The sequence below is a fragment of the Spinacia oleracea genome, chromosome 5 (assembly GCF_020520425.1).
Source record: "Spinacia oleracea cultivar Varoflay chromosome 5, BTI_SOV_V1, whole genome shotgun sequence".
NCBI classification, from domain to species: domain Eukaryota; kingdom Viridiplantae; phylum Streptophyta; class Magnoliopsida; order Caryophyllales; family Amaranthaceae; genus Spinacia; species Spinacia oleracea.
The window spans coordinates 85459056-85531144 of NC_079491.1; the positions used below are offsets into that span (position 1 = coordinate 85459056).

General features: G+C 37.0%; 2 protein-coding genes and 1 long non-coding RNA gene across 3 annotated transcripts; all 3 read left to right on the forward strand.

The window, feature by feature from the left end:
• Positions 1–30782: 30782 nt before the first annotated feature.
• On the forward strand, positions 30783–33150 carry LOC130461668 (uncharacterized). The gene is made up of 2 exons (XM_056829833.1): positions 30783–32755; positions 32937–33150. Exons 1-2 carry the CDS (start codon positions 30783–30785, stop codon positions 33148–33150), a joined length of 2187 nt encoding a protein of 728 aa, XP_056685811.1.
• A 2043-nt stretch (positions 33151–35193) lies between these two features.
• LOC110774865 (uncharacterized) lies at positions 35194–35668 on the forward strand. Its single transcript, XR_002529597.2, has 3 exons — positions 35194–35287; positions 35375–35512; positions 35601–35668. It is a non-coding gene; the product is annotated as an uncharacterized lncRNA (long non-coding RNA).
• A 20-nt stretch (positions 35669–35688) lies between these two features.
• Positions 35689–37525, forward strand: LOC130461669 (uncharacterized). The gene is made up of 4 exons (XM_056829834.1): positions 35689–36133; positions 36261–36331; positions 36820–37086; positions 37190–37525. The coding sequence occupies exons 1-4, from the start codon at positions 35689–35691 to the stop codon at positions 37523–37525; spliced, it is 1119 nt and encodes a 372-aa protein (XP_056685812.1).
• The last annotated feature ends 34564 nt before the right edge of the window (positions 37526–72089 follow it).

Consider the following 72089-nt stretch of genomic DNA (forward strand, 5'->3'; position numbering starts at 1 on the left):
AGACGGATCTGATCGTGTCAGTGAACTAATTAGAGGAACGACATTTGGAGTTCTTTTTCGTTTTCATGTTCATTGAACTAAGGGAAAACACGCTACAAACGTAAGTAATGCTTGATCTGTACTTTATACATGCTTCCTTGCTTTTGGGTTATTCAGCTATCATGTTTTGTATTTAACTGTAAACCCCTACAGTGGTATCATGAGCTTCATGTATTTAAAGTACTTATTAGCATGTTTATATGTTTTTGATTATGTCAAAATTTTCTGAAGTTATTCGTAACCTTTCGAATGTTTTTCTTGATTAATTGGATGAATCGTTGAAAAGATGTTGTGTTCGTAAAGTGTCGGAATTTCGACTTTTCTAACCTAATCTGACTGAAACGACATTTTAAAATCAATTCATGAGAACATAATCTCATAACAGTCCCCGAAGTATGATTTTTGGGGCCTTTTTGTTAATTAATGAATTACTCCCTCTGTATTTATTTAAGGGATACACTTACCTTTTCCGGGCGTATTTTTTTAAGAGATACACTTGCCATTTTTAGTAACTTATCAACCCCACCATCTAATTAAATAATCTATCTACACCCCACTCTCACCCCCCACCTCCTAAAATGACATGATCCCCACTTGTTTTACCTATTAAACTATCTAACCAACCCCACTTGTTTTATTACTTTATTTCATTCAATTTTTTTTTCTTAATACCCGTGCCCGATCAAGTGTATCTCTTTAATAAATACGGAGGGAGTAAAACATAAATTTCAGTATGTTTTTCAATTAATTACTCAACCAAATGAACTCAGAATTAAATGAAATTTTCTCCTACTGTCATTAATAATATTATGAACATATAGTAATTTTTTGGTTCAAGAATATTGACTAAAATCATAATCTTAATTTAATGGATTTTAGATCGAAAATTAGTTTTTATTAATTGGTTAGATATGAAAACTTATTTAATTGAGAAGGGGAATACGATTTCATGTTTAAATGACATATTTAAATATTGATGGATTAAAATTTTGATTGGATTCGTTAATTTTAATCGTTTACCAAAACCAAATTTGATAAAAATCTGAAATTTAAATGTTTCAAACGATTTAAATGTTTAGATTGGGTTACCAAAACTATTCAAATTTTTGTTGATATCGATCGTTCGTTAAATTTGAATATTTGTTAGCCTAGATTTATAAATTTCATGAATTGGATTGTTTGAAACATAATAAAATCACCCACTTTATTATTTTTCATAATTAAATATTATGAAAAATATAATTTGTGCAATTTTCCTTTCGAACAATTTTTTTTAATAATCGGACGAACAAGCCACTCGCACAAGGCGAGGGCTGTTGTCCATGCGAGACAAAGGGGAAACCAAGCACGCGACACGCATGCAACCCATGGGCGCTGGCCTTGCAGTGCGCGTTGTGCCTGCAGGAAGCGTGCCATGGGCGCAAGCCTCAGCAGCGCCGACCTAAGCGAAGCAAGCAGCAGGGCACGCGCATGAAGGCAGGCCAAAGGGCGCTGACCTTGGGAGCTGTGCCTGCAAGGCTGCGAGAGATGAGCGTGGAAAGTACACAGAGCTAGGCAAAGCCTTCGGGAGAGCTCGCGGCACGCGAAAAGCATCGAGGAGCAACGCTGCAGCGAGCGATCTCGCGAGACAGCGCGCTCGAGCAGAGCATAGCGAGGGACGAGACAAGCAAGTAGGAGGCAGCGGTACAAGGCACGCTAAGCATGTGCGTTGCAGCTGGGCTTTGTGCCTGCGCGCTGGTGCGTTGGTGCAATGCACTGCGTATAGTTTGGCTTGGGCACTTGCCTAGCCCACGATGCATCAAATTGTGCAATTTTGCTTTGTTTTATTTCAAGGCCTAACTTTTGGTCTTTGGGCTTAATTATTCACGAAAAGGGCTAACGGAGGACTTTTTCATTATTTTATTTGATTTGACTTAGGCGGGGCCGCGAGTTTAATTATTTAAAAATAAAAGGTCCAAATTAAAATATTGGTTTAAATGGGAGCTGTTTAAATGAAATTATTTAAAATAATTAAATTTAATCATTTTTGTAGGACACTTTATTTTAATTAAATTAATTTTTCATTAGAATAATTTTAAGGATTAATAATTTGGAATTGATGAATCTTTTAGGACGCATTTACATGAACGTGATTTTAATTAATCATGTAAATACTTGCATATTTTACTTGGGCCATTCATTTTAGGACACGAATGGATTAATTCATAGATATTATTTTATGTATTGCAGGTATTGAAGGTGACTAATATGGCCAATCTAGGATAGTTAAATACGGTATGCTTACCGTTTTATCTTTGAATGTAATGTTTTAAATATGGTATGCGTACCATTGAAGTTTTGATATAAGAATTAGATTATTAGGATCAAGTCCTTCTAGCGTATTTAAAATATTAAGTTAGCCTTTTGAATGGAGTTTAAGATGAGGCCAAACTAACAAGGTGAAGGGAAGATTGGATGCTTCAAGACCAAGTTGGCCTATACTAGTTCACCAAATTATTTATGCTATTATATTGTTGAATGTATATTATGCATGAATGCGTTGTTTGTATATTTAATTAAGGATTTCGTTCACTAAATAATCAAACCAACATTGAAACAACTAGGTCCAAGTAATATTGAGTTAAAAAATTTCCTTCCAAATCAAGCACTTACAATAATCTTAGAACCTAAGATAGTAGGTTTCCGCCAAATCGAGGTGCTATTTTAGTATTCTTAGATGGTAAGGTATCCCAAAGGAACACGTTGATTGTGGTTTTAGCTCAAACAATATTGGTATATATTGTGGCAATGGAATAAATTATGGCATTAATTTATTAACCAAGAGTAGTTTGGAAATTACTAGCAATAGGTTTTTCTTACCTAAAATCTTAAAAGACTTAAGACAAGCCAAAGCATGCTTAAGACTTAGAGACTTTTAGGGTCTTGGAATCGTTTCATTCATTATGGACCATATTTTATTTTGCATGAATGAAATGTTTAATAGATTTAATGATCGTTTGATTTCTTTTATTTCAAAGTTATTAAAGGACTATGAATGGTTATTTATTACAAATTCTTTTCAATTCTAGAATGTCTAAAATAACAATGAAATCATCAGAAATTCTTGATGTCAAGTTGAACTTATCAAAATTTCTTGATTGGAAGAGAAAACTTTGACGATAAGTCCTCAGGTGGAACAACATTGAATATGTTGTTGATAATCTAATCCCAGCTATTACTCAAAGGATATGGCTCATGAAAAGCATTGGCGAACCACTTGTCCCTAGTGATGGAACTTATTCTTGGCTCAATCCCCAAAGATTGGAGTGCTAGGTTTTTTGCATTTGAAACATGGGCAATTCTAAGGCATCTTAGGGATATATGTCATGGTAGATTCCAACATAGTGGTAAACACGTTGACCCAAATGTCTTTGAATTGGTACATTCATAAAGGGATCTGAAGCTTAATGCTCCACTAGGTTGTTGCGTTGAAGTGGAAAGACAAAAGCCAAGGGAAAAAGTCATTGATGTAGAAATGGCTATTGGAACACCAATTAAGGATCATATGTGGAAGATGGTTAGACTGTTAAATCGCCTTGAGTTACTAGGTGATCCATTCCCACATTTTACAACTGCGGGAAAATTGTTGAATTCTCTTCACCCTGGTTAAAAGAAATTCAAAGTACTCTATTACTCTAAAAGAAGGGATAACACTATTAGTGAACTAATCTATATGATTCATCAATATGAATTGGACTTTGTAAATGATAAGCTAGGATCACTAAAAGTAAAGAGTAAGAAAATCAAGAAAAGAGTTCCGGGGAAGGTCCAAAGCAAGGGTGCATCTTTATCCACTTCAGGAAGGCAAGTGGCGCCTTCCAAGAGGCAAATGAAGAGGGATCGTTCTCCTTCTACGGAGCAATACTTCTACTGTAATGAAATTGGTCATTACAAGAGAAATTGCCCTAAGATAAAGGAAGATAAGAAGGACGGAAATGTCGCTTCTCCTTCAGGCATGTATGTTATACATTGTAATCTTGCAAATTCTACTTCTTGGGTATTAGATACTGGTTGTGGCTCACACTTATGTTCCAATTCACAGGGACTAAGGTGATGTAGAAAACTTGATCAAGGCGAGATGGATCTACACGTGGGAAATGGAGCACGGATTGCTGCATTAGCCGTAGGATGTCATTTTATATCTTTGCATAGTGGTTTTATTTTGGAACTAGAAAACTTTTACTATGATCCTGGTATCACCAGAAACATCATTTCTGTTTCAAGTTTGGAATCTAAATGTTTTAGTTTTCAATTTAAAGACAATAGTTGTTCTTTTTCTTTAAATGGAGTGTTTTATGGTTCAGCAGAACAACAAAAAGGTGTATATGTGCGAGATACAAGCAAACAAATATAATATAAATACCAAAAAGGCTAAAACTGGTGATTCGAATCTCACATGTCTGTGGCATTGTCGATTAGCCCTTATAAACACAAAATGCATGGAAAGACTTCAAAACAAGGGCATTCTAGAATCATTCGACTTAGAGAAGATTGATCAATGCGAATCTTGTTTACTTGGCAAAATGACAAAGAGACCTTTCTCAAAAGTGGAAGAAAGAGAAAGCGGACTACTAGAGCTAATACATACGGACGTATGTGGACCCATGAGTACGAAAGCTAGAGGTGATTTCAGCTATTTCATAACGTTTGCGGACGATTTCAGTAGATATGGCTATATTTACTTAATGAAACACAAGTCTGAATCGTTTGAGAAATTCCAAGAATTTCAAAATGAAGTAGAGAATCAACATGGCAAGAAAACCAAAGCTCTAAAATCAGATCGAGGAGGTGAATATCTTAGCCACGAGTTTGATGACCATCTAAAAGAATGCAGTATTCTTTCATAATTGACTGCTCCGGGGACACCTCAATGGAATGAAGAGTCGGTACGGAGGAACAGGACCTTACTTGATATGGTCAGGTCAATGATGGGTGAAGCCAAACTTCCTTTAAAATTTCGGGGACATGCGTTACAACTAGCAGTACTCACACTGAATCATGCTCCGTCAAAAGCTGTTGAAAAGACTACATACGAATTATGGACTAGGAAACTTCCAATGTTGTCTTTTCTAAAGATTTGGGGTTGCGAAGTATATGTCAAGCGATTAATTTCGGACAAGCTTGCACCAAAATCTGACAAATGTTTCTTTATTGGGTATCCAAAAGAAATTAAGGGGTATTACTTCTACAACAAGTCAGTGAACAAAGTATTCGTTGCTCGTGACGGTGTCCTTTTGGAAAGAAATCACATTTGCAAATTGACAAGTGGGAGTATAATAGACCTCGAAGAGATTCGAGACGAACAACGAACAAAGAACTCTATAGAAGTAGTTCAAGATGAAGAACCTCCAAGGACTTTAGAAGAGCCAGTGGGAGTAGTTCCTCAAGACGTTGTTGCCCCTCGTAGATCACATAGAACTAAGGTTCAGCCAGATAGATGGATATGCATCCTCTTGACTGAAAACTTAGATGTTCTTATATTAAATAGTGACGAACCTATGTCTTACAAGCAAGCTATGATGAGCCCAAGCTCCACAAAATGGTTAGAGGGCATGAAATATGAAATAGAGTCCATGTGTGACAATCAAGTCTAGGATCTTGTTGATTTGCCGGATGGATTTACACCTATCGGAAGAAAATGGATCTTCAAATTGAAGAAAGACAAAGATGGAATTGTATACATATACAAAGCTAGATTGGTAGCAAAAGGTTACTAACAAGTTCACGACGTTGACTACGATGAGACCTTTTCCCAGTTGCAATGCTTAAGTCTATTAAGATAATCCTTGCCATTGCCGCATTTCATGACTATGAAATATGGCAAATGGATGTCAAAACTGCCTTCTTGAATGGTGTTCTTGAAGATAGTGTGTTTATGACGCAGCTGGAGGGTTTTGTCGATCCAAGGAATTAAGGAATGCAAGCTTAAAAATCCACTTATGGATTGGAGCAAGCATCAAGGAGTTGGAATATACGATTTGATGAAGCAATCAATGATTTTGGCTTCGTCAAGAATAAGGACGATTCTTGTTTATACAAGAAAGTCAGTGGGAGTGAAATTTCATTCCAAGTCTTGTATGTTGACGACATACTACTTATTAGAAATGACATTCCTATGTTGGAGTCTGTAAAGACTTGGCTAGGAAAGTGTTTCTCAATAAAAGACTTAGGAGAGGCACAATACATAATGGGCATCAAGATCTATAGGGATATATCTAAAAGGATGATTGGATTAAGCCAAAGAACTTACATTGACAAAGTGTTAGCTAGGTTCAGTATGATGGAAGCCAAGAGAGGCCATCTACCCATGTCACATGGCATATATCTAAGCAACACTCAGTGTAACACCTTAAAAATTCCTTGCTTTTTATAAAACATTTTCCGACTTAAAACACGGGAATTACCAAGATATTACCGCCACCGTGATAACGGCTAAGGCTATTTACCAGAATTACGCAGCGGAATTAACTAACTTTCAAAACATAATAAATAAATAGTTAATGGTCATTAAAACAAATTGGAACCGCCGAGGCTCAAGTTAAAAATAATAAACCATTTGAAAGCCATTAACTGAAAAGTATTAGTCATGACTATAAATAAAAATAGAGTTTATAAATTACGGAAGAATAAACTCTCAACTCGAATCCCATGATAACTTCTCCCGCAAGTTATATCTACAAACCTGCTTTATTAAGAATCTATTCCCCAACAACGCAAATGTAGTTGATGGATCATCATAGGGTCATTAAGGCGAAGGCCATGACCAGAAGACATGAAGCACAAAGTCAGCAAAAGCTGAGTACGAACAAGCTAGAATAACATTCTATCCTAACATGCTTCACTCGACGAATTAAATAATCCACATGCAAAAGCCATATAATAAACAATTAAACATGGAGACAAGACTCGACACATGACACGACTCTTGACTCACAGTTTAATAAAAAGATAGCTTCGAACGGGTAAAGTAAAGTATCCTCAAAAGGAAAGAAAGGGTGATGGGAGCCCACCATATACCAAGTAATAATAAGTCGGACTCCTACCAACAGTCGGATCCTTCCGACGGAATTCCAATGCACAACGGCCTAAAAAGAAAGAATGAAACACCGTCTTGTATCATTCGAGGAGTACAAGTTTTCCGGCAAGTCTCCCCCCATTGTTCATACTCAAGGTATATACGTTCCAAGAGTTTTGAACCTCCTTTGGGTTACGGTTTACGTTAATTAATATATTATGTTCAAGGCGACTCAAGACACAACATACAAACAATTAAATAATTAAACAATTAAACAATTCAACAATGACTCTTCCGTATTTTACTTCTTTTAGGACTTGTGATCAAACATAGACTCCAGTGAAATTACTCCCATTGTTCCTTCTCAAAAACATTGTTTGAGATAACACGACATTGACTATTAACAAGCGGGGTGTGCCCTTAGCACGAATTGTCCTTAATTCAATTCACATAGACTCTTCAACATATTCTACCCCTTGGTGGAATATATATATTGCTCACTGGCAATATTCGACTGGCTCAACAATTATGCTAGACATCCTTTACTATAGCATAATAATAATAACAACTTGCATGCGCAATACTCATACATGCAAACCAACTTGAACAACATGCTTGACATAATTCAACGATTATAAAAGTCCATAACATGATAGTTCAATAGAATCTATAAAGCATAATTCAATTCATAACATGCTCGTTCACATAGATTCAACAATAATAACAACATGCTTGTTCTCAACATTAAACATGAATCCATAATAACGTATCCATTCCCAATCATCAACATGAATTCATACAACATATAAGTTCACATGATTCGCATTCAATACACTTCATAAAGTCCTCAAGGGATGGGTGGTCACCCTAGTCTTAAACGTACCTGGAATACCTAAGTACGGGGGCCACTCTGCGAATCACGACTCACTAGAAATCAACTCCTATAAACAAAACAAGAGAACTAAATTATTATCCATGTTTACTAAATTTCCAGCAACTATTCACTACTACAAAAGTAGAAATAAGTAACGCTAAATAGAGTACGGTTAAGTGAGTTAAGCGTTTCACAGGATAATAGAGAACGTATTTCACTGATAACAGTTCTGTGGGATAAAGAATAGAGAACGGTTAACTTACTTAACAGTTTCATATATTTTACTATATAAAAAATTATATTTAATATGTACATGTACGTATACAAATTAATAAAATATAGAACTGTGTTTGAAATAAAGTAAGAAAGGCGTACTATATTCTCATTTAATAAAAAAACAAAAAAACAAAATAATCTCCCAATTAAGCATTGGCGGCAGATTGTAAAACTCAAAAAAAAAATAAAAATAATAATTCCCACAAAAGTGCAAAACCTATTCCAAAGCTTTCCTGAACTCAACCTCTCACAGAACCTAAATTCACCCCTCCCGCAAAATCCAAACCATAACCGCCCATCACCACAGTCCGCTGCCGTTGTACCTCCGCCGCTGTACCGCCGCACCTCTGTTTCAAAATCTGGTGAAGTCGAGGTTCCATACTCCGATTTTTGAGGTTGGTATTCTTATTTTTGTTCTACATCTTTATCCTTCAATTAATAACGTTCTTAATTATCAAATTGAAATGTTTTATATGGAATTCTTATTGTAAACTCTTTATTCAAGAGATTTTTTTATGGAAGTTATTAATTGTTGAAGTTTCAGCTGCAAACTCTTTATTGAACCCTAATTGTTGAAGTTTCTGTGTGGAAGAGATTTTTGTTGAAGTTTTTGGTTGAGAGGTTATATTAATCGAATTACATTTATTTATTAGGGTTGTTGTCGAAAATATGTGGTAAATTAGTCTTAACAGCCCTGTTTCATGGTTTGGGTGTTCTGATTATGTGGTTTGTGATAAAATTAGGAATAGACTTTTATATGGTATTAGTTTGCAGCCTGATTTTGTGTCAGGAATAAAATGGTATTAGTTTTTCATGTGGTTTGCAGCCTGATTTTGGTCGAAAAAATATGGTATTAGTGATTCTGGTGTTTAGCCCCAAAGTTTGGTTTTCTTGCATAATCTCAACGAGAATCCTGTTGTTAATCAACTAATGATTGGGTTATAGAGTAGGAGAGCAGAAGGGCAGGCAAAGGGAGAATAAAAAAATGTAGTTTTACCAGAATGTAAGCTGTAAGACTGTTGTAGTAATGAATTTTGTTTTGTAATTCATGATATTTGTTTAAATAACATTGAGGGTGGCATCGTGTCAGACTAATTGTTTCGTAAGATTAGTGACGAGAATGGGAAGACCCACGTCGTGTTCACATGCCCCGACTTTGCTCTCCTCTTCAGCTCTTCTTCGTTCTGTTCCTTGGCTTAATGTCATATTGAGCTGCTGAATACGAGGTGGCAGTGATCATAATCCCGGTGTTGTATTCTGAAGTTGATTATGGCGTTGTTTTATGTAGTTATATTCTCCTAGGCTTCTGGATATATATATGTTTACAATTTACAGTTTCCATGATATGTTTAAGGATTAAGGTCGGAATTTAGTGGAATTAAGAAGTTGCATTAAGTTCAGTTATCCCATATTTAGTGGAATCATATGGGAATTAAGAATAACTTCGGTTTGGTTATCCGCATTTTTTGTTTAGTTTTTTTGGTTATTTTTGCACAGCCCTAGGTGGAATGAGGTTGGTGATTTTTTTTAATGGTTCGTTTATCTAGATAATATGATTGTAAAATTCTAATAGTGAAATGTATTTATGTAAAACAATCTAAAAATATATGATTGTAAGGAAATGTCTAGAATTATCCTAAAAATCTAGTAAGAAAAATCTAGATAAATGACAAGTCTAGAAAAATCTAGAAACTAGGATAAAACCACTATAAATATGTTGTATGTGCATAAATTGAGAGGTGAGAGACAAGTGAGAGACAAGGGTTCTATCAAAGAGATAAGTGAGAGACATGGTATCTTGCAAATATTTGTACAATTCTTATTAACGTAATCAATGATAAAAATGTAATTTTGTTATAGTATTAAGGTCCATCAAAACTTTCGCGTGCGTCCTCAAATTTCTATCAATTTTCCGTGCCACAACATCCCGCCCTTGTATTGCATTTTTTTTAATATTGACTTTACAATTTTAATTATGTGTGTTTTATTTTTTAACTTAATAGTTTGCATAAATGGATCGAAGTTGGATAACAACAACAAAATTGGGTGACCCAAAATACAAAGCTGGGGTTATGGAATTCCTTACATTTGCTTTGGAAAATAACACTGAAGGTCATGATAAGTTGCCTTGTCCTTGTTATGTCTGTCATAATCTTATGCATCACAAACCTAATGTAATATTGAGCCACTTGAGTAAATCGGAATTTGATACAACATATACTTGTTGGTATCGTCATGGTTAAAAAAGGGAAGAAACTTCTGGTCATCAAAGCCACAATACTAATGAGGGTGATAGAATGGAGGACGTGAGGTATCAATTTTAGGGAGGAGTTGACGAGGATCCTGAAGTGATAGAACAACTATTGACCGATTCTGAGAAGCCTTTATACGAAGATAGTGAGCACACACAATTATCAGCTATAGTTAAGCTTTATAATGTGAAGATGGGTTATGGTGTGACAGATCAATGTTTTACGGCGTTTCTCAAGGTGTTCAAAGCCATACTTCCTGCAAGGAATATTTTGCCGGGTGCTTCATATAAGGAAAAAAAGATGTTGCACACAACGGACTTGCGTTATGAAAAAATTCATGCTTGCCCTAATGATTGCATATTGTATCGAGGTGACTATGAATCTTTAAAGAATTGTCCTGAGTGCAATGTCTCGAGGTACAAGAAACAAAAGGAAGGAATTCCGGCTAAGGTTTTGTGGTACTTTCCAATAATATCAAGGTTCAAAAGAATGTATTTAGATGCAGGAGATGCGGAGAAGTTAACATGGCATAAATTTGGTCGGAAAAAAGATGATGGGTTATTAAGACACCCAGCTGATTCTCCGCAATGGAAATTTATTGATGGAAAATTCAGTGATTTTGGTAAAGAAGAACGAAACCTACACCTTGGATTGTCTACTAATGGTATGAATCCATATGGTTCTCTTAGTAGCATCCATAGTACTTGGCCGATCATGTTGGTAACGTACAATTTATCTCCTTCCTTGTGTATGAAAAGAAAGTATACTATCTTGTCAATGCTTATTTCTGGGCCAAAACAACCAGGAAATGACATCGATGTGTACTTGGCACCTCTTATTGACGATTTAAAGTTGTTGTGGGAGAAAGGTGTTGAAGTATTCGATGCTAGTCGGAATGAAATGTTCAATTTAAGAGCCATGCACTACAAAAATATGGTGTAAATAATGACGCTTTTTTTGTGACGCTTTTAAGAAGGGTCACACTTTTTTTGCGTTCCAAAAATATGGGAATGCATATATTGACCCATTTAATGGTGGAAATAAATATTGGCTATAAAAATAGTCACAATATACCAAAATAAATTAATGAATTAAAATCGCTAAAAAAAAGGAAAAAAATACGTGTCTACTCTTAAATCCCGCCCAAATGAAATTCTGACTCTAAACTTCCCCGCTCAACGGCACGTACACCCACGAATTTCTCAACCTCCTCTGCCCTCAATTCATGGCGCATAATCGATCCCCGTTTGAATCAGACTACTCTTCAGCAAAAAAAATCCCAGATTATTCTCAAAAAATTCCCAGATTATCTCGCCAAATTAAACAATCTCCTCAATTCATGGTTTTCTCATTCCTATAAATGAGAAATCTGGAGAATCCTATAATTGCAAGCTAATTCTAGCTACTACTCCACCGCTAATCTCATACAAACTTTTGTTGGATTTCACAATTTAATTTCGTAATTGAAATATCGAGCAGGACAACGCCAGAGCAGAGAGATTGCTGCTAATTCCACCAGTAAGTTCTTTAATTTCACAATTAATTAGAAATTAAATTTTAGGGGAGAAGTGTCGATGAAAGTATGGGGTTAAGGAAGGGGATGATTTTATGAGAACCAGGGATGCAAGAATTCTAAGGGGATATTCTAATTAAAACTCTGCTTTGTGTTTGTTATGAACTTCATTTTTTTTTTAGTATATGCTTTTATGAGAACCAGGGATTTCAGCTTTTTTTTAGTATTGCATTTCCATATTGATTTCTCCAATTTGTTTGGAATATAAGTTGGGAATATTGGTTTACCTCTACAAGTAATTCGGTATTATTTCAATTGTTATCTTGGTTGTTTATTTGTTTCTTAGTATAACTAGAATTCTAATTAAGAAATAGATATGAATTACTAAGAACCTGTTTCAACAAATAGAAAAATCAGAGTGGTTCCTTCCTTTGGGGAGGATATTCATGCTAATGTTTGTGTGTAGATGATTGATATTCTGTACTTTTTAGTCTGGTTAAGTTTTTATGTAATAAGTACATCCGTCCTATCCATACAACTGATTAGAAATCATATTTGTCAGATTGGAGTTGAGTAGTTTGCTGTCAGGACTTGTCTTGGGTGCTCGGAGCCGTTGGTAACTTCCCGGGTAGCTGTTTGCAATTACTGCGAGGTATAAAAAAATCACCAAACAAACAATAATTTGAATATGACTTATCACTATGATTTAATGCAACAGATTTGACAGAGTTGTGAACATGACATAGTAGTTTAAATAGGTTTACATGAGTGTGATAGTTGCTTGCAGTGTTTTAGTAGAGCTACTGCCAAGTGTATGCTTCTACAACAGAATAAGAATATTTTACTTTTTAGCAATGACTCTTTCATAGAATCAGTAGAAGATCAACAAAGAAGGAAGTGAATTTAATGAGGTTTTATGGTGTAATTTTGATCAATACAGTGTTGATAAAGGTCTAACCTGTCCAAATACCAGAAATCATATTAAAAGTAATAATAAATTAATTGTTCAATACTTCACAGGTTGTTGATTTAATTGTTCCCTTTCCAAAGACAATGTAGTTAAGCTTTATAGATTTTATCAATACTCATGTTAACAGAAAGCTTTGCCTCCAACTACTTAAGCACATCAATTTAGTGGTGAAGATGTTTAGTGTAGGCCGTAGGGTGTCGGTTTATCAGGGTGTTCAATTTGCAGTTTCGTTTTCAGTCTGTATCCTGTTGCAGTTCTGCTTTGTGCCTCCGTTTCTGGTTGTATGTCTGCGTTTGCTGCAGTTGTTTGGCCTGCTATTTGAAGGGCTGTTGTTCTTCTCAGCCTGGTGTGTGGTCAGTGTTTGCAGCTACCTGTTAGGGTGTCAGTTTTTCAAGGTGTTCAATTTGCAGTCTGGTTTTCAGTTTGTATCCTGTTGCCATAATGTCGAGAATAACTGGCTTTTGTAGTAGTGTGAACTGCTATTGCTTGCTGCTCTAAATACTGTTATTCTGATCTGCTAATGATATGGTTCTTCTTTGATCTTCGATATAATTTTCTGTTTGGTTTTGTTCTGCCTAATTTGCTGCCACCATGCTGTTGTGCCTGTTTTATTCTGTTTTTGCCTTTGTTGGTTACTTGGTTGTAGTATTTTGTTGCATTTTCAAGACCACCACTAAACACCATCAGTTTCTTGAAGGAATCCAAGTCTTCACTCCTCAATCCACCTTTCATTGCCATTGATTTTCTTTTTTCACAACTTATAACACCTCTTCAGAGTTTCCCTGCTTTTACCACCCAACAAGATAAAAGAAAAACAATCTTATTAGAAATTAAAAAATTCTCAGAAAAATAATATTTGTTTTTATATGATACATATGATACACTTCTATGGAGTTGTTATTATTATTTTAATTTTACTAAAGTTTCCAACCTTTTCGTCCCTTCCTTTTTTGGGTTGGTAATAAAGAATCATTTAGGTGAGATTGTCTTAGCTTATTTCTAAATTCTTAGCCACTTTTAGGTGAAACTGTCTCACACTAATTTTGTGTTCTTAATTTAAGTATTTCATATTGTGCGATCGTCTTATACACGACTTTATTAAAGTGTTAATATCATCTACTAAGTGATCACGTACAAAGGTATCGTGTTATTTCAGTCTTAAAGTGTTCTTAAAGTGTTATTTCAGTATGTATCCTATTGCAGTTCTGCTTTGTGCCTCCGCTTCTGGTTGTCTGTCTGCGTTTGTGCAGTTGTTTGGCCTGCTGTTTGAAGGGCTGGTGTTTTGCTTAGCCTGGTGTGTGGTCAGTGTGTGCAGCTACATGTTGTGTGCTTACAGTAGTTGTAGTGTAGTTGTAGTGTACCAGTTGCTTGCTGCATTGCTGGTTGCTTTCTAATGCAGCTGCTGTTTTGTTTTGCTGTTCTTTTGTGTTTTTCTCTTTTGCGTTTGGCTTGTCTTTATGTGGTTGCTTTTGTGTTTTTAGCTTGGGATACGGGTTTGTGCTCCCTTGGTTGTTTTTGTTTTTTTTTTCTTTGTTTCAATTCTATTTGGTTTATACCTTTTGGTAATAAAATATACCTTATTTACCAAAAAAAATAAAAAAAAATTTATCTTGAGTTTGGTTTTAGTTATAAATGCCTTGGTCTTAAAAAATTCTCAAGGTGAAATGAATTTGGTGTAGGAAATGTAGATCGAGATATAGGAAACTAGAAATTAAATTAAATGCCTAGAGTATGCGGAATTCTATGTTCATGTGTACTTGGTTAGAGACAAAATTTATGATATCCTGGACACTAAGTCGTTCCTGAAGTTATTTTTAATTCGTGAAATTTTGTTTGAAGTATCTTTTCGCAGAAGCAGCGGAAGTTTTTGGACTTTAATTCAAGTGGCCACCGATTTTAAGAGTTTTCGTGGAGTTCAAAATCTACTTTGTCCCGACATCTCCTTCCCAAGCGTTTTACAGGTGCTTATTGTTAAATTTGACATTCTTAATATTATATAGAATTTGCCTTTATTTTCCTATTCGACTTGTGGTTGTGTAAATTATAAAATGACCAATTCATACGTATAATCAAACCAAAATTTGAGTGCAATGATTAGACTTATGACTTATTATTTTCTTTTAGCTTTTACCATCTTATTTATTTTATTAAAACTTTGGTGTTCATAAATTTGTGAAACTCGCATGCTTTATTTTCCTTGTTGAATTCATGTGAAGTTGAAAGTATCATCTTGTCTGCTAAACTCACATGCTTTATTTTCCTTGTTGAATTCATGTGAAGTTGAAAGTATCACCTTGTTTGCTAAAAATGATATGATATGGAATTGAATGAAAGTAGTTTCTAGCAAGAAGATGAACATATATAGATACTGAATATTAGTAGAGTTGTGTCTGGAGGTGTTTTGATTTTATATTCACTTGAATTAATCTCCTAAGTAAATATTATTTTTAACTAGTTCCTATTTGAATTATATGTAATATCAAGGTTCTAAAATGATCATAACGTTTACTTATAAGCAATTCCTATTATACGACTTATAATAATTATATATCTTATTACTATATTAATTTCATATAGATATGGATACAAGTTGGATCGATCTACCTATTGGCCACCCTAAGTATGTCGAGGGTTGTATGCAATTCATTGAGTTTGCTAAAGAAGATCTAGTCCATGGAAAAATTAGATGCCCATGTAAGAATTGTAAGGTGGAGAAATGGTTCCCGGTAAATGTAGTAGAGGGACATATTTTGTTTAAGGGGTTTTATAAGTCGTATAAGAAATGGATCTTTCATGCTAAAGAGGATATGATTCATCGTGTGGTTGGTAGTGATGGAGGGAGTACTAGTGAAGAATCCCTAAATAATGAAATTGGGTTTGTTAGTCGAGATAATATGGGAGAACTATTAAGATCAGCTTTTAGTGTTAATACGTTTCCCAATTACCCAACTTTTGAAACACGAGAGGATGATGAGTGGATTGAGGAGCCAGTGACCTATGAAAGTGATGCTGAATATGATGATTCTACGAAAGAAGAAGAGGCGAAGTATAAGAAGTTACTTGAAGCTTCTGAGGAGAAATTATATGAAGGGTGTACCGACTTTTCAAAGTTATCTTTTCTTTTACACTTGTTTAACTTGAAGTGTATGAATCATTGGTCCATTGAATCTTTCAATATGCTGTTGAAGCTAATTCTAGATGCGTTTCCTCAAATACTTGATTTCCCCTCATCCTTTTATTACAGTAAGAAAATGATAAAAGACTTGGGTCTTGGGTATGAAAAGATTGATGCTTGTCCGAATAATTGTATGTTGTATTGGGGTGAATTTTTAGAGAAAGACAAGTGTCATGTTTGTGGTACATCGAGGTGCGCGAAAACTAAGGGTAAGGGTGGCATTACAAGTGATCAAGGTACGGATACTCATAAGAAGGGTGTTCCAGCTAACGTAATGCGATATTTCCCTCTTATCCCGAGGCTAAAAAGAATCTACATGTCACCAGAAACAGCAGAAGATATGAGATGGCATGATACAGAGCGATTGGGTGAAGATGATAAGAAGATTTTGAGGCAACCTTCAGATGCCTTAGAATGGAAGACATTTGATGAGCGTCATAGAGATTTTGCATTAGACCCTCGTAGTGTTCGATTAGGTCTTGCGAGTGATGGGTTTAATCCTTATCGTTTAATGAACACCACTTATAGTACGTGGCCAGTGATGTTGATTCCTTATAATCTTCCACCATGGTTATGTATGAAACCATCTTCTTTCATTTTGTCCACACTTATTCCCGGAAAAGCAAGTCCTGGAAATGATATTGATTTGTATTTGCAGCCATTAGTGCATGAATTGAAATTGTTGTGGACGGGGGTTGAAGCATTTGATGCTTTTGAAGGAAAGAAATTTAATTTGCGCGCGGCTTTTCTATGGACTATGAATGACTTTCCTGGCTATGCAATGCTCTCTGGTTTGAGCACAAAAGGTTACAATGCATGTGCTATATGCATAGATTCCACGCCTTCTGATAGATTTGGGAACAAGATTTGTTATTGTAGCTATAGAAAATGGTTACCTTCAGATCACCCATATCGAATTCAGGGTGAAAAATTTTGTGAGAAGTATGGAACTAATGAGCGGGGTAAAGCTCCATCTCGTCCTAGCGGGACTGATATATTGAGTGAACAAGAGAAGGTCGAGTATGTTTATGGAAAGTCGAAGGCACCACAGAAAAAGAGACAAAGAGGAGATAATGATAACAATCATGTCCAACATGAAAGTGCTTTTGGTACCAAGAGAAGCATATTCTTTGATTTGGTGTATTGGGAGCATAATCTTTTAAGGCATAATTTAGATGTAATGCACATTGAGAAAAATGTGTCGGAGAATATTTTGGGAACTCTTCTTAGTATGGATAAGAGTAGAGATAGTAGGGATGATCGAAAAGATCTTGAAAAATGGAGAATAAAGCCTCACCTTTGGCTTAGTACTAATCCTAATGGAAGTGAATACATGCCTCCAGCTTCCTATTCTATGTCTACGGAGGAGAAAGAGAGGTTCTTAAATGTTCTGCAGAAACTTAAAGTTCCGGATGGATATGGATCCAACCTCTCTAGTTGTGTGAATATGAAGCAAAAAAAGGTGATTAACCTCAAAAGTCATGAAAACCATGTTCTAATGCAAGACATCCTTCATGTTGCCTTAAGAGCTTCTAACGCTACAAAAGTGATTGACTTGTTGGCTGGATTGTCTTCTTTTTTCAAGAGGTTGTGCTCTACTACTATTTATCCAGATGATTTAGATGATCTTCAAGATGGAATTATTTTAACTCTTTGTAAGTTGGAAATAGAGTTCCTGCCTTCATTTTTCACAATCATGGTCCATTTGTTGATTCACTTAGTGGAGGAGGTTAAACTTGGTGGACCAGTGCAATACAGATGGATGTATCCCATTGAAAGGTTAATTTTCTTCCATGTCTTGATTATATTATTTTATTAAATATTTCACATTTATTATATTAAAAGTAAAAATATTTTATTTGAAAGGTACTTGTCCAATTTGAAATCACATATAACCAATAAAGCCCAACCTGAAGGATCTATTGTGGAAGGCTTCCTTTTAGAGGAGACAATTAGGTTTTGTTCGAGATATCTTGAAGGTGTTAAGACCATCTTTAACATACCTACGAGGATGGATGATGAGATTTCAAATTCCAATGATTACTTGTTTAACACTGGTGGTCGAGTTGTTGGGAAGGAGGTCACCATTCGCCTTGATGACAAAAGCTTAAAACAAGCTCATCGCTACATTTTACTTCACTCTGATGCGATCAAAGGGGATATGGAGTAAGTATTATGTTAGTTTTTCCTATGAATTATCTGTTGTTGAAATAGATCATTCTAAGTTATTTCTTCTTCCATGAAGTGAATTTTTAATGGAGAAGCGTCAAATGAACTCACAAAGTTCCGCCACGGAGAGTGATGAAAGCAACTGGATCATCAATGAATTCGGAGGGTGGTTGCAAAATAAGGTTACTTTTAAATTAAGTTCTTTTAATGTGAATAAATACTTACTTTTTTAAAAAAAAACAATGTATTTGATTTTACTATGTATCAACGTAGGTACATTGCATAGATGCCACCACCGAAGATGAGAAACTAAGAAAAGCTTTAGCGGGTGGTTTGTATTGTTATGGTATAAAATTAAAAGGATTCATCATCAATGGATTTAAATTCCTTTCCATGGATCGCGATTGTCGTCTGCTGACACAAAATTCTGGTATTATGGTTGAAGCGGATGGAGAGGCATATTTTGGAAAAGTGATGGATCTCTATGAATTAAATTACTATGGAGCTTACAAAGTTGTATTGTTTCGTTGTGATTGGGTAGAAATTCATAAGGGTGTAAGAACATATCCAAATGGCGACGTATGTGTCAATTTCTCAAAATTGATGCATACTGGCCGATTATTGCAAGATGATCCATTTATATTCTCATCTCAAGCAAAACAAGTTTTTTACAAAGAAGATGAGATTCAAAATGGATGGTTGCATGTTGTTAAGAATAACCCTAGGGACTTGTTTGATTTAGGTGATTCTTTACCAGTAGAAGTAGAGGGAGAGGGTGGGTTAGATTGCTCATGTTTTTTTTATTATTGTTTCTCTTTGTATTTGTATTTGTATTCTATTGATTCCATCTATTGAATATTTTATTTTACTTTCAATCTAGTAATTACGTTCTATGTGTTCTATCTTATGATGCATATTGCATTGTGTTTAGTAATATCATTTATTTTCTCTCGTGTCTTATAAATTGAGTATTGTATATTTTTCTTGCGGTTGATATGCTTGTGGTAGCTATACTTGATACTTTCAAACTGGACTGGAGTAAGAAGTGTTGGAGAAAGGCGAGTTCTGAATTAGATGACTATGTAGCATTCAAACTTTGTATTATCTCCTAATTCTTGCTCTAACCATTATTCTTTACTTGTGTATGACAAGCTGTTGGCAATTCTGCGAAGTTTTATCCTTTTTATCAAGGAATTACTACGTCGTAGGATACAGGTTAGTGATGATTATTCCCTGGGTTCTGTTAGGCTAAACAAATAAAAAGCTTGAGTCAACATCGTAGCTTGAGTCTAACATCTTAGCTTGAGTCAATTATACATAGTTGATGTATGCAGTAGTGCATGAGATTATGATAGTAAATGAACTGCAGTCTTAACTGAAATATGTGAACACATCTATCTAATACAAGTACTTACTTGTGAATCGACTGAATTTAGTAGAGATATCTCCTTAAGCATCAAGTCCTTTATCTCAAAAAGAGCATTATAGGTGTCATAATATTTACGAGTTTGACGAAGCCTATCCTATACTTAAACAAATGGTCAAAAATTATTTCAGACTTCAGAAGGTTAAGATATTAGTAAAAAGAAAGAGCAGATAAATGTAATGAGATCAAACAAACAAACAAACCTGCATATGAATATTTAATTCTGAAAGTCGGCGTTCATACCTTCATTCAGTCAGCAGATGCAAGGAACTCAGAATTTCCAAGCAAACCACTGATATCACCACAGGGAGAATACAGGAAAATAGAGGAAGAAGTTTATATTATTTAAGGATAAAGCTCAAGGCTTGATTACAGACTAGTGAACTTTTCGAGAGGTTCTCAACTCTCCCAATTAACCCTTCCATTCCAAGATGATTCTCTGTCTCTCCCTTCTCCCCTTTTTAATACAACTTTTCAGAATAAGACAAAAGTAATTAAGCTAAAGTAACTAGGACAAAGGTTGTTAATGAAAGTCAGGTTGTATCCTCTGAGGAGGGTTGTTGTGCCCCCTCTGCCCCTTTGGCTGTTGCTGCTTCTTCTGTCCCTTCTTTGTCTTGTACTGTTGGTTTCTTTTTCTTTCCTCTTCTTGCGTACACCTTCAATGTGGGAGGGTTGGTATGGTGCATTGCAATACTCCCCCCCAAAATTTTCACCTTGTCCTCAAGGTGAAAGTTAGGAAAACAGAGTGCAATCAGCTGTGCTTCTTCCCAGGTGGACTCGAAGTCAGACAGCCCCTTCCACTTCAGCAATACTTCCATAACTTGTTCTCCATTCTTATTCAGCATACAATCATAAATATGAAAGAAGACTAGCCTCTTTCAAGCCCTTCAATCTCATCAGAGTCCATTTCCTATAAAGAGTATAAAGTAAATTAGCTTAAATCACTACGTACTTAAGAACCTTAATTTAACAGTCATTCTTCTTCCTCAATTCTACAATCTGATTCCAGTCTATTATACATTCTCCCCTTATCGTCCCCTAAAACTTATTTTTCGAACAGCCATATATTTGCTTGTAGAATTTCTAGTCAAAGTATCAAAGTATGGTATCAGTCTGTGGCTGTTAGAGAGATTATCAATAACTAGTTCACTTCATCTTAGGTTTTTGTTTGGATTAGTGTCATTGGGTTTGTGGTCTATGTAATCCATTTTACTTCTGAACTATTGATGAATATACAGGTAGCCGAACTTAGCTCAGAGAAGAATACAGGTCAATGGAATAGTGTCCTTGTAATCAGACAGTTGAACTTTCTTTTATTATGACTAAAAAGAAAATAATTGCTGCAACTTTTGCAACTATTATAAATTGCTCTAGTTTTTTTTTTCTTTGACATAGGCTGAATTTGACATTAATAAAAACAGAATTACACCATAACTAAAAGTTTACCAAAGCCACAATGAGCCTTAGTAGCTATTACACAAAGGCTCTTAATTTGCATGATCCTTTGGGATAGAATAACTTGTGTAGCATCTTGTAGGGTAACTGTCTAAAATGGAGGGTGCTTTTGACAGTTACTCAGTGGAAAATTCAACAGAACTGGGCTAAATTGTATCTAATCCTGTTACTGTTACAGGTTATTTTCATTGACCATTCCCATCCTAACTAAGCGTCCTTGACCGACGACCCTAAGTTACTTTTATTTTCAGCTGTATATCTATGCTGCAATTAAAATGAAATATGTGGGAATTGAAAGCTAGATCACATGAGCACTCACACACTCACTCACTCACTCACTCACTCACTCACTCACTCGCTCACTTTTTTCTTTTTATTTATTTGATTGCCTCTTGCTATAATCTGTCTTAGTTGAACTGTTTGATAGCTGTGTACATATGGAAAGATGAGGTATAGGATTATCAAGAAGAAGAGAGTGAGATAGTTGATTTGCATCAACATTAATTATTATGCTTTCTTGACAATCGTCTGGCAGCTCTTAATTTGCATGATCCTTTGGGATAGAATAACTTGTGTAGCATCTTGTAGGCTAACTGTCTAAAATGGAGGGTGCTTTTGAAAGTTACTTAGTGGAAAATTCAATGGAACTGGGCTAATTTGTATCTGATTCTCTTACTGTGCTGCTAATTGTGCGGACAACTTGTCCTCTGGTTTTAGTTCTGTTTCTGCTATTCATATTCTTTATAAAAAAAGGTTCATCTAGTTTTTTCTTTGCTATTTCTTGAGCTTCTTCTCTTGCTGAAGTTTTGAGAGTCTTACCTCTAGAGAGTTGCTTGCTAAACTAGCTAATTGACTTCTCTGCAACATCTATTTTAAACTGATAATTACATCCCTTTGAAATGACTCTTTTTCAGATTATTTAGAAATTAGAAGGCTAACCCTCGAAATAAATAACTTGGCAGAAGCCACAAAACAAAGAAATAACGCTCAAGATCACTATGCCTAGATCTGGATGTTAAAAGATCTTGACACCATCTGATAATTTATTTTTATCAAATTAGAGGCCAGGTTATCTAGCTGACTAAGAAACTTGGCTGTCACCTCAGATCACCATGTATCTGGATGTTAAAGATCTTGACCCCATCTGATCACGTGTTTTCGTCATATTAGAAACCAGGTTGTCTGGCAGACTAAGAAACTTAGTTGTCACCTATTTACCTTGCATGAAATTTAGCATGCCTTTAAATGGTCATGTCCTTTTTGTTCTAAAATAGCTTGAAATGATGCGAACTGATAGTTCTTGAGAAAACAACAAAATTTCTCAAAATCAGATAGCGCTTGAAAACCTGTGTCAATACTTCTCAAAGAGACCTTAGAATAATTCCGTATTCTCATAATGTTTTATGTTTCCTATGATTTAATCCGAGCACTCTACTGGATAGATAATTCGTAGAATGAGGTTTCAAGACATACTTTTTCCCCTCCTTTTCGGGGTGTAGGATTATAGGGTAAGGAGAGAGGTAGAAGCTTGTCGGTAGAGATTCTGAACTTAACAAATAAAATACAAATCATATGCACTTATCACCGCTAAATACTTGTTTTTCTTTCCTTATTGTCAATTTATGATTCTCTAGGCAAATAACTTGTGTATTGTAGTTTTCTTCCCAACAATTTCTTTAATTTTACGTATGATTTTATTAGAATCCTATTGGTTATTCCATGATAATTGCGTTTCTTACTTGATCAACAGGAACTGAACAAATGAGTTACGGGAGTAAAAGAACCTTCATAGCCACCACTAGTGAAGACTCGAGCCTTGCTTCACCAAAGTCAGCCAAATCTTCTGACAAATCCACCCAAAAATGGGGACCATTCTGCCCTCTAACACTTGGAGTATCACAACCATTTGGACATATATCAGAACCCATCAAGCAGTCAACAACTGTTAAAAAGCCTACGTCTTCTACACCATCTCCGTCCATGGTTGCTCCAAAATCATCCATGCCTTAATCTACTTCCATGCCATCAAAGCCCCAACTTCAAACATCATCAAAACCATCTTTTACCCTATCACAACCATCCTCTAAACCATCGCAACACTCAATTTCATCCACTCTTACAGGAGCATCACAACCACAGAAAAAAGCGGTTGAAAGTAGATGGTCACGTGGCCCTTTAAATCCAAATCTCATTCAAATAGCAGCAGAAAAAGAAGCACAGCATGCCAAGCCTCATAACGCTACCCATCAACCTCAGATAGTTTCACAAAATTCTGTCATATTCAGAGAAAAAATCATTTGTTCCACCCATGGGATTAAAAAAACATGTGATGTCACGACCTCCTCCTACACCATCACCATCACCATCAGACTCCATGACACGGAATAAAAATGGATATGGTGATCGGGTTTCTGGTCAGAGGCCTCCAACATACATGCATGGATGTTAGTGCAAATTCATCTCCCATGGAGCGATCTACTCCATCCTTTCATGTTGAGCGATCTACTCCATCCATTCAGGCTGAGTCAGAAATTATGCCAAATTACAGTTCTGATGAACCAGACAAATCAGTTTCTGAAAGTCAAGAAGAATTGAACGAAGGAGATGGGGGAGAGACTAGTGTGAAAGCATCAAAACCTCGACGCCGGATTATAGTTGCAAATTGGCCGAAAAGCGTGAAGTTTGATGAGAAGGAAGAGGTTCTAGCTATAGGTAAAAACATATCTCTACATAAAAGATGCACCTGTTTTTTATTTATATATTGGTGATTCTATGTAATCGAGTTGTCTTTTTAATTATTACACGTAACTCTATATCTTTAAATCTGGAAGATGCTAATGGAAAACGCCATCTCGTAAAGGGTTCAGTCCAGCCTCGAGACGTTTGGACTGATGAAAAAGGATTCAGATACTATGTCAAGCTCAATGAATTCTGTCAACCTCTCCGAAAAGGTGGTTCCATCCTTGTGAGTTTCCTCGGTGATATTGCAAAAAAAGATTCATTGTGTCCAGTGGGAATCAAAACCTGGCGTGCTGTGAACAAGAAGTTAAAATCTAATATTGTTACAATGGTTCGGGTATGTAGATTACCGTTCTTAACCCTTTCATTCATGATCAACTAGTTGCGCATTTGTCAACCAATGAGATTATATTTTTACATATTACTATGCATGGTAAGTATAAGCATGTGATGCTCTTGTAGCTCAGAATTTAATAGGAGGCAAATAAGGTTCGGAACTTAAATGAGACACCTAAGCTAAACAGGTCTGCACACACTTAGATCACTGACCAGGTCTGCACACACTTAGATCACTGACCAGGTCTGCACACACTTAGATCACTGACCAGGTCTGCACACACTTAGATCACAGACCAGGTCTGAATCTTTGTTCACCAGGGAGACACCTAAGCTAAACAGGTTTGCACACACTGAGATCACTGAAAAGTCTGAATCCTTGTTCACCAGTGAGACACACTGAGACAAGAGAAGTTGTATCTGCAGGGCTTCTGCCAATAAGAACAAGATATTCACTAGGTTAAGCTAGTCAACAACAATTACAACAAGGTTTTCATTACATCAAATACAAATCTTGACAAGAACAAGGATAGCTTAGTTGCTCTGACTGGTTGCAAAGATATTCCTTCCGTAGGAAAAAACTGATCGAACTTAGTTGCTCTGACTGGTTGCAAAGATATTCCTTACTACTATCAAACAAAAATGATCGAACTCCCATTCTTGATTCCTTTACCCTCTTTACACTTTCTTAGTACCTTTCCATTTCCCTTGAACAGACTGAATAGGTCGTTAACAGTATTAATATCCAGGATTTCAGGCACATAACAGTACTAATATCCAGGATTTCAGTTAACCTATAATCAGCTAACAATATGTGCAATTCAGCACCATTTCTCAATCTCAAACACCCCATGGTAATATTATTAAATTAAAATATAAAACAGTAGCTTCTTCCTAGTCCAAGTTCACAAACAATAATAAAAAACAATATGTATAAAAAATGTTGCACGAGTACTTGATGAAGATTTCTCAAACATACAAACCACTCTCAAGCAAGCAATTATATTCCAAAGCACAGACATAGAAGCATTTGATAAACTAAAGTGTCTTTTTAATTGTAAGATAGGGAGAAACTATTATCCCGCAGCCCCATCTCAACACTATAGCAAACAAGTCTTTACAGAGAAATGCAACTTGCATTAAGTAAAAGGGTGTCAGAGATCAAGCCAACTGAAAATGGTAAAATGGAAGACCAGAGACACCAGTACCTGATTTCTATTTCCCTCTTATCCATCAATATTAGAGTTATGTTATAACTAGGACACTGGACATATCTATTTTATTAATTTTAAAATATATAATTCCCCCAAACATTCAAACTTGATTTGTGTCTATCCCAATGATGTGATGTCCAGAACTGCAGATGGCATTTTGTATTCTTTGAATCAACAATGAACATTGAGTACATCCTTCGTCTGGTCTATATATAATACTTCTATAGTTCTATGTATGCAACTTTGCTTCTAATCAATCATTAGCCAATAACGGGAAATGGTTTTAGCACAGCCACTGTTAGATCAGCTTCTGTTGAGGACTTACTTACTGTAACTTGTAAGATGCAGTGAATGTGACTGATATTATTGATTGGCAACTGCCATGATTTTGAAGTTTATACTGACAGTCACAGGGATTCAGTGGGAATGACTGTAAAGATACAGTTTTGTTCTGCAAAGTGTTCAAAATATAATTATTATAAAGTATAAAATAAAGGGGCATAGCTTTTGCAAAAATAACTGTGATTTTTGATACCGACATTATTTTTTTTTCTTTTTTCTTTTCTAAAATGTTGAATTTCTGAATTTATGACTTTAAACCTAAATGAAAGCGAAATAAATAAATAAAAACAAATAGGTGTGATGTAACTTGAATTTTGTTTTGTCTTTGAAGGAACATTTTGTGATACCTGATGGGCTGGTAGTTGACAAGGCAATTGTGAGGCGTGCTGGTAAATCATGGAAGAATCATAGGTATATATTGAAGAAGCAGTACTTTGATCCAGTGAATAAAACTCTAGATCAAATTATGATAGTATTCCTGATGGAATATCTAGTAGCAGTTGGAATGATTTGGTCAATTATTGGTTTTCACTAAAGGGCACGGTATGTAACCCCAACAAATCCTGATTTGAGTAAGCTACTTTTTTATCTCCGATTCATGATAACATTGATTTATGAACTTAGAAATTATCTCAACTTGGAAAAGATGCTCGAGCAGTACGAGGTCATATTCACAACAGTGGTCCTACAAGCTTTGCTAATCGAAGAGAAGATCTTGTATGAATTTTTACATTATTTGATTTGTTGCATTTCAGTTGCTATAGGTGCTAATCATATATGCTCTAATCAGCCTCTATGTACTCCATAAGTTTGTTGAATTTTTTTTTTCCTAAAATTGCAGAAAGAGAAGAAGGGAGAGTATAGAGAATTGACGTTTTACAAATCAGTTTATGCCAAAGAAGATGGAAGTTTTAAAGAGGGCACAATATCTCGTCAATTTATGGTATCCATTGCTTTGAGTTCATTCAATAATTCATATTTTTGTCACCTAAACCTTACGCATTTCTTATTATGTATCAGGAGGATGCAAACAATAAAGTCCAAGAAAACCTTGCAAGTTCCTCTACTTCCAAGTCTAAGGTCGAAATTGAGAATGAGGTCTTTAATGAGCTTATGTAAGGAGGTGAAGTGCCTAAACGTCCTCTAAATTATGGCTTTGGAGTGAAGCAAAGTGACATCTTTGGAGTGGAAGGTTTGTTGAGGAAAGAAGGGTTTGGCTATCTTAACGATAGTGATATTGAAATGGAGAACTTAAAAGTCGAATTATCAGTTGTAAAAAAGCAAAATGAAGACCTTGCACAACACAATCAAGTGCTGGACAACAAGTTTGATGAAACAACAAAGACATTTAAGATGATTGCTTCGTACTTTGGACAAGTTTTGAAGGAAGCACGTAAAGGAAATGTGTCATCGGACCTTTTAGATGGTGTAGAATCAGCAATACTGATGGTCAGTTATATTCCTTATACTTTCTCTTTTTTATTTAGCTATGTATTTTTTTTATCAATCTCTTATGTTCCTCATCCCTGCCAGCCAACCATTATCACTTAAATCCAAATGACCCGAGGATAAAAAGAAAAAACAAACAATTAGAATGATGCCTTTTCTTCCTACCAAAAGAAAACTTACCTTCCTACCAAAAAGGGCAGAAAGTTAAACCAAATTAGAGCAGTCAATATCCCAACTTTCTAGGAATTTTGATCAGGAACTTGGAATTTGGAGGAGAGGAACAGGAAAAGAATGAACTCTTTTGATCAAATAATATCAAAAATTATAAAATATGAATACTTTGCTGCTGGTTGTTGCAAGAACATAAATTAAAAAATCTATTTGATGATGCAAGAAAAATAAATAATACCTTTTAATTTTGAATAGTAATACTGGTTACTAATTTATTCATGAAGTCTTACACGTCACGAAAAAGATTAGGCAACTAGACTACTGAACTGATGAAGATTTTATTATAGACGATAAGCACCTTAGAAAATACACCAATGGTAAAAGTAAAAAGCGACAGTTGGACCATATATAACCAAAAATCACTATATAAGAAGTTATCTTCTTTATTACGACATCCAAAACAGAAGAGAACGGGAACAGTTGGACCATATTGAATCTGGACAGCTCTCTCTGCCACAAATTCTTGCCTCTGAAGCTCATGAATGGGCTCATCTTGCTGCTCATCTCAATAGCAACATTCTTCATCACTTTTCGAGAGGGCATGAGCTGTGCTCCTATTCCGGTTGCTCTTATTGCCTCAGTCCCTCTCACGCTCTTCACTTTCCAACAGTTTCCACTTCTGGCCGACATTTATCTTTCAACATACAAATCCAAGTCTATGTTTCAATCTAGTAAACCAAAGCTTTTTCGGCTTCCTTCTCTGCATAATATTGAGATAACAACCAGTTACCCTAAGCTCAGCTTTACATTCCTGCATCCAGATGTTTCTACGGCTCCTAAATTATCTAACTATCGTTCTTTACATAGGCAGACACCCTCTCTAATTGTTAATCCTGTTGTTGCCTCTCAATTTACATCTCAAACTTCGGAACAAGGAGCTTCTACACAGGAGGTTAATGAAACATGTCCAGACCCTTTTCCTTGAGAGAACAATTAATATATTAGTTGTGCTCATATACCTCCATAATCTATCTGTATTACGTGATGTCAAACCATTTAAGATAAATAACGATTGATGATATGTCCATGGTACATTAAAAAATTAGTTACATAATTCCATACAGGCCAACTAGTTTAGTTATTTATTTCAACTTGATATATGGTGTGCTGAAAGGGGGGAAAGAGAAATAAATTAGCAAGAAACGAAATAAAAACCTCAGGAAACAAATAAAGATAGCCGAAGCAGTATACAAAGGTGCCAAATGAGGGTGAAAACTCTTTCTACCTAGATTAAAATTTGTATGCACACGAGGACAAAGCTATCTGTAGGGAAGACAGAAATCTCTCCCACAAGAATGCTCTTTGGAGAACCAGGGTTCCATTCATGTATGTCCAAAGATCAGGATTACGAATCAGGCACAATTCTTTCAGGAGATTGATTAAGAATATCTCCTGGAACCAAAAAGAAATTATCATCAGATTAACTTAACTGTATGACTGTGGTCCTCTAATCTCTCTATCCATCTTCATTCTCTTTGCACTCTGTATTTCTGAGATGCTACTAACCCGTTGCTGGAGCGACATGTCATGCTGATAAATACAATTCACACCATGTCTGCAACCTTTTGAACTATTGAAATAAATACAAGGCTTCATCATCTTATGTTTTGCATCCCTTGGTTTTGAATTATCTACTTCTTGATCTATTATTCCTGACTGATGGATGGGAATGGGATGGGTTGAAAATGGAGGTTGAGCTTGAGGTTGAGGTTGAGGCTCGCCTTGCCTTTCTCCTCCATGTTGGTGAATCAAGTTCTTGTAGTAGTTGAGGTCCTTCATTTGAGAACCAGAACCAGACTGTACAGAGAGCGGTGGGATTGATTGCTGATGGGTCATAGGTCCAGTACCATTAGTATACGGGTACAGTAACCCATTTGACATCATCATTGGGGATGAGGATGATCCTGTTTCCATATTATTATACTGAGTTGGTGTATCCATCCTGTATACGGGTGCTCCAGAAGATAAAGGCTTGGAGATACTCTGAGGACCTTGATGCCTAACTAACTGTTCTAAAATTGTCGGATTACTAAGAATTTTTACAAGCAGGTCGTGGTCAATCTGCTCATTGCTCTTCGCCACAGTAGTAAGAGCAGCTTTTAATGCATCTGCTTGACCACGACGTGCTACTCCAGCAGCCAATGTCCCACTATATCTGGTGCATAAAATATTGCATTTAACCGCAAAACATCAAGAAAAACTCGCAATCAATAAAAAAAAAAGGAAAGAGACTAGAGAGAGTAATACCTGAAATGTAATGAACAGATTATACATATAGTAATTTTCTTGATTTTTGTTGATCATACCTGAAATGAAATGACCATATTTCTGTGAGACTATATAAAATGACTTCTTATATAGTGATTTTTTTGTTATTCCAAAATAGTGTTATAATACTTTTTACATTTCACAAATATGACATAATTTTTTTTATGTGTAGAATAATGATGATTCAGGTGGCAAAGATAACAATTAGATCAAGATATGAAGCTCCTATCTCAATCACGGGGATTTAGGAACCAACAGTTCTTTGATGTTAAAGGAACGAAATTAGTTATTTTTATTTCTAGTGTGATTTGATATAAGACAAAAATTTGATGTATGGATATATAATATAGGATCCTATTTTTATTTTGGTATGTTCTTAACTAGTTTGATTATTGGACAATGCAAATACGCACATTGATGTTTTTTATTAAAATTAAGTCCGTGATTACAAGTACGTTTGATTACTGCACAGTGCAAATATGCTGTTTTGTTCTGTTGTTGCAGTCAGTTGTTTCTGTTATGGTTGGTTGCTGAGCTGTTTGCAGGTTTTATAGTGTTGCTGCTATAAAGTTTTGGTTATAAAGTTTATCTATTTAGAAAAATATAAAAAAATATGATTGGTAGGTAAATTGTGACGCTTTTTTGCATCAAAGGTGTTTTGGTGGGAAATAATGGGGAGGTAAATTGTGACGCTTTTTTGCATCATAATAGTTTTGGTGGAAAATATTGGGAGGTAAATTGTGACGCTTTGTGGCATCACAATCGATTTGGCTCAAATGTAGCTCGACAAAAATCAACCATTAAAAGCGTCCTTATATTAAAGGAGTGGCTTAAAAAAGCGTCACAAAATTTGAGCTTTGTGGCTACTAAAAGCGTCATTATATAGTGGCCCAAAATATAATGACGCTTTTGTGAAGCGTCATTATAGAAAATTGTGACGCTTTTTAGCGCCACTTTTCGACCAAAAAAGCGTCACTATGAGTCCTGTTTTTTTGTAGTGATGTTGTTCTGCACTATCCAAGATTATCCAACGTATGGTAATCTTTCTGGTTATACCGTGAAAGGGGAATGTGCCTGTCCTATATGTGAAGATAGTTTGAAGGGAAAGTGGTTATCAGCATCGAGAAAGTATGTCTACTTTGATCATCGTCCATTTCTTCCTCCTGATCATCAGTACCGCAAATTGAAAAAGGCGTTTAATGGGGAACAAAATTTTGAAAGTTGCCCAAAAGTCTTTACTAGCCAAGAAGTGTTTGACAAGGTAAAAGATATTAAAATTACATTTGGCAAGTTGAAGAAAAGTAAAGATGCCCATCCTAAACAGGGATACAAAAAGTGTTCCGGTTTTTGGCGTCTTCCTTATTGGAGATTTTTATTTGTGCGACATTCTCTAAATGTGATGCATATCGAAAAAAATGTGTTTGATAGTCTGATTGGCACATTATTGAATATTGATAAGAAGACAAAAGACGGTCCTAAGGCTCGAGATGACTTGAAGAAATGGAATATTAGAAATGAGTTACATGTTGTTGAGGAGACCGGAAAACGGAAGTATATACCCCCTGCTGCCTATACATTGTACAAAAAGGAGAAAGTCGAGCTTTGTTCTACCTTAGCTGGAGTTAAAGTGCCTGAGGGTTATTCTTCAAACATTTCTTCGCTTGTTTCAATGGAGAATTTGAAACTCGTGGGGCTGAAGTCTCATGATTGCCATGTTCTGATGGAAGATTTCTTACCTATTGCGATTCGTTCAATTTTGCCTAAAAATGTACGGTATACCATTATTAGGTTATGTTGTTTCTTCAAGGCTATATACAGTAAAGTCATTAATCCTAAAGAATTGGATTCTTTAGAGGTTGAAATTGCCGTCATTTTGTGCCAGTTGGAGATGTATTTTCCCCCGTCTTTTTTTGATGTCATGATGCATTTGCCTATTCACTTAATAAGAGAGATCAGATTTTGTGGTCCTGTGCACATGAGAGCTCAATGGGCCTTTGAAAGGCAAATGAAAACCTATAAGGGATGTGTTAAGAATGCTTATCGACCTGAGGCTTGTATCGCTGAGAAAATGTTTTATGAGTTAGCTATGGAATATTGTCTTGAACATATAGATCATGTGAAGACATTAGGGCTTCCTACTTCTCGACACAGTGGTCGATTTGATGGTATGGGAACTATAGGCCGTAGAGATCATGATATGTCTCTTGACAAGTGGCACATGGCCCACACATATATTCTTTTTAATGAAGATGAAGTTGCACCGTATGTCAACCGACACATGTCTTTCTTGAAGGCGCAGAACCGAAAGGCTAACCCGAAAGCATTAGCTACAGAACATAGTAAATCATTTCGTTTTTGGTTCAAAGATCAAGTAATGAAAGAACAACCTGTTTCTGAGAGACTTAGGAGTTTGTGCTATGGTCCTGATTTCCGTGCCTCATTTTTCTCTGCATATGTTGTTAATGGTTGTACATTCTATATGCGGGACCAAGATGATAAAAGTAGTATGCAAAACAGTGGGGTATCTCTCGAAGTTGAAGCAATGTATTTTTCAAGTTCTAAAGACAATCGTCCTGTCTATAGTAAAATGCAATACTATGGGGTAATAGATGAGATTTGTGAGTTGCATTATATGGGCTTTTCAATAGCTGTGTTTGGTTGTAAATGGGCTGACAATAACAATAACGTTATATGTGATGGCTTAGGGAAAATTTCAATGAATCTTAATAAACTTGGCAGTGAGGACGATCCTTATATTTTGGCTAGTCAAGCAAAACAGGTGTTTTATATGACTGACCCACTTGATAAAACAAGGTCGGTCGTTATAACAACGAAACCTCGATATGCCATTGATGACCATGATGATAATATTGTGTCTAAGGAAAGGTCTTCCACTAGTGAGGTAGCTAATGTGAATGATAGTACTGATGATACATCGACATATGTCCGTAGTGACCATGAAGAAGGAATTTGGTTTGAAGATGAAACTTGTAATGCAAATCGGGAAAAAAAACGTCGTCGTACAGGTTGTTGTGAATCAATTAATAAACTTACTAACTTACTAATTTGATGCCTAATTTTAATATCAAATGCTTATATTTATCTTAATATAGTGCTTTAGTTATGTTATCTAATGAACTTTGTATGTTTGTAGGTTGATGGCAAGAAAGAAAAAGCGAGCAAGTTCCCCTCGAGATGAAGAGGCTTTGATTGAATGTGAGAATCGCAGGGGTCGTACGGTGCTTAAATTAGTTGGAAATGCAATTCGTAAGGGCATTAAACTCCCCTTAGAATGGAATCGCAACAAAGTGCCGGTTGGGGATAACAAAGATTACTTTCGCCTCTCACATTGGTGTTGTTGTTCGTGAACGAGTGAATATCAATTATACTGCGTGGGATGAAGTTCCTAAAGAAGTCATCAATGAAGTTTATGACTATATTACAGTAAGAAAGATATCACTTCTAGTTTTTTATTTCTCCCATTTGAATTTCGCTTTTTTTTTTCTTCCTGTTTTTTTCATTGCGATGCAGTTTTTTTTTAGTTTAATTGCTTAATTGTTTAATCAGTAAAATGCATATGTAAATGTGCAAATCGTCTTGAGATTATGACATTACTACAAAGGTTTTGATCTAGATAGGAGCTTCGAAAGTTGTAAATTCAGATTCATTTGCCTTCTTTGTGGGTTATCTGGTGAATCTGTGGAACACCTGTTCTTTGAATTTCCTGTTGTTGGCTCAGTTCCTGAACCATTCTGACTAACAACACCCATTGATGGCTCAGTAGCTGAACCATTCAAGGGTTTAATAACCACAAATCAATAGAACAAACTAAAATCGTGTGACCCTAGACAAACTGACTCTATCAGATTTAAAACTGAACAAAATGATTCATCACCCAACATATGACTTATTCTGCTGGATTTTAACCAGCTGAGTACTAGAGTAGAAATACAACATAGGAGCTATAGGCTCAGTGCATCTGCTGGATTTTAGCCAGCTGAGTACTAGAGTAGAAATACAAACACCAGAAATCTGATGAATGTCTATAACTTTATGACCAGAAATCTTCTTTGGGAGAGACTTATTCAATTTGAGGCTGACATTTTGGTATCCAATTTGAACACAAAAGTCCTACTAATCAAATGCATCCATTAGTAAATGTCTGTAAAGTCAGAGTGTGTGCTCTGGAATTTCCAGAATAATCTTGCTGGAGTGTTTGTCTTCTGGCTTACATTTTTAAACTACAGTTCTTTAAATGAAGCCAAAACAAAAAACAAACTACTATTTTTAAAGTGTCCAGAAATGGCAGGCTAGTTTTCCCTAAACATCCTTCCCAATGAGAATGTTAGTTATTTTCGTGCTCGAAGGTCTAATTATCAGGTGCCTCCAATTCCTTGTTTTGGCTTCAGAAACCCCCTGAAGAACAGCCTTTAACCCTGCTTGTTCCTTGCTGCTACAGAACACTTTGAGTCTTCCTCTATTCTGGTCCCTTGAGTTGACTTGCCAGCTAATCTTTCCTTCTTCTTTTCCTTTGAGCTCACCATGTGTGTCAATCACTTTCCTTTCACAATTATTTTGATCTCCGATAAGATGGTGGATGTTTTGATTCTGGCCTTTGAGTTTTCTCTCATCTTACCAAGTTGGAGTTTAATCATTATTTTTACCAAGTTGTTTATACCAGTAAAAGGTCTAAGATAGAGAGAACTAAAACCTTCTTTTTATCAGGCATGTGTTCACCACTCTCCATTGATCAAACCAAATTAAACTGACCATCTTCAAATGGCTGCTCCAAAGCATCTGCTACTTGAAAGAATGCCTGCAATTTAGCTTCATGACCATACATCTTAACTAGTCCATCTATGGGATTCAGACATTTTCAATAAAATAGAAGTTTACTTATCAGAAGTTCAGAACTAATTTTTGCTGATTAAAAACTGTGAAAGCTGATATTCAAAGACAGGTTGTTGGTTTTCTGAATACACATATTCAGAGTAAATATTATAGACGGAAATGATCAGAACTTCAGAAGTTTACCTTTTCTCTGTATTCGCAAGCATGATTCTCAACAGTAAGTATATTCAGGATAACTTTCTCTTGAATTTGCAGAAGGGATTCATAGTGCCCGAAGAACGTAGAAGTTACGTGTTAAGGAGAGCTTCAATTCGGTGGAGATGTTTCAAGGCTAGATTAAGGAAAGTCTTCGTGTACGAATCCAAGGGAGAGAATGAAAATGTGATAATAAGGACTCCACCTTCGTTGTATGGATGGATAACGCAAACTGATTGGGACAAATTCATTGCAACATATACTGATCCTAAGTTCAAGGTACTTTCAATACTCCATGTCAATGCATAGTTACTGAACATTCAAATGAATTTTGTGCACTTACTGTTATGTACATCATATGGATAGGAACTAAGTGACTTGAATTCAAAAAGGGCAAAAAAGAATACTTCAAGATATCGTGGAGGTCGAAAAGGGTACTTGTATTATGAAGCAGAGATTGTAAGTTCAGAACGATCACATATAGTCTAACACTGAAAACTTATACATATGATTCTTATGATTATGATTATTATTTTGTATTCTTAGGCTGACGAGCTTCAGAAACAAGAAATCCAAGTTGCTGATGTGCCTCGACATCTGGTTTGGATAAGAGCCCACTCTAGAGAAGAAAATGGTGTGATAACCTTTGACAATCCCGTCGATTTGGAAATAGCTAAAGCAATTGTGAGAATATATTTATATATAAATCAAATTAAACATTTTGATGTCACTATTATGCTAACTTGATCTGGTTGCTCATTTTTTATGTCAGAAAGTATTAGAGGCACAACAAATCCAAGGAGAAATTGATGCCATTGGCCGAAATGATATCCTAGCAAGAGCACTAAACACTCCTGAACATGGAGGTTGTGTTAGGGGTGTCGGATCAGGTGTTACCAATAAGCAATACTTTGGTTACAACAAACCCACACCATCTAGTCAATTGCGTTCCGAACTCAATGTTGTCAAAATCAGAATTAACTGTTATGAAAAACACTCAGGATTTGTTGTTAAATTACTTAATGTCTATTGGTCAGCTCAACCGAGACCAACTGAAACAATTTGGTGATGGTGGTGGTATCCAAGGGTTAGGGTTCGGGGGTGCCAAGTCTGCCCACTTTCATAGTACGAATGGCCAAACACTTCAAGGTGCCTGTTTCCAACTATCCTTAAAACAGAATACAATGCAACAACAAGAAGATGGTGCTTGGCCTGAGCATGAGAATGTGCCTGACAGCAACCAAGTTAGTCGTCGTTTAGAGGGTTTCCAAGAGGGTGGGTTTGGTGGCAGTCAAGGATTGGGTGGTATGTTAGGGAGTACGAGGTGACCAAAGACTGCAAGGTGCCAACTTTCAACTTGCCTCAAAACAGAATAAAGTTCAAGTTCCAGAAGTCCAAACTGAGGTGTACCATGTTGCTTGGCCTGATCCAGAGAAAGAATACGTGCCTGAAACTGAGTTTGTACTTTCTACTGAGAAAGTCAATGATCAACCATTTCCCCAGGTAACATTATTTTGTTAGTTAAATTGATCTAGTTATCATGCCAGGTTAATCTACAAGCTTTAAAACCCGTTAATCTACAAGTTTGTTGTTGCTCACAATTATCCATACCCGCAAAATAAATAGGTAGAAACTGAAATCCTAAAGAAATAAATGATCTGAACAGATCAACTGGTCAGAACTGAACTGATAAGAGAACTGATCTAATCAAAACTGATCAGAACATAACATCAGAACTGATCAGAATAGAACATCAGAACTGATCAGAATAAAACATCAGAACTGATCAGAACAGAACATCAGAACTGATCAGAACTGATGCAAATCAACTAACACATCAAGTTATTAACTGAAATCCTAAAGACATAACTGATCTGAACAGAACAGGTCAGAACTGATCTGATCAGAGAGTAGATGTGACTCCGTAGCAGAGTAAACCTCTAAATGCAAATACAAATAACATTTTTTACTTATATGTTCTTTATGATTAGGGTGTTAGCAGTTTATGTTCCTTGGCGATTGAGAATGACAAAGGTGTCCATATAGTTGCCATTGGAGAAGTGTACGTTGGTAGGGAAGGAGAAGTGGTCAAGAATCATTTCAAAACCGTGCCTAGCGGTCATTATCGAGTTTGTATTAAAGAAGATATCAACTCAAGTGCGGAATTGTCATGTCCCGACAGGGAAATAAAATTCGTTTGTCAAAGCTCGGGTAGATTTTTAATATGGCCTGCTCATTTGGTTTTTCCGTTAAAGAAGGTACGTTATTGAAATTTTATGCGTTACATATCACGATACTTATTTATTTCATTCAGCCAATAGTTTTTACATACCTTTTTTTTCCGTGTTAATGTATAACAAGGCTGCTGATAAACAAATAACAAAGGAATTCACCGCGCCATCTCCACGCTCGCCATCTCCACGATCGCCATCTCCATGCCCGCCATCATCACAGTCATCATGCACTCGAAAGTATACGATCACTCCAACTGATAGGTCAAAGTTGACTTCTAATTTGGTAAAAGTTTTCAAGGATGTAGCTATTGGAATGAAAAAGAGCGGAAAAACCAAATCCTTCACGATCCCGGCTAGAGTGTTCCTAAATGAGCAATGTGTTAGCCTTGATTATGAAGACATGCTTGATTGGTGCTTTCAAAGAGAGATAAGATCATCTCACATGTTGATTTTAATGATGTAAGTGTGTTGTACCCTTTTTGATTCCAAGTAAATGTATATATTGGTTTCTAAAAAATGATTTAATTGTTTTTTGATGTGAAAGACATCTGAGTGAGATGGTTCTCAAAGATGGCATCTCTGGGCTATATGGATTTTGTAACTCCACCTATCTATCCCCGCTAAGACGTGTGGAAAAAGAAGACGATCGATGTGACTATTTATATAGGGTATTTGCGTGCAATGATGGCAAAAATAAATATCAACTATTCTTCTTGCCCTATATAGAAGAGTAAGTGATTTCTTCAGCTAATATTTTAATCAGTACTTTGCAACAGAAACAATAGTATTTATAATCACTGTACCTGACCCTACATCCCCGGACAATGTGATATTTGGTTTTGCTTTTGTGCGTAGTCGGGATTGGATGTTGGTTGTTATTTGTCCATGGATTGCATTGGTTCAGTGGTTAGATCCACTTGGAGCACAAAATGAACCTCCCGAATTTGCTCAAACAATAATCAACAGGTATGTACTAAATTACTTATTTTTTCAAATATTTTTCCTATTGTAGTATATTAAATTACATAACTAAACTATTAACAATTACTTAGGGCAATCATCAAATTTAGCGCGGAATACCGTAAGGATATCCCAAAAATAAAGAAGAACCCTTTCATTAAGTGGCAAAAAATTGAGGTATGTGATATTAATTACAATTTTGTAACAATATTAGTTTGTTAATACGTTGTATTCGTAGGTGCTTAATTATAATGTAAACTTTCTTGTGTAATAGTGCCCTCGCCAACCTCCAGGCTCCAAGGAAAGTGGATATTATGTTGGTCGCTACATCATTGAAACAATAGCGTTGAGACAAATGTTCATTCCTGAAAAGGTATTGCTTTCTTCTGATGCATTGAAACTCATGATTATTTGAATTTCATTCCATATGCTCCAAGCGACTACGATGATTTGAATTTCCAGTGAAGCATTGAACTCCATGGTCCTAATCCCACCTGCATGACCTATCTTTCATGACATCAAAAGGGAACAAGGTGCCCCTGAATGGCAACTTTAGGTCAGAAGAAGTCCGCCCTGCTCCAAGCATCTGAAAACTTAGACATAGTAAGCTTCAGAATAACATATGCACATCAGACAGATACCATTTGTCCACATTAGCTAACTCTTCAAAAATGAAAAAATCATCATCAAATTCTACACTCTTCTTAAAGCTATGTATAAGATGTATAGCTAAAAAGGGATAAACCTACCAGGTTTTGAAGTAAACTTTCAGGCACAGAAAATGGTGGATGAAACGCAGATATGTCCGGAGCCACATCAAGAGTCTTCTGTCCACTGGAATCAGCAGAGTTTCCATAAGCAAAGGGTAGAAAATGATATCGAGAGGCATCTGTCCTTGGATCTTCAGTTTATATTTCTAATAGGAAAAAACAAACACAACATCAAGTCACCCTTTCTGTTAAAATAATTTTTAAGATCGAGAATTTTTGCAAAAGAAGCTGAACATGAAAAATGAACTCGAGAAAATTAGACATACTATTATTGCTTGCTTCTTATTCTGTTGTTGCCAACGGCTAGCGCCACCCACTACCGGTTGCTTTTACCTCCTTGTCTGTCTGTCTGCACCTTCCTGTTATAAACTAAAGTATTTCTGGGTCTTTGGGCTGTTTGTTGGATTTTGTTTTATTCTGGAATAAAGCACTGTGTACATATTTGTTATTCTTGAACTTGGGCCACAGGTTACTGTTGTTTGGTTGTGGACAATGTGCTTGGCTTTTAATGTCTGATTATATTGCATGACTACACTATGTAGCAGTCAGTGGTCATGTTTCGAACTGGTGTTAGGATAATATAGTTGCAATACACCACTCTAACTAATACTGCATTAGTGTTCTTCTACCCTACCATTTGATTTGTGGCTTGATATATACTCATCACTTACTGTTTCTGTTGCTTGTTGCATGTTCTTTATTTCTTACTCTTACATTTTAACTTGTCTTGTAGTATTTTACCAAAACTCCCACGTATTCTCAAACTACGATTGACGAGCTAAGGGAGAGGTGGATTTCATACGTTACCGAATATCACCAACCAAATAACGATGAAGATGATGATGACGATGACGATGATCTAGTGTGACTTAAGCTAGCTGAGATGGTTGTTGCAGAGTCTATTCCTGCTGCAGACGATGCTGTTCCTACTGTTACGGTGCTGTTACGCTGCTGTTCCTGCTGTAGACTCTGATGTACCTGCTGCAGGGGCTGCTGTTGCTGGAGAATTTGTTCGCTGTTGCTGTTGAGTTTTTTTTTTTTTTATTTATTTTTACAGTGATATTGGATTTCTATTTTTGCCGTACCTTGGGTAGATTTTTTTTTTTTCCGTACCTTGTGTAGATCATTTATTTTGTTATTGAATGAATGAATAATATTATTTTGTTATTGAATGATAGATTTTTGGAAAGATCGCGTTGATATCATTTATATTTTATCGTTTTAGATTTGGTTTACATACTAGAATCGTAATATCCTATTTTAAAATAATATTAAAAAAAATAGCACGTGCTGTTTTTAAATAATATTAAAAAAAGGGGGTAGAATATAGTACGCCTATGTACGGAAGACGTTCTGTAACTCAATATTTAATAGGAAGAATAGAGGACGGTTATGTACGGAAGGCGCGCTTTATTGTAGAGTATACGAGACGGTTATGTACGTTAACCGTTCTATATTCCTTCTTCATTTTCTGATTTTAGGAAGGGAATAAAGTACGCTTATCTCTTATCACTGTACTTTATAACTAGGTATATAAAACGCTTCTTTTACCCATTTTATAAACTTTATAGTGCGCTGAGTTGGAGAACACCTCTAAGGCGTCCTATAAAGTGTATTTCAACAGTACTCTATACCCTTTTTTGTAGTAGTGATTTCAGATTCTAAAACTCTTAGTTTAATTAGAAATCATTCATTAATTGGTAATTTAATAGTCTCAAATAGTCAACTCAAGTCCTAACATAAAAACATTGACTTTTTAACCTTAAAACCCTTAAAAACCAACTTTTAAAAGATTATAAACATTCTGAAAATTTAAGTTGATTCCCATAATTTAAATTGCCATTAAATTATGTGAATCAATCGCTCAATCAATTTGAAACCAAAACCCTAACAATAGTTTAATCTGAAAACATGTTTTGACTTCAAAAATCCACACATTATAAACTTATTAAATCTGAAAATTCTACACTCAATCATCAAAACCAATCTCTTTAATTAAAACATAATACTAACCCAATACGGTGCTCACAACCGTTTTAATTAATCTAAACATTCCAAATAATTAAACTAATCACAATAATTAAATCAATTTAAAACTGAAATTTAATATTTTTGAAAACAAATTTTTGATTAAACCATTGATCAACACACACACACACACACAACGATTAATTAATCGTGTGTGTGTGTGTGCCGACCAACACACACGACAACAACAATAGCAACAGCAGCAGCGCAACGCACCACAGGGGCGCGCACGCGCAAAGGGGCAGGCGAGAGGGGCACAGTGCACAGGCGGGCACAGCGAAAAGGCCGGCACAGCGCACAGGCGGGGCAGAGCAGCGCGCACGCACACACAGCACTGCTGTTGTGCTGCGACGCGACGCGAAGGGCGAGCAAAGGCGAGTGGGCGCTGGCGAGCACGACCACACACAACGCGCAGACACACTCATGCTACGCTGCGGCTGTGAGGCAGGCGAGCTGGGCGACGAAGAGACTGGCTAGGCTGGGCGCCGCAAGCAAGGACGAACGAAGAGAGGGGTGAGGGGCGTGGAGTGTGCCGCAAGGAGAGGAAAAGAGGAGAGAGAGAGAGATTTCTGAATTTTTGATTTTGGGGGTTAGAGAGGAGGTCTATTTATAGGTTTTCTCTCCCTTGTGGGCTGGGTTAGGGTAATTTTGAGTTGGGCTCATTACCGGGCTCATTTAAGTTTACTCCTTGCAGGCTTTGTTGGGTTTAATTAAAACAAAACGACCGGGCTTTAAGTTTATTAAATTCGTTTTTGAAATACGACCCAACAATTCCCGATTAAATAAATTCATTGGATTTATTTAATAAAAATACGCTCTTCGAAATCATTAATATTTAAATTAATTAAAATAAAAGCGCATTTAATTCTCATTAAATGAAATTAATTTATAAAAATACACGAAATGCTTTATAAATATAATAAAATATATTTATAATTATAGAAAAATACGAGGTATTACAGTCTACCCTCCTTAAAAGAAGTTTCGTCCCGAAACTTGGGCACGCGCGTAAATCACAACTTTAAAACTAGACTTGAGACTATTGTGAGACTTTAGTGCGTTTTCTTTGCAAAAAGTTTTAGTTGCTGTACTCTTTAAGTAATTCAACATGACAATAAACAGTGAAACTTCACTAGAAACAATGATTCAAGCATATCCTAGAGGATAAATTGGGTAAATAAGGTAAAAAGCGCGAAATTCTACCGCACTCTACCCCCCTTAAAGAAAACTAGTTACGGCCCCGTAACTCAACTAACCTCGGGAAAAGCTCGGGATATTTCTTTCTCATTTCCTCCTCCGCTTCCCAGGTAGCTTCCTCAGACTCTTGGTTAGACCACAACCTTTAACGATCTTAACATCCTTAGTTCGAGTGCTACGCACTTTGCTATCAAGTATCTTGACAAGTCTTTCCTCAAAGGTCAAACTTTGGTCTAACTCTATGGTCTCCGGTTGTAGTACATGAGACTTATCCGGGATATACTTCCTCAACTGGGAAATGTGAAACACATTATGCACTCTATGCAAGTCCATGGGTAAGGCTAGTGTAAACGCTACCTTCCCTATCCGTTCTAGGATCTCATATGGGCCTATATACTTTGGGCTAAGCTTTCCCTTCTTCCCAAATCTCATGACACCTTTCATTGGTGAAACCTTCAGCAACACTTTGTCACCTATTTGGAACTCTTCATCCCTACGCTTTAAACCCGCGTAGCTCTTTTGGCGATCTTCACGGCTCTGATACCACTTTGTAACACCCTACTAACTCCTTGCTTTTTATAACACATTTTCCGACTTAAAACACAGGAATTACAAAGATATTACCGCCACCGTGATAACGGCTAAGGCTATTTACCAGAATTACGCAGCGGAATTAACTAACTTTCAAAACATAATAAATAAATAGTTAATGGTCATTAAAACAAATTGGAACCGCCGAGGCCAAGTTCAAAATAATAAACCATTTGAAATCCATTAACTGAAAATAGTAGTATTAGTCATAACTATAAATAAAAATAGAGTTTATAAATTACGGAAGAATAAACTCTCAACTCGAATCCCATGATAACTTCTCCCGCAAGTTATCTCTACAAACCTGCTTTATTAAGAGTCTACTCCCCAACAACGCAAATGCAATTGATGGATCATCATAGGGTCATTAAGGCGAAGGCCATGACCAGAAGACATGAAGCGCGAAGTCAGCAAAAGCTAAGTACAAACAAGCTAGAATAACATTCTATCCTAACATGCTTCACTCGACGGATTAAATAATCCACATGCAAAAGCCATATAATAAACAATTAAAAATGGAGACAAGACTCGACACATGATACGACTCTGGACTCACAGTTTAATAAAAAGATAGCATCGAACGGGTAAAGTAAAGTATCCTCAAAAGGAAAGAAAGGGTGATGGGAGCCCACCATACACCAAGTAATAATAAGTCGGACTCCTACCGACAATCGGAACCTTCCGACGGAATTCCAATGCACAACTGCCTAAAAAGAAAGAATGAAACAACGTCTTGTATCATTCGAGGAGAACAAGTTTTCCGGCAAGTCTCCCCCCATTGTTTATACTCAAGGTATATACGTTCCAAGAGTTTTGAAGCTCCTTTGGGTTACGCTTTACGATAATTAATATATTATGTTCAAGGCGACTCAAGACACAACATACAAACAATTAAATAATTCAACAATTCAACAATTCAACAATGACTCTTCCATATTTTACTTCTTTTAGGACTTGTGATCAAACATACACTCAAGTGAAATTACTCCCATTGTTCCTTCTCAAAAACACTGTTTGAGATAACCCGACATTGCCTATTAACAAGCGGGGTGTGCCCTTAGCACGAATTGTCCTTAATTCAATTCACATTGACTCTTCAACATATTCTACCCCTTGGTGGAATATATATTGCTCACTGGCAATATTCGACTGGCTCAATAATTATGCTAGACATCCTGTACTATAGCATAATAATAATAATAACAACTTGCGTGCGCAATACTCATACATGCAAACCAACTTGAACAACATGCTTGACATAATTCAACGATTATAAAAGTCCATAACATGATAGTTCAATAGAATCTATAAAGCATAATTCAATTCATAACATGCTCGTTCACATAGATTCAACAATAATAACAACATGCTTGTTCTCAACATTAAACATGAATCCATAATAACATATACATTCCCAATCATCAACATGAATTCATGCAACATATAAGTTCACATGATTCGCATTCAATATCACTTCATAAAGTCCTCAAGGGATGGGTGGTCACCCTAGTCTTGTACGTACGAATCACGACTCACTAGAAATCAACTCCTATAAACAAAACAAGAGAACTAAATTATTATTCATGTTTACTAAATTTCCAGCAACTCTTAGTTTAATTAGAAATCATTCATTAATTGGTAATTTAATAGTCTCAAATAGTCAACTCAAGTCCTAACATAAAAACATTGACTTTTTAGCTTTAAAACCCTTAAAAACCAAATTTTTAAAGCACATTCTGAAAATAAGTTGATTCCCATAATTTAAATTGCCATTAAATTATGTGAATCAATCGCTCAATCAATTTGAAACCAAAACCCTAACAATAGTTTAATCCGAAAACATGTTTTGACTTCAAAAATCCACACTTTATAAACTTATTAAATCAGAAAATTATAAACTCAACCATCAAAAGCAATCTCTTTAATTAAAACATAATACTAATTCAATACGGTGTTCACAACCGTTTTAATTAATCTAAACAACCCAAATAATTAAACTAATCACAATAATTAAATCAATTTAAAACTGAAATTTAATATTTTTGAAAACAAATTTTTGATTAAACCATTGATCAACACACACACACAACGATTAATTAATCGTGTGTGTGTGCCGTACAACACACACGACAACAACAATAGAAACAGCAGCAGCGCAACGCACCACATGGGCGCGCGCGCGAATAGGGGCAGGCGACAGGGGCACATTGCACAGGCGGGCACAGCGCACAGGCGGGGCACATACACAACACTGCTGTTATGCTGCGACGCGAAGGGCGAGTGGGCGCTGGCGAGCACGACCACACAAAGCGCGCAGGCACACTCGTGCTACGCTGAGGCTGTGAGGCGAGCGAGCTGGGCGACGAAGAGACGGGCTAGGCTGGGCGCGCACGGCTTCCTTGCGCCGCAAGCAAGGACGAACGAAGAGAGGGGTGAGGGGCGTGGAGTGTGCTGCAAGGAGAGGAAAAGAGGAGAGAGAGAGAGATTTCTGAATTTTTGATTTTGGGGGTTTGAGAGGAGGTCTATTTATAGGTTTTCTCTCCCTTGTGGGCTAGGTTAGGGTAATTTTGAGTTGGGCTCATTATCGGGCTCATTTAAGTTTACTCCTTGCAGGCTTTGTTGGGTTTAATTAAAACAAACCGACCGGGCTTTAAGTTTATTAAATTCGTTTTTGAAATACGATTAAATAAATTCCCGATTAAATAAATTCATTGAATTTATTTAATAAAAATACAATTTTCGAAATAATTAATATTTAAATTAATTAAAATAAAAGCGCATTTAATTCTCATTAAATGAAATTAAATTATAAAAATACACGAAATACTTTATAAATATAATAAAATATAATTATAATTATAGAAAAATACGAGGTATATATTACACTCAGCGTCCAAGAAATCTGATGTGCGTAGAAAGATGAGTGGAATTCCATATGCTTCAGTTATTGGATCTATCATGTATGCTATGATTTTTACATGGCCGGATTTTTCGTTCACACTCAGTGCTACGAGCAGATACCTGTCAGACCCAGGAAAGGCGCATTGGACTGCGGCCAAGAATATCCTAAAGTACCTGAAAAGGACAAAGGATCAATTTCTAGTTTATTGCGGTACCGAGAAGTTAATTTTGAAAGGCTATACGTACGCAAGATTTCAAACCCACATAGATGATTTCAGATCACAGTCTGGTTTTGTTTTCTGCCTTTGCGGATTCTACAACTGAAGCCGAGTACATTGTTGCCTTAGAAGCAGCAAAGGAAGCTGTTTGCATTCGGAAGTTCATTGAAGAACTTGGGGTTGTCCCCTCCATAAAGTGACCAATGGATTTATATTGTGATGATAGTGGAGCCATTTCCCAGACAAAGGAGCCTAGGAGCCACCAGAAGTCCAAGCACGTACTGCGGCGATTTCACATACTTCGAGAAATCATTGAACGGAAAAAAATTGAGATTTGCAAGGTTGGAACTGACGATAACATCGCGGATCCGTTGACTAAACCATTGCCACAAGTGAAGCACAACACACATGTAACAACCATGGGAATCAAGCATGTTGGAGAATGGCTTTGATTTTCTAAGTTTTGTTTTAGAACATTTGTTGGATGAGTGTTTAAAACAATTGGTTTAACCATTTCATGTTTATGAAATTCTTTATTTCATATTCATTAAATTTTGGTTTAGTATTAAATGATAAAGTCCAAGTGATTCAAAACATTCAAATGGGATGTCAAGATGGATTCTTTGACAAAGAAACTCCCATAAGTGAACTTGAATATTGAAGTTACAAAAAGATCCGTAATCCAGGTCATTAAAAGGTTAGACGGCCAATGACTAATCAAGATTAGATTGGAAGTAGATTTATAGTTCAGTTTCTTGAACTAGATGGACATGGTATGTCATAAAACTTTTGCATAGATACTTATTGGATCTCGTATCAGATTGACCATGCGAACACTTTAAGAGATTAAAGTAATGTCATAAGTAGTTCTCATTAATGGTGATTAGAACCATTCCTCAAAACATAAGTAATTATGATTGCTCGTTTGAAGATTAATTCTCTTTGATGCTCGCTAAACGTCGCACCGTAAAAAGAGATTATAAAAGGAATTATTGGGCGTACTATGAATCAAAGTGAGTATTCATAGATTACAAGACTAGATTGTCCTCTTATCTTTGATAGGACATGGTGTTGTTGTGTAACATGGCCTCTCGAAGAGTTAGATACTGTGAAAATGCATGGACGTGCTCAGAATGGTTAAGGCTTAACCTTCAATAAAAGTTTAACAGTTGAACTCAGTAATTCAAGAAACACTTCTGGACCTAATAAGGATTGCTTGGATCTTACCTTATATTCAGCAAGTAACACTAAGAGACAAAGGAATGTAAATGCACACTTGTCTAAAGGACAAGTGGGAGACTGAAGGAAATGTGCCCTTCACCCAATGTGCGTTAGTCTAATACGAAAGTTTTAAGTTCATTACGAACAATTAATTCAGTGAGATCAAGTGACCGGAACAGCTGGCTGGAGCAATGCTTCGTCCAGTGAGTTCTAATCCTAATTAGGCTCACAGCTTACTCTTGACTGAACCTATAAGGTCACACCATTGCCATTTAATAAATCATCGGATTTAATGAGTAGTAAATTCAATTAATAGCTTTTCTAGAAATTAGTTCGGAAAACATAATTATACGATTTAACATTGGATCGTAAAATCGTATATCGTGTTGCATATATTTGTAAGCTAGGTGAAGCGAATAATCGTATCGTACGACAATGGATGGTCAAGTACGAAACGATAAATAAATTATTGAATAATTTAATAGCAAACACGAAAGCAAACCCACGATCCAAGCACACAAGGTGCAAGGCCCATGGCTTTGGCAATGTTGGAGCGCGCGCAAGGAAGGACAACATTAATAGCAGCGACGACCCAATGCCCAACTGCTCGTTGCACTTTGGCTGTGTGTGCGTGCATCTGCGGTCGTGGGTCTTGTTGGACGGTTAGGCATTGTTGTTGGCCGGTTTGCTTCGCTCATTTGATAGGTTATTATAATACTCCCTATGTCCCAGATTAGTTGTTACACTTTCCTTTTTTGTCCGTCCCAGATTAGTTGTTACACTACTAAATTAAGAATGATCTCACAATTATTATATTGTCTCTCTCTTCCCACTAAATTCTTTTTTGTCCCCACACAATCTCTCATTCAATTAAAAAAATACCCCACTAACTTCTATCACATCTACTTTTTCAATAAAATAACAATTGGTAACCAAACAACCACTTAACACCTAAAACATCGTGCAAAGGTAAGTGTAACGACTAATTTGGGACGGAGGGAGTAACCTAATATACATGTTTTCCTAACCTAAGAAATATCATATTCTAACCTAAGGCCAGAGAAAACCCTAATTCTCTCTGTGCCTCCATTAGAGTGTTCATCCCAAAAGATAAACTATCATGAAGGAGATATAAGCCATCAATCTCAAGACGGATCTGAACATGTCGGTGAACCAATTAGAGGACCGACATTTGGAATTCTTGTTCGTGTTCATGTTTGTTGAACTAAGGGAAAACACTGTATAAACGTAAGTCATGCTTGACCTAAACTTTATACATGCTTCCTAGCTTTGGGGTTATTCCGCTATCATGTTATGTATATAGCTGTAAATCACTACATAGTGTTAGAGAAATTTTATTAATTTTGAAGAAAATAAGTACATGAGTTGTCGACGAGACAGAGTTGTGTGTACTGTTTGTTCTATAGGAACTAGGAGGTCGACCCGTTCTGGTAAGGCTCTAACTGCGGATGCCTTGCTGAAGAAGAGGTTGGAATCACTGCAGAGTGTTGTCTGCCCCACGCCTATTGTAGTTGATAACACAATAATATACGCATTTTATGTGCCATATTAGTCTATTGTTTGTCATATTTCTTTTATATTTTAAACTTAAAGTGCGACTATTCGTTATTTTTGATGTTTCTCTCCTCGTGTTTGTTTTATAGGAAGTAGCTCAAGTTGGTAGACCTCGGAGAAGATGTTGGTAGAGTGTGTACGATGTCTAGGAGTCACCCACGTCTACAAAGTGTTTACATTGTGATACAAACAAGAGAACTCTAAGTCGAGACATGTCGGTGGCCTTACTTTTTAAGAAAATACAACAACACTGGGTAGCCTATACCACGGCGTACCCGCAGCCTGCAGTACATGCCACACCCGGGTTGTTGTGACCTTCTTTCGATCCCTTATTGAATGTTTGATGAGCCAATTATTAGAGTTTTCTACTTGATGATTCGCTAGAGACAGTCTTGATGGGTAGTTTAGATAAAGAGGATTGGGAGACTAGGGATTACAAGAGGCTCTTAGAAGAGACACGAGCTTTAGCACCTGAAAATCCTGTTAAGGAGGTGCTGAAACCGAGAGAATATAAGAAGAGTTCTACGCCTCCTGAGGTAGAGTTGAAACCTCTTCCCTCTAATTTGAAGTGTGTTTTCTTTGGTTCTATTGATACAAACGTTGTTATTGTTAATGCTGAACTTGATGACATTCAGATTGAGCAATTGCTCATTGTTTTCTAAAAATATAAGAATGTCATTGGGTACACCATTGATGATATTAAGGGGATTAACCCTTCAATCTGTATGCATAAAATCATTCTTGAGGACGATCATGCTTCTTCTATTGAACCTCAAAGCAGAATTAATCTTACCATGAGGGATATAGTCAAGAAAGATGTAGTTAAATTGCTTGATGCAAGTATAATCTAACTTATCATAAATAGTAAGTGGATTAGCCCGGTGCAAGTAGTTCCAAAAAAGGGAGGTATAACCGTGTCAAGAATGATAAAGGTGAGCATGCAAATTCCCACTAGAACTGTGACAGGGTGGCGCATGTGCATTGATTATAGGAGACTGAAAAAATCCACCAGAAAAGATCATTTCCCTCTCTCATTTATTGATCAGATGTTAGAGAGGTTGGCAAAGCATTCCTTTTTCTGTTGGTTAGATGGATATTCAGGCTTTTTCTAAATTCCTATCCATCCTAACGATCGGGAAAAGACTACTTTCACATGTCCTTATGGTACCTAAGCTTATCATAGGATGCCATTTGGATTATGTAATGCTCCTGCCACCTTTCAAAGATGTATGATGGCAATTTTCTGAGGTCTTATAGAGAACTCTATGGGAGTATTTATGGATGACTTCTCTGTCTATGGAACATCTTTTGATGTTTGTCTTGATATTTTGAAAAAGGTGCTCCTTAGATGTCAAGAAGTCAAAACATGGTTGACAACAAAACCTTGCCTTTGCCCCCGCGAGCCAAGCAGTCACCCTCAGTACAGGCCGAAGACTTTCCCTGCAACTTAATCTCTACAATGTACAAACCGATCTTTGAATTGGTGGTTCCAAGATTCTATCATCTCATCCCGCAGATTCAAGACTGGGTGATCCCTAAGCCTAGGGTAACCACTGACATTCAACAAAACATCTGCCCCCTAGCCACTCTCAAAGCTTTGGGTTTCACTGAATACGACCTGATGCTAACTACAGAGCGGGCAATCAAATTCCGTGGCATCACATACAAAATCCTGGGGATCCTTGATTTGGTCTTCTCCTACGAAACTTACTACAACAATGCTGAGTTCCTAGTCATTGATATACCAGCGGACTACGAATCTTGGTTTGAGGAACTGCTAGATGGTCCTGCCTGTCTCACACCAAAAGGCTCTAACTACAAAAGCACCTCCGTCAAACAGACATCGGCCCTGCGCCAAAATAGGTATGAGTTTATTCATGAATATTACTAAAGGTGGAGGACATCTGCCCGTGAAATTCAACCTGAGCTGCCAAAGGGAAAGTTGGTAAGGATGTTTATCCTAGGCCTCAACGATCTATGCAAGAGCCGCTTTGCTGCATTTCCATACAGCACCTGGATTCAAGTCTGGGATCAAGCTTGAATCTGTGGATACAACCTTCCCTACGATGATGATGATGAGGACGTTTGGGAATACCCCGAGAACTACTTCTATGATTAGTTTCTTATGTATCAAATCTAGTGATGAGTCTATGTAATACCCCGAAATTTTAAACTCGATTTATTAAAATTAAAAATATTTATTAACTTGATTTCGTTTTAAATAAATTACGAATAATCGAATTTCGTTATTTTAATCGTTTTTACGATTTATTTTAAACGACAAATTTATAAACTGAAATTATTTATTTTTCGTTAACGATAATTTTTTTTAAGAAATTATTTTAATTAAACATTTCTATTTTTAGCAATTTCTGAAAAATTACAAACAATTCTGAATTTTGCCTAATATTGTGATATTATTTATAAAAAAAAAAAGAGAAAAATCCATTCTTTTTCTTCCCTTGCTCTCCACGCATAAACAAGGAAGTCAAAACTTCCTCTCCTTCCCTCAAATCAGTCCATGTTCAATTGTTTGAGCCCCACGGCCTTCCTCCTTCTAGAATCCTTCCAAAATTACAAATTTCATTCAATTTCTGATACATTTCAATACCAAAATCAATTCACAAAACTGAGAAAATCATCCCCTTGTTCCTCCAATTGCTCGAACCACCAACACCAACAACAACCACCTCAACCACCGTACACCACCATTCTCACCACCACTCAACCACCCCGCATCTCCCGACCACCCAGAACCACCGAACACCACCACCCCACCGTAACTCCCTCCCCTGCTCTCTCCTCCTTTCGCGTACCCTGCCCCGTTCCCCTATCCCCTCCCCTGTTTTCTTCTTTCTCTGCCGCCTTGCACCACCCCTATCACACTCCACCAACGACCAACATCACCACCCCGCACACTAACCCCGCCACCCACTTTCACCAGCGAGCCACCCCCCTACTCTTCCCAGAACAGCCGCAACCCACCACACAAATATCCCCTGTTTATCTCCCCTTTTCCGCGCAAATCACCACCTCCCCTCACTGCTCCGCCGCCGCTCAACCGCCATCACCATCGCCGTCGAAATCCCCGGCGAAGCCCTGCCCAGCCTCCACGCTCTCTTCCTCCCTTCTTGCTCCCCTGTTCGTACCTTCATTCGAAAAAAAAAGAAAGAAATCTGTTTCATTTGAAACTTGATTTTATCCTCCCTAAAACCCAATTTCAGATTGGGCCATTTTATAATTTGGGCTTTTTGGGTGCGTTAAGTCTGATTTATAATTTTCAGAATCTAATTTATCAATTCTTATGATTTAATAATTTTTATAAAATGCATATTTACTAATAAAATTGTTAATCATTTTTCAGGTTTTATTATCGATTTTATGGGAATAGGATTCTAGTTTTATTTATCAAAATGGAATTTAAATAATACTTTCCTTAAAATTTATTTTAAAAAATTTATATGTATTTCGATTAAAAATCCGATTAATAATAATATTTCGTTAAATTTTGAAATTATATTTTTATTAAAATTCGTTATTTATAAATCCATTACTTATAAAATTTATGATTTATAATATATTGATTTTATAATTATTTATCGATTTAGTACTAATTCAATTATTTATTATTTTGAAAGAAATTGGACTCGGAGCTCAGGACGAACGAACCAACGAAAATCCTTAGCAAATCGTGGAAGTGAGGTAACGGCTATTGCTAGTACCCGCAATTCCCTTCTAAATGTGTTTATGAAATCATGACAATATTATTGAATTTATGATCTGAATGTTTTGATATGTTTTATTGAATTGCGGGAAATAAATTATGTTTTGATTGAACAAAACTACCCTACCCATGACCTCGAACTTGCAGCTGTTTTTTCGCCCTCAAAATTTGGAGACATTATTTGTATGGAGTTTTGTGTCAAATTTTCACTGACCATAGAAGTCTTAAGTACATTTTCACCCAAAAAGAACTCAACATGAGACAACAAAGGTGATTAGAACTTCTTAAAGATTACGATTTTGATATTCAATACCATCCCGGAAAGTCTAACGTTGTTGCAGATGCATTAAGTTGGAAGTCTCACCTAAATTCTATCCTAACTTTTTCTCGAGCCAACCAAGATGATCTGCAAAAGATGGAAATTGAGTTTATCAAGAAAGGAAGTGCTTGTTTGAATGTGTAGGTAATGAAGCCAACTTTGATTGATGTGATTAAGGAAGCACAATGTAAGGACTTCCAATTAGAAAGAATAAGAAATGAAGTGGAAAATGGGAAGTCACCTGGTTTTGTCATTCAAGAAGATGGCACGTTAAGGTTTCAGGGAAGATTATGTGTGCCAAATGATGAGAAGTTGAAAAAGAGAATTTTAGAAGAAGCTCATAGTTCACCATACTCGATTCACCCTGGAGGAGATAAGATGTATAAGGATTTAAGACAAAGGTATTGGTGGAGCAACATGAAGCAAGAAGTGGCAGAATATGTGGCTAAATTTTTCACGTGTCAGAGAATCAAGATCGAGCGTCAAAGACCACCAGGTTTGTTGCAACCTCTGGATGTGCCAGAATGGAAATGGGATTCAGTTTCAATGGATTTTATCATAGGTTTACCAAGATCAACCAAAGGAATGAATGCTATTTAGGTTATTGTTGATCGATTAACGAAGTCAGCACATTTCTTAGCGATGAAGAACAATTCGAGTTTAGATCAACTTGCTGAGCTATATGTGAATACTATTGTGCGATTGCATGGAGTACCTACTTCGATTGTTTCTGATCGTGATACAAGGTATCATTCCACTTATTGGAAAGAAGTGCATAAAGATCTTGGAACGAAACTTAATTTCAGTACAGCATTTCACCCAACGACTGATGGACACACAGAACGCACCAATCAAATTGTCGAGGATATGTTGAGAGCATGTATTTTGGATTTTCAAGGAACCTGGGGGAAGTTTCTACCTATGGTTGAATTTTCGTACAACAACAGTTACTAGGCTACCATTGGCATGGCACCGTACAAAGCACTTTATGGAAGGAAATGTCGAACACCACTGCGTTGGAGTGATATCGATGAGGCACGTGTTATAGGACAAGAATTGATTCAAGAAACTACTGACAAGATTCGTTTCATCCATAAAAAATGATGGCAGTGCAAACTAGGCAAAAGAGTTATGCAGACCAACGAAGAAGACCACTAGAGTTTGAGGTTGGTGATCACGTGTTCTTGAAAATTTTGCCAACGAAAGGAATAATGAGATTTGGTCAAACAGGAAAGTTGAGCCCAAGATACATCGGGCCATATGAGATATTAGAAAGAGTAGGTGCAGTAGCATATCGACTAGCTTTACCAACCGACTTGTAAAAGGTGCATAATGTGTTCCACGTGTCGATGTTAAGAAAATATGTTCCTGATCTGAGCCATGTGATTACGCACCAACCCTTGATGTTGCGAAACGACTTGACTTACGAGGAGAAACCAATTGAAATTCTTGAACGAAGAGAAAAGCGACTTAGAAGCAAAGTAATTCCAATGGTTGAATTCTTGTGGGCTAACCACTTGACATCTAAAGCTACATGGGAAGTCGAAGCGCCAATGAGAGCGAAATATCCCCAGTTGTTCGTTTAGAAACGATAAGATGTATGAATTTTAATATGCTATTTGAATGATTATGTTATAATGTTATTCCGCCATGTATGTATAGCGAATAGAACGAATAAGTATGAATTGTATGATTTCTATGAATGGCTAGTTCTACTGAGCTCCTGTTTCGAGGACGAAACTTTTTCTAAGGGGGTAAGGATGTAATACCCCGAAATTTTAAACTCGATTTATTAAAATTAAAAATATTTATTAACTTGATTTCGTTTTAAATAAATTATGAATAATCGAATTTCGTTATTTTAATCGTTTTTACGATTTATTTTAAACGATAAATTTATAAACTGAAATTATTTATTTTTCGTTAACGATAAATTTTTTTAAGAAATTATTTTAATTAAACATTTCTATTTTTAGCAATTTCTGAAAAATTACAAACAATTCTGAATTTTGCCTAATATTGTGATATAATTTATTTATTTTTTTTAAAAAAAAAAACCAGAAAATCCATTCTTTTTTATCCCTTGCTCTCCACGCATAAACAAGGAAGTCAAAACTTCCTCTCCTTCCCTCAAATCAGTCCATGTTCAATTGCTTGAGCCCCAAGGCCTTCCCCCTTCTAGAATCCTTCCAAAAATTACAAATTCCATTCAATTTCTGATACATTTCAATACCAAAATCAATTCACAAAACTGAGAAAATCATCCCCTTGTTCCTCCAATTGCTCGAACCACCACCACCAACAACAACCACCTCAACCACCGTACACAACCACTCTCACCACCACTCAACCACCCTGCATCTCCCGACCACCCAGAACCACAGAACACCACCACCCCACCGTAACTCCCATCCCTGCTCTCTCCTCCTTTCGCGTCCCCTGCCCCGTTCCCCTGTCCCCTCCCCTGTTTTCTTCGTTCTTTGCCGCCCCGCACCACCCCTATCACACTCCACCAACGACCAACATCACCACCCCTCACACTAACCCTGCCGCCCACTTTCACCAGCGAGCCACCCCCCTACTCCTCCCAGAACATCCGCAACCCACCACACAAATATCCCCTGTTTCTCTCCCCTTTTCCGCGCAAATCACTACCTCCCCTCACTGCTCCGCCGCCACTCAACCGCCGTCACCATCGCCGTCGAAATCCCCGGCGAAGCCCAGCCCAGCCTCCACGCTCTCTTCCTCTCTTCCTCCCTTCTTGCTCCCCTGTTCGTACCTTCATTCGAAAAAAAAAAATCAGTTTCATTTGAAACTTGATTTTATCCTCCCTCAAACCCAATTTCAGATTGGGCCATTTTATAATTTGGGCTTTTTGGGTGAGTTAAGTCTGATTTATAATTTTCAGAATCTAATTTATCAATTCTTATGATTTAATAATTTTTGTAAAATGCATATTTACTAATAAAATTGTTTATCATTTTTCAGGTTTTATTATCGATTTTATGAGAATAGGATTCTAGTTTTATTTATCAAAATGGAATTTAAATAATACTTTCATGAAAATTTATTTTAAAAAATTTATATGTATTTCGATTAAAAATCCGATTAATAATAATATTTCATTAAATTTTGAAATTATATTTTTATTAAAATTGGTTATCTATAAATCCATTACTTATAAAATTTATGATTTATAAAATATTGATTTTATAATTATTTATCGATTTAGTACTAATTCAATTATTTATTATTTTGAAAGAAATTGGACTCGGAGCTCAGGACGAACGAACCAACGAAAAACCTTAGCAAATCGTGGAAGTGAGGTAACGGCTATTGCTAGTACCCGCAATTCCCTTCTAAATGTGTTTATGAAATGATGACAATATTATTGAATTTATGATCTGAATGTTTTGATATGTTTTATTGAATTGCGGGAAATGAATTATGTTTTGATTGAACAAAACTACCCTACCCATGACCTCGAACTTGCAGCTGTTGTTTTCCCCTTCAAAATTTGGAGACATTATTTGTATGGAGTTTTGTGTCAAATTTTCACTGACCATAAGAGTCTTAAGTACATTTTCACCCAAAAAGAACTCAACATGAGACAACGTAAGTGGTTAGAACTTCTTAAAGATTACGATCTTGATATTCAAAACCATCCCGGAAAGTCTAACGTTGTTGCAGATGCATTAAGTCGGAAGTCTCACCTAAATTCTATCCTAACTTTTTCTCGAGCCAACCAAGATGATCTGAAAAAGATGGAAATTGAGTTTATCAAGAAAGGAAGTGCTTGTTTGAATGTGTAGGTAATGAAGCCAACTTTGATTGATGAGATTAAGGAAGCACAATGTAAGGACTTGCAATTAGAAAGAATAAGAAGTGAAGTGGAAAATGGGAAGTCACTTGGTTTTGTCATTCAAGAAGATGGCACGTTAAGGTTTCAGGGAAGATTATGTGTGCCAAATGATGAGAAGTTGAAAAAGAGAATTTTAGAAGAAGCTCATAGTTCACCATACTCGATTCACCCTGGAGGAGATAAGATGTATAAGGATTTAAGACAAAGGTATTGGTGGAGCAACATGAAGCAAGAAGTTGCAGAATATGTGGCTAGATGTTTGACGTGTCATAGAATCAAGATCGAGCATCAAAGACCAGCAGGTTTGTTGCAACCTCTGGATGTGCCAGAATGAAAATGGGATTCAGTTTCAATGGATTTTATCATAGGTTTAACAAGATCAACAAAAGGAATGAATGTTATTTGGGTTATTGTTGATCGATTAACGAAGTCAGCACATTTTTTAGCGATGAAGAACAATTCGAGTTTAGATCAACTTGCTAAGCTATATGTGAATACTATTGTGCGATTGCATGGAGTACCTAGTTCGATTGTTTCAGATCGTGATACAAGGTATCAATCCACTTATTGGAAAGAAGTGCATAAAGATCTTGGAATGAAACTTAATTTCAGTACAACATTTCACCCAACGGCTGATGGACAGACAGAACGCACCAATCAAATTGTCGAGGATATGTTGAGAGCAGAAAGTGTAAATGCATTCTTTCTCTGGAATGTGTTAGTAATTGATCTTGGCTGCCTAAGGCAACTACTAACCTGTAGGGAAAATCTTTTAGGATTTAAATAAAAAAGGCAACTGTCTTATCATTAGACGAGTGCATGCATTATTATAATAAGGGGTTCTAAATGGCGATATCTAGGAAATTAGGACTAGCTAGAAAGTAACAACAGCCTGAAGACACAAAGCAAGAAACTTTATTTAAAGTGGCTGCCTCGGCATCAGAAACTATCCTTTGTTCTCATCCCTTGTTCCATATTTGACCTGACTACATAAAAGAAATTGACAGGTTTCTCTTTCTTAAGCAGTAATTATTCTAACACAAATAACAAAGCTATGACACAGTGAGGCAGTAGCTAATCTATTCTTGCTGTCCTATATTCCTGTAGTCCTGTGAGGGGCTATGACTCCATCCCAGACAGTTCCTATCATTCGTTCATGATTGTGAGTTTCACCGGCACTTTAAGCTCATAGCTTTTTGAGCATCATGAGCATGAATTCACTTCATATCATATTGAAGCTATGCAAAACGGTTTGCACGAATGATTAAAAACAACACAATTCAGAGAAAGGCCTTGTTTTAGAATCACCTACTAAATACAACAAGAAGCAAATAGTGAAACCAGAACACTAAAACAAAACCAGCATAGAATGGGTTTGGAAATGGTCTCAAAATATTAGATTGCTTTGTTTTCAGAGGTTAATCAAGTACAATCAGTAATAGGACCCAACAAAACTGATCAGGAATAACAAAGAAACAGCTATAAACTGACCAGTCTAGAAAATTCTCAACGGAATGATTTTTCACCCAGCGCTTACACCCAGGCGTTGAGCTAACCGCGCCTAGAAACAATGCGTTTTGTAGTAGTGCATGTGTAGGACAAAGTGACAAACTCCGCACATCATTTTAACACCAAGAAGTTCACGTAAAAAATAAGAACACCAAGATTCTAGAGTGCATAGAAAATATTTACACAAGGACTGTATTACCTTGTCTCACTATTCTGAACTTTTTGTGCAATATGGTGGAGAACATTAGGGAGAAAAGTCACCAAGATATCACATATTCACATGAACCCCAACCTCAATTGTTCTGTATTTCTCTCTTGTTCATCGATTTTTTTTGACACCCTAGGTAATTAGCTTTACAAGGGACCACTCTAAACCCATTCTGGATTTTGGTTTGTAAAAGTATTACCATGCTCCACTAAAACATAGAACAAATAACCTTATAAGCTCTTGGTTCCATTATAACACGAACAAATAACCTTATAAGCTTAGAACATCAAAAATTCTAAGCCCTTATAGAGAGATATATAGAACGAAGTTTATAGCCTTTCCTCACGGCAAAGCAAAGAATATGTATAATAAAAAGAAAAAATGCAAAGAATACCGTAATCTGGAAGATGAAAAATTTCCGAGAAGTTAACAAATCGGTTATTGCAGTTTTTTATTACATAGTGACCAATTCTCATTATCATGAGTATTTCTTAGGTCGCTAGCTTATCCTCAGGAAGAAAAGTGAGTTATTTATTTAAGAAAAAGAAAAACAAACTTCAATCCAATATAAATTTGTATAACAATGATTTACTATTACTACTACTGGAATCTTCTTTAACCCCTTTTGATTCCATTATAACATTCAACTAGACAGTTAACGATAAAAAGGCCAAATATAAATTTGAAGTCCTAGATAAATTACCAATACCAATCTAGATAGTTAAATGATAATAAGGCCTACATAAATTAGCTACTCAAAATTTACAAAAAGAGTGCAACTTTGTAAGATTTATATAACTCAGGTATGGTGTTTTATTGCATGGAATAAACTATCTCTTCTCATACATTGTTTCATAGAATGGCTGAGTAGTTCAAACAGACTACAAAAACTCCTATGGTAATGTTTGTTTACTGATGGCCTAATGATTTAAGAAGTTTGACAGAAATATGGACTAGTAACAGGCTAACACGAAGTAGTAAGAAAATCACCTTTCCGGCAGCACCAGACACACAGAGACAAATACCTATATCCTTATGAGAAGATCCAACCTCATAGAAGCCAGTATATTGACCATCTACTAAAATAATAGGGACATGGATTGCAACATTATTAGCCTTTAATTTAACGGAAATATGGTTATCGATCGAACTAGAAGAGGCAAAGTTGCTTAGTAGTAATCTGTTTTATAACCAATGAAGTAATAGCAATAGTTGATGACAAGGATACTTCATATTATTATGTATTTTCGAATATTAGGCTTATAAGATAATACCTACATTTTTAACAAAACAGAAACTAAAGAGACAAGAGGAAGAGATAATGTACCTAATTGCCACACAATAGCAAATCTCGTCAAAAAAGTCTCAAATGTTGCCAAGTACTGGTCATTCACACGCATTTTCACACACTAATGAAATATATGCAATTCTAAAAACTCAAAAGTACCGTCTAAAAGAGGGCATGAAGCTCAATACCCTTGATACGATGGTTAAAGCATATATCTCCAGCTATACCTGAAATTTGCAAAATGAAAATGACAAATGACAGGTCTGCCTGTATCTATCTACAATAAGCACGTAAACATGACCACTTGAATCCTATATAAAGGGCTTAAGAGATATGATTGAGAAAGACAGACATGTAATTATTCAAGCGGGAATATGAAATTTAGCTAATTAGTAAAACAAAGAATGTGATCCCAGGAAAAAATGAAGGATCAAGCCACAAAAGATTTTGTAGCATAACATGTAAAACCAAAACGAAAAATATTAAAATTCAAGTATACAATAAAAATAATCCATGTAACATCTGCATTTGATATTTTTATGTACTCAAAAGTCAAAATGATCCCTGAGAAGTATAATTTTATGACCTAACTTATTTCATAACTTCACAGCCACACATGTATGCTAAAAAATCATCATTAAGTTTGTATCCAGCAAAAATAGTCAAAAAATCTAAGAGAAAGGATGCCATCAATTCCCATGATACCCTTAAATTGGATTCACTACATTAGATATTACACCGAAAACCTAAATCAGATGTCCAATGCTCAAATTATCTAACGAATTAAATATGGACATTCGACCAAAAACAAAATAAAATTCCATTATGAAAACCCTGAAACAAAATCTAAGTTATAGACCAAAAATCCCTAATTGACATATAGTTAGGGGTGTTCAAAATCTGAAACTCGATTAAAAGTGGATGCCAAACCGGTAGCGAAGTAAAGAGAATTGACAAAGTATAGAAGATTTATCATTTCAGCAATTGACACAAGAGAGAATATAGAAACTAACGCATAAAGCCAAAGAATTCTGAACTTGAGAGAAATTTCACACCTTAAAATCGAGATGGAATTTTCGGCAAAGAATTTTGTTTTGTTAGATCGATCTGGAACAAAAATTCATTAACTAGAACAAGATATGGAACAAAAAATTTAACTTGAGGAAAAAACCTAATATATTCAACAAATTCAGAACATAGGAGACAATTAATACCTCAAAGTGTTTGAATTTTGTTTACAGCTTGTTGTAATTCTTATAATTGCAGCAATTCTTCGAGCGCGGAGTAGATCGAGAACTTTTGAGGCTGAGGAGGGAGAAAGTTTTTGGGGGTTATGGTTGAGAGAAGAGTAGAAGATGATTAAGAGAGAGAAAGAGGCGTGGGGCGGGTTTCTTTTCCTTGGCCACGTGCAGAGCAGGTGGTATTTGGCTGAATTGTCGACGCCAAAAGTAGACGACAATTAGGTGGACATCAAACGACGTCGAGAAAACACGGATTCGGTAATCCTTTCCTAACGCTATATGGTAGGTGTCGAGGCCTAGGCGTCTAGATAACACTCATTGTGTAGTAGTGAACGGCTATTGCTAGTACCCGCAATTCCCTTCTAAATGTGTTTTTGAAATCATGACAATATGATTGAATTTATGATCTGAATGTTTTGGTATGTTTTATTGAATTGCGGGAAATGAATTATGTTTTGATTGAATAATTTATTATAATATGATTGATTGAAATGCTTATAAATTATGTTTATAAGAAACCATGAAAGAAATGATGTTTATACAATGTCATGAAAGAATTGATATTTTATTGATCCCATGATCTAAATGGTGCTTTATTATGATCTCATGATCTAAAGGATTTATGTTACTTCAACTGAAGTAAAAGGCTAAAATGTAAAATTAAACGAAACATGATAAATGAAAGTGAAAGACCTAGTCCGTTTGGCAGTATATGTTCACAGGTTACTATTCTCGATCATGCATGTACCCATGGGGCATCCGCCCATTGAGCCAAGGCTCTCATGTTTTCGGGCCAAGGCCCCATATTTTATGGACAGCGGTCCATCGTGGAAGACGTTCCACCATGTCATACTTGCCACGGCTAGCATGTGCACCCTATTTGAATGAATTAAATGAAGGACTTTATAAAATGTTTTAATATATTCTATTCTCCCTGTGTTATTAAATAAAATGAATTAAAATGAATTTACGTTGCTAGAATAGTTCGTTACTGAGTCTTCGGCTCACCGTTTTTGTTTTCTGTTTTAGGTACTGATGGGGACGATGGACACGAGTAGTGGCGAGGAATTTCACTTTAATAATATTCACCTAGTTTATGCTTATAGTTTTAATAGTTTTAATAGTTTCAATTAAAGACTTTTAGCAAGTTTTGTACTTTTATTTTGGTAATATAAAGGATTATTATATATATTTTTGAGTATTTAATAGCTTATGGTTGATGTTTTCCTTGTAATTTCCAAAAGGAAGTTACGGCAGGTAATGTCCCGACCGAATTAGGTTAATTCCGCTGCTAATTATGCTTTGATAATTGAACTAGAGGTCGGGGTGTTACAGTCTAAGAGTCTAGAGCTAGAATCTTGCATCAATCAAGCGCCGAACATCAAGTTAAAGTTGCCGATGTAATGATTGCTAATTTCAATAATACTTCAATTTCATCCTACTCTTCAAATCCAAACACATTCCTAATCCAAACAACTTTGCTTCTCAAGAAACTGACCTTGAAATCTTAAAAGCTATCGAAAATCATGAAAACAGGACGCCCATAATTGAGGAAACAGAAAAAGTTAACCTTCCTAACAACAGTGATCCAAAACTAGTTCAGATTGGTTTGACTCTATCTCAAGAAGAGTGGGACGATTTGATTAAGCTACTTTCAAAGGACATAGACGTCTTCGCATGGTCCTATCATGATATACCAGGGGTTGATCCAAGAATTGGTCAGCATACAATTCCCTTCATTCCAGGTTCAAAGCCCATTAAACAGAAACTCTGTCGCATGAAACCGGATGTTTCCCTCAAAATTCAAGAAGAATTCTATAAGCAGCTAGAAGCCGGGTTTATTCGAGAGTCCAAGTATCCAGATCGAATGGATTTCAAATGTCATTCCAGTTCCAAAGAAGGATGGAAAAGTCCGAATGTGCATCGATTATAAAGATCTTAACAGGGCTAGCCTTAAAGACGGTTTTCCACTCCCGCACATCGACATCTTGGTCGACAACACAGCAGATCATGCCTTACTCTCTTTTATGGACGGGTATGCAGGCTACAATCAGACTGCCATGGAAGCGGAGGATATGGAGAAAACAACCTTCATCACTCAGTGGGGAACATATTTCCACACAGTTATGCCGTTCGGAATGAAGAACGCGGGGGCTACTTATCAAAGAACAGCAACAGCCGTTATGAGCGACTTGATTCACGGAGAAATCGAGGTATATGTCGATGATGTGATTGTCAAATCCAAAGAACGACATGAGCATGCAACAGTGCTTAGAAAGTTCTTCGATAGGCTAAGACAATACAATATGAGGCTTAATCCATAAAAATGTGCATTCGGGGTGACGTCAGGCAAGTTGCTCGGGTATGTCATCAACTCTCGGAGGATCGAGGCTGATCCTTCTAAAATCAAAGCCATTCTAGACATGAAACCGCCAACAAATGAAAAGGAGATTCAGGGTTTCCTTGGCAAGTTACAATACATCAGCAGATTCATATCAAAACTCACCATGATTTGTGAGCCAGTATTTCTAAAACTCTGCAAGAGTAAGCTTAAGGTATATGGGACGAAGACTGCCATCATGCATTTGACACCATCAACGGCTATCTTTCAAATCCACCAGTGTTAAAGCCAGCAATACCGAGTGTTCCACTCAGGCTTTACCTTACAACAACCGATTCAGCAGTAGGGGCCATGCTTGCCAAAAAAAATTCGAAGGCAAAGAAGACGTCGTGTACTATTTAAGCAAGAAGCAATCGAGTACACAACCAGATATACTCAAATCGAAAGGCTCAGTATCGCCTTGGGTTGGGCCACAAAGAAATTCAGACATTACATGCTCTCCCATACAGTGCATGTGGTTTGCAAAGCAGACCCTCTCAAGTTCCTATTCAAAAAGCTGGCTCTCAACGAACAGTTGTTTAGATGGTTGGTTATGCTAGCTGAATTTGATCTAAAGTACATCCCCCAAAAGTCTATCAAGGGTTCAGCGGTCTCTGATTTCCTAGCCGCCTGTCCTATTGTGGCAGAAGAGGAGAGTAATGACCTATCCAACGAGGAAATTTTAATGACAAGCGACGACAGCTTGTCGCTCCACTTTGACGGTGCCTCCAATCAAAGAGGATGCTGTCTCGGGGTAATCCTAGTAGCTCCCGACGGCACTCATACTCCAATATCCGTGAAACTGCAATTCAATGTCACGAACAATGCGGCCTAATATGGAGCATGCATTATGGGCCTGGAAGCCGCCATAGCATTGGGCTTCTTAAAACTTCGAGTTTACGGGGATTCTTCCCTAATCATCAATCAAATCTCTTGAAAATGGAAGGTTAGAAGTGAAAGTTTGGCCCTTTACCAGTCCTATCTCGAGAAGCTGTCTGGACAAGTGGAAGAGCTTTGTTAAATATACTTGCCCAGAGAAGAGAATCAGTTCGCCGATGCGCTGGCAAAACTAGCTTCAATGATCAACATTCCAAATGGCATTGTTGAAATACCCCTCACTAATGAAACCCGTCAAGAAGCAGCACATGTCCATGCTATTGACGATGTCGAGCCTGACGAAGTTGAGCCTTGGTTTTCAGACATCCTGAGGTGCTTACAAACTTCGGAATATCCACCAAATTTTTCAAGCAAAAATCGAAGGGCTTTGCGCCTTCAATCAGCAAACTTTGTTCTAGGAGGTGGTATTTTATGCAAGAGGTCTCCTAATGGCCTCAATCTCCGATGTGTTGACAAAGAAGCACAAAAGGTCATGGACTCCGTACATGCCGGGGTCTATGGCACTCACAAGAATGGGAAGATGCTAGCCCTCAAAGTCATTAGGGCTCGATACTACTGGACCACCCTCGAGCGGGACTGCTACTTCTTTGTCAATAAATGTACTATGTGTCAAAAGTGTGCAAACCTAAAGAACATTCCTCCATCCCAGCTATATTCACAGTTATCACCATGGCCATTCTCAGCTTGGGGTATCGACGTCATCAGAAAAGTCACTCCAACAGGCACCGGGGGTCACGAGTTTATACTAGTTGCAATTGACTATTTCACTAAGTGGGTCGAATCCAGATCATTCAAAATATTTGGGTTCCAAGCAAGTGGCCCAATTCATACAAGAAAACATCATATGCAGATAAGCTATTCACCACGAGTTCATCAGTGACTAGAGAACCTATTTTCAAGGCGAGTGTGAAGATCTATTCACCGAGTAAAAAATTCAACATCACCGCTCTTCGCCTTATCGCCCACAAATCATTGGGGCAGTCGAAGCGGCCAACAAAAATGTTAAGACGATTATCATGAAGATGACAACCAATTACAAAGATTGGCCCCAGAAACTACCCTTTGCATGGTGGGGGTATCGAACTTCGATTCGCACTTCAACTGGCGTAACTCCTTTTTCATTGGTCGGTGGAATGGAAGCGGTACAACCTATTGAGCTATAAATACCTTCTTTAAGGATAGTCCTCGAAACACAAATCCCAAAAGCTGCATGGGTACAATCAAGATACGATGAGCTAGTCATGCTCGATGAGCGCCAGCTTCAAGTCGCTCACCATGTACAAAGTCTATCATCGCCGAGTGGCCAGACATTTCAACAAAAGTGTCAGAACCCGAAACATCAAGGAAGGCGAGCTTGTTCTGATAGCCGTTCGCAAGAGCCTCATGGATCCAACGGGAAAATTCATACCCAACTGGGTTGGGCCATACATTGTCAAGAAAATCCTTTCCGGAGGAGCAGTCGAATTAACAGATGTTGATGGGACAGAGTTCCGTTCTTTGACGAACCTGGATCAACTCAAGAAGTTCTATGTCTAAATTAAAAATTCAAAAGTCCAATATTCAAAAAGTTATGTAAGTTAGAACTACGTTCGGCCTGATTCCTTCACGGGACACGTAGGCAACCTCATTCCGAGGCTCGGCCACAGCACCTTAATACAAAAAAAAATCAAAAGTTTCCTCAATTAAGGGCATCCTAAAAATCAAATCAAAACTATAAAATTCAATTGTTGTTGTTGTTCTTATTCCAAATGTGCAAATCAAATACAAAGCATGTTCAAGCGGAATTTGACACAATGTTCAAATGACTTTTATTGGCTCTAAAGCCTCAATCAAAGCTAATTCGATTACAAGGTTGGAATCAAGTGAAGCAAAACTCAAAGGCTTTTCACTTCCACTAAACACATTTCCTAAACACATTTCAACACACACTCTGAAACACATATCGTACAAATACAAATTTCAAACACTTTTTAGCCTACAAAGATTTGGGGTTGGGCGATTATGCTCTTGAGTCCTAGAACCTCGAGTACTATCCCCTTTCCCTTCTTGCGATCATTCATCCATCTTCCTCTTGCCCAAGCGGCGGGAGAAGGAACCAGATAATCTTCCAAGACGGGAGGATGACGAACCTCCTTTGCACCCAGAACGGTCAAGCACCGGACGGGCCACACTCCCATCACCTTCTTCATAATCAATTGATGTATGGCGTCTAGCTCTAGAACCTCGGGCTCCCACGGACCCGGAGAGAGAAATTTCCCTTTGGATTGGACCTTTCATCCATACAATATACCCCGCAGACAGAGTAACAGGCTCAGGTGGGAATTGAATACTCAAGAATGGTTTTGAAACCCTCCAAACCGCCAGGCGATCAACATTTAGTACAACAGGTTTCGGATGCTCCACGGCACAATCCAGGATCTCTTGCCTCAAGCCATATTGTCTCATCACTTGAGCAGGAGAGTAGAAGACTAACATATAAAGGCTAGGCACCTTCAAAATAGTAGAGCCAGGTGCATGTCTCATAGCAGAAATTCCCCACCACGGAATTACCCACCTGATACAAGATCCAATATTCGAAAGTGCACAGCGCCACTCGTCCAAAGAAAGTCGGCCATACAACATGGGCCGCACAGTGAATCCCTTCCTATTATAGCTTGCCATGTTCTCTGGTGGTGCCACCAACATGAGTCTCTCCATAAGCCAAACCTTGGAGGAAATACAAGAAAGCGATTCAATATTCAATGTTCTAAATACAAATGCGAATTTCAATATACAAGAAAATCCAGATTCTTACTTGGAGTAATACCGGGCTTCCCGATGGCATAGAAGAGGGTTCCGAATTCAGCATATCAAGACCTAGCAGTGTCTCGCAGATCACGAGCGGCATTGGGTCTCTACCACAAGCAAACTGCTCCACAATCTCTATTATGGAGGTATCACCATTGCCAAACCCATTCTTTGAAAAGAGGAAGCGAGCAAAAATACAAAAACTCAAAGCCCTCAAGCGGTAGGCCTTGGGGACGTCCAGTCCAACAAAATGGGTGATAAAGAGGGACAAATCAACCCCTCGACCATATACAACAACACTCAAGAGTGGGAGCTTAAGTCCCAAATACCCCTCAAAATTCAAAAAGAAGTGTTCCTCAACACTAGACAGACAAGGCTCTATCATAAGCGGCCAACCCATTTTAGCACTAAACTCTTCAGGGAGGGGACATACCTCGTTGTTGCCAAAATGGAAAACAAGGTGCACCGAATCCCAAGCCTCCAAAGCAGCATGGACAAAATGCATATCAAGTTTGACGAACCGGAAGGAGACGAGTTCCCCAAGATGCATGCCATCTAGCTCTCTTTTCACCAGTTTACATAGCGAACCAAGCCAAGAGTTCAAGGCATTTCAAAAGACACAACCATTTGCTTTGTTTTGGAGAAGAAGTATAGGATAAAGAAGAGCAGAGAGGGATTAGTACAAGAAAAATAATCCGGAAAGCTCTCTATTTATAGAAGAACCATCATTTATGGTGGTACTTGAAATAACCACTAGCGCTGGGAGTTATGCCTGCGCCAGGCAAAGGACCTGCAAGAAGGACTAGCCCAACGTCCCTCTTTATGGCATCAAGTACGCCCCTCCTCATGACATTGTACAACCAAATCAGCTCCAATGATTTGTGCCGAATATTCCAAAAGCCGCAAGCCGCGCAATTTCAAGCAGTTCAAATCAACACCCGGGTCAATTTCGGGTCAATTTATTCAAATTTCAAGCATTATAGTCCTAGATCGGCATCCTAAGTCGAGTCGTCATATGCATAAGCAAAATTTTAATATACTTTGACCTGCGCTTTTTCTAACCAAAAACCTCAGTCGAAGTGGGGGCTTATAGTGGGTATATATGATGAGCAACATTTATGTCGCTCTTAGCTTAGGATTTTATGTTAGTTTTTATGCTTTTTTATAGTTTTTATAGCTTTTTGTGTGCATTTTATAAGTTTCGTTCCATCTTATGCTTTACAGGTGATTATGATGAAAAGTGATGGAAAACAAGTAGAATCGAGCCAAAACAGGGCTTGTGCGATCGAGTGATGGTTTGTGCGCCCGAATAGAGCAGTGCAAATGGACTTAAGGAATTTCCAGTTTTGTGCCATCGAATGCCCTCTGTTGTTCGGTCACATAGAATGGATTTCTGAGACAGAATGTCCCAAAATTGGAAAACGACCGCACAAGCCCTTATGTTCGACAGCACAGCATTTGTTCGACCGCACTGCTTTTTGAGTTCGACCGCACAAAAGTTGTGCGCCTGATTAGTTCTTCTTGTTCGACCGAATAGTGCTGCAAAGGAGACTTGAGCCAAAGAAACCCCATTCGACCGATTAGGATTTTACGTTCGGTTGCACAGGACGAAGGAAATGATCTTCGCTGTCTTCGCCCGCACAGGACTGCATTTGGTCGAACAAAGTCATATACGTTCGGTCGCACAGTGGGTACGTGCGACCGAATCGCTGCGCGGGCTGCTATTTTTCGAACTTTGGCTTCTATTTGAGAAAACATATAAATAGATTTTTCGTTATTTTTATAAGGAGAGTTAGTTTTTACGTAATTCATTTTTTCTAATCTTCAGATTTTAGGCTTAGCTTAGAATTCTCTCTCTAGAAATAGTTTAGGGCTTAGATTAGAGATTAGGATTAGGATTCTTAGCTTCAAATTTTTCATTCTTAGTTGAATTCAATCATCAAATTTTCAGATTTCTTTCCTCTTTGCTTTGATTTTTGTTCTTCAATTTTGTGCTTCAAGTTTGATGCAATTTCTTCATTCCAATGTATAATTCTAATTCTTCTTTTGATTTTGTTCTTCAATTCTTTAATTGCTTTGTTAATTTCGTTATGCTTTGATTTCATGCTTGAATTCTAGAATTAGTTTGATATTTTGAATGTTCTTGGTTTTTCCCCAATTTTTGTGGTTTGAATTTTCTGAATTTTATTGTTTCAATTAGCTTCATTAGTTCAATTAGTTTCATGATTAGGATTAATATTAGTTTAATGTTGATGTTAATCATGCTAATTAAGTAGTTTAGTAGAGGTTAGGGATGAAGCTTTGGCATTGAATTTAGGGAATTTTAGGGAAAACTCATGATTGATGTTGTGATTAAATGTGATTTAGTGATAGGAGTTCCATGACTAGTTGAGTAGTAGTCGCGAATGCTATTCGATTGGATTAGATTGGAATGTATGATTAGGTTTGGCAAGACATTGTGGGCTTAATTCATGCAAGCGAATGATAGCACCTATTATATGCTAGCTTATCTAGTTTAGGACTATGCGAAAGCTTTCCATAGCCTAGGTTGCTTAGCGTGCTCTATCCGAGAGGTGGCGAGCACGTCATTAGTTTTCATTCCCCTATTGCTATGTCGTTGCATATTCATGAATGTCTTGACCTTGTTATTCCTTGATTCGATTCCCGATTCCTCTAGAATTCCTTTATTTGTTTGCTTTTCTAGCTTAGATTAGATTAATTCAAAAACTCAAATATTGTTTGCTTAGATTAGCTATAGTCAATATAACTGGTAGTTTAGGTGTTTTATAAATATTGTTTGATTAGGTTGTTTTCTATTCAACGACGAAAAATACACCCTATCAATATACACCCGAAAAAATGGGCAATTTTTTTCATTTTGCATGCATACATGTAGCCACAAATTTCAAAATGCTCACACAACGCATACAAAATTCAATTCAAACCTTTCAAATAACACATAGCAAAAAAATTCAAACTGTACGAGTCCAAACCATACCAATTCAAACCATGAAAATACAAAATCCAAAATTCAAATACAAACCGTACAAATCCAAATACAAACTAAAAATATCCATACAAAAATCCACATACAAAAGCCCATCCGAGGCAAAGCTAGAACTCGCTACCATGCAGGATCAATCTGAATCCTCCTCAGAAACAATCACGGTCTCGATAGGGCCCTTGCCCCTGTTCCTGCTCATGTACCGCTCCAGATCCTGGTCGAGCTCTTGCCCTGGAGTAGCTGGCTCCTGCTCTGAAATACAAAGGGTACTGGAAAACTGTTGAGGTCCCTGCTGATAGGGAGGGAACTGATAAGACTGAGCCTCGGCAAGCCGACGTTGCATCTCCATATCCTGAAACTGGCACATCCTCTCAAGCTCGTGCCACTTAGCCCAAGATGTCGCACCATAGCCAGGTCCCCAGGGCTAAGAACTGCTCACTCCTAAGTGACCACCAAGAGGAGTCATGTAAGGCATCTGACTGCCTGTATCTCCAAAATGTTAGGTTATGATACATATGAATAAACATAAATCATGCGGAAAAACCATAAAGCCAGGAAACATATTATTTACACATAATCATATAGCATAATTTAGATGCATACACTTTGTAGCGTGCCCTCCCTAGCTGCGCCCGAACCGAACAAGAACAAGTCTTTAGGACTCCAAGTGTCGTCCCTCCGTAGATAGTCCACAACACGTCCGGATCCGCCTTAAGATTGACCAACTAGAATCGCCCTTAAGGTTCTTAGATTTTCGGCTATTTGGGTGCAAGTGTTTGGCTGATTTTTGCTTAAAATCTTACCTTGAATACTTCAATAATCGTCTGTTAAATATGGGACCCTAGCCCTATATTTATAGAGTTTATGGAAAGGAATTGGAATCCTACTAGGATACTAATTAGCTTAATTAGAATTATATTAAAACTCTTATTAACTATTTTATCCTATTAGGATTAGGAATTTAATCTTTGAACAAACCCCTTTAGATTTAGGATTTGTATCGGACACAAACACCCACGAGCACGACCCTCGCGAGCGCTCAGCCCACGCAAGCCTTGCGGCCCACGCGAGCAGCGCAGCTCGCAGCCCACTCGTACGTGCGCCTTGGCCTGCTGGGCCTGGCCTTGCGCTGGGCCTGGCGTGGCCTTGGCTGCCTTGTGTGGCGCGCAGGCTTGCTGGACGCGGGCCTGGCTTCGTGCTGGGCCTTCGTCTAGCAAGTCTCGTCCGATGCTAATTCGTACGACGCGCTTCCGATTAATTTCCCGATTCCGGAATTCATTTCCGATAGGAACAATATTTAACATTTCCGATTCCGGAATTAATTTCCGTTTCGAACAAATATTTAATATTTCCGTTTCCGGAATTATTTTCCGATTCCGATAATATTTCCGATTCAGACAATATTTCCATTTCCGGCAATATTTCCGATTCCGGCAATATTTCCATTTCCATTAATATTTTCCGATACGTACCATGTTTCCGTTTCCGGCAACATCTACGACTTGGATAATATTTATATTTCCGATACGATCCATATTTCTGTTTCCGTCAATATCATCGTTTCCGGAGTATTCATTTCTTGCTTATGACGATCTCAGCTCCCAGTGAAACCAAGATCCGTCGATTCCGAATATCCATAGATGGAGTATTTAATGCCATTAAATACTTGATCCGTTTACGTACTATTTGTGTGACCCTATGGGTTCAGTGAAGAGTAAGGTGTGGATTAATTCCACTTGAACTGAAGCGGCCTCTAGCTAGGCATTCAGCTCACTTGATCTCACTGAATTATTAACTTGTTAATTAATACTGAACCGCATTTATTAGACTTAATATTATATGCATACTTGGACCAAGGGCACTATTTCCTTCACAAAAGAGTATGAATACCTGCCCGCCTGGGTAGAAGAGGAAAGAACCTCTCTCTGATCAACATCCGATCGCCTCCGATGAGCCTCGCCACCAGAGCCGTGGCCCGGACCTGAGCTCCGCCCTGTCTGCTCCATCGAAATAATGGCCCGAGGACCCCTATCCTCGGATTCTCTATAGCCTCGACGACGCTCCTGTATAAAGTTCAAAATTCAAGCATCAGATATCTATCTGCAAGTTTCAATAATACAAACATATCAGGGTTAGTAAACTCACAGCTCTGTCTCGACCAGCAAGCTTCCTGGTCAGCTTGATGCACTACTTCATCAAGGAATCAATTACGAGCATCCAACGGTGTACTCTCACTCGAGGCGCCTGCATACAAAATTGAAAATCAACTTCTACATGAAAGACTGCAACCAATTTCAATACAAAAAACACGTACATCTACATAATGCACCGGAAGGGCATTGGCCGC

What these genes read in the sequence shown, in the direction of transcription:
- LOC130461668 (XM_056829833.1), top strand. Translation starts at nt 30,783, where the DNA reads ATGTTGTTCTGCACTATCCAAGATTATCCAACGTATGGTAATCTTTCT. An exon ending in GACCATGAAGAAGGAATTTG is followed by an intron (nt 32,756 to 32,936) that starts GTTTGAAGATGA and finishes GTATGTTTGTAG; the next exon opens with GTTGATGGCAAGAAAGAAAA.
- LOC130461669 (XM_056829834.1), top strand. Translation starts at nt 35,689, where the DNA reads ATGGAGGTTGTGTTAGGGGTGTCGGATCAGGTGTTACCAATAAGCAAT. An exon ending in ATGATCAACCATTTCCCCAG is followed by an intron (nt 36,332 to 36,819) that starts GTAACATTATTT and finishes CTTTATGATTAG; the next exon opens with GGTGTTAGCAGTTTATGTTC. An exon ending in TGGTTTTTCCGTTAAAGAAG is followed by an intron (nt 37,087 to 37,189) that starts GTACGTTATTGA and finishes ATGTATAACAAG; the next exon opens with GCTGCTGATAAACAAATAAC.